The sequence below is a fragment of the Gopherus evgoodei genome, chromosome 3 (assembly GCF_007399415.2).
Source record: "Gopherus evgoodei ecotype Sinaloan lineage chromosome 3, rGopEvg1_v1.p, whole genome shotgun sequence".
Taxonomy (NCBI): Eukaryota; Metazoa; Chordata; order Testudines; family Testudinidae; genus Gopherus; species Gopherus evgoodei.
In genome coordinates, this window is record NC_044324.1 from 72,969,136 (window position 1) to 73,041,224 (window position 72,089).

The window sequence follows — 72,089 nt, forward strand, 5'->3', positions numbered from 1 at the left end:
ATATTTTTTGACATTTGAAAATGTCATTCCCCCCACCTCCCCAAAAAAATGTTGAATTGGGAGGAAGGGAATGGAATTTAAAAAAAAAAAAAACTCCCCTCACCCAAATCCATTTTTCAGTCATATCTAATATGGTATAAACACATGGATACACAAACATACTCTGTACATATTTGAACTTTTCTTATTTGCTGTAATGACTGGGAACCACATTGCACACAATTGATTTTCTTTCAAATTAGTAATTTAATACACAATAAAAAAGGTAAGATACAGGCTATACACCATCATAAAATGTACATTAATCATTTATTTTCAGAATGAGTTTATTTCTGATATGTGCTAGTTACTAGCATAGTTTAAAACAAAATATTATCATAGGAAGAGTAATTGTAGCAGCTTCTAGTAAATCTTTGCAGCAACGTGAGAACTATGAATTGGTTAACACTTGTTTTTTAGTACTGTCTGGTGTACAGAGCCATAGAACTTTTCTATACAGAAAGAGAAGATCTCTGCCCTGAGGATGTTACACATGAGTAAATTTTTATAAGATTGGGGCCCAAGTTTTCAGGATTGAGCCGTTGGTTAATAGGGTGTGAGACAGTGAGGAAGATCTAGGACAAAGTGCTTCATTTTATAAAGGTAAAGTACACATTGTGAGGCTGGCTAGTGGGCTGCTGGCTCAAACCAAGGCAGCAGGCTAATTCACTCATGCTAATAGAAACCAAAGATATGTTAAAGAGAGTGTGTTCAAGCCAATTCATTTGTTAAAACAGAACAAAGGGGGATGTTATCACATTACATTTACATAGCATATTATATTAGCTCTCAGTGCTTGAAGACTAGTGAAATGCTAACAGGTCTCAGAGTAGCAGCCCTGTTAGTCTGTATCCGCAAAAAGAACAGAAATGTTATTGTCTTCACTCATCTAAAACTTGTTGATTTATATTAGCCCTAGATCAAATGGATGCATGAACACTTAGATGTAAGTTCACTCACTTTGTAAAATTTCATGGAAAAACTACTGAAGGATTCTTTTCTGGCTATCACATTGTGTTTACATTATGTTTACCCATTGGCGAGTGTAAATGTAAATTTAAAGGTTGTTAACTTCAAAGCAAGGGCCATTAAGAAACAATGGATTCACAGTCCCAGTATGCATTTCCTAATCTGGATCAAGACACTTGTCAGCATGCAAGTGAGATCTATAAATACTGATTCAAGGGAATGATCCTGTATCTCTGATCTATTTGGATGCTATCAGGGGGTATTCCTCAAAGCCATTTTGGGCTATCCTAAGAGACCTATGGGAAAGTAGCAGATACCACATCACTGGTATACAAACTGACTCACCTGTAATGTAATTTCCCTATTTTAATCTCTCATTAACTCATTTTTCTTAGTTAATAAATCTATAGTTAGTTTACTAAAGAAATTGGCTATAGCATTGTTTTTGGTGAGATCAAGAGTATCCATTGACCTGGGGTAAGTGACTGGCCCTTTGGGGTTTGGAGTAAACTAATGTGTAGTGAATTTTAGTTTTAATAACCTTTTCATCATAAAGTTCAGTTTGTCTGGGTAGCAAAGAGGCACTGGACAGCTGAAGGGGACTGTCCATTACTCCATGCCAAGACTAATATAGTAGTCTAGGAGTGCACATTTGTCATGGCTTGGTGAAATCTAATTATACAGAGCTGGTCAACCTGAGCCCAAGAAGGAGCCAGAATTTACCAATGTACATTGCCAAAGAGCCACAGTAATACTTCAGAAGCCTCCCCCAGCAGCTACCCCTCCCCCGCGGCTCCCAGTGCCTCCCACCCACAGGCAGCTCCACAGATCAGTGCCTTCCCCTCACTCACTCCCCACACCTCCCGATCAGCTGTTTTGTGGCATGCAGGAGGCTCAGAGGGGTGGGGAGGGAGAGGAGCAAGGGCACGGGCACGGCAGGCTCAGGAGAGAGGATGGGAAGGGATGGAGTAAGGGCAGGGCCTGTGGCAGAGCCAGGGATTGAGCAGTGAGCATCCCCTAGCACATTGGAAAGTTGGCACCTGTAGCTCCTGCCCCGGAGTCGGTGCCTATACAAGGAGCCGCATATTAACTTCTAAAGAGCCACACATGCTCCAGAGCCACAGGTTGCCCACCCCGGATAATAAGATATACCATCATTTTGGGGTGTCTGCTCTGTTTTCTGACAGCCTGACCTGAGATTGGTATGGCGTGGAGCTGAGAATGCCAGACACCATGACACACACCATATTTATTCTTCTATTTAGCACAAAGTAGTTAAAGTTAAAAGGTACAGTATAAGTAAAATGACCAACAGAGAGAAGGTATAGGGAAAATGTACTGGAGAAATGGATAGGTAAGGTATTGGAAAAAGAGTAGGGTCCTAGACACAAAAAGAGGCAGAACATTAGAAACAAAGTAAGAAAATAAGATAGAAAGTAACTTAAACCCATGAAGGAGCCAGAAATGCCTACACAGGTAGGAAGAAAAGTGGTTCCCAGGTTAAAGCAAGACCATAACCAGGATTCACACTTGTCAAAGAGATTCCTGTGTGGCGAAAGGAGGATTTTCATCTTCAAGAACTTTGCTGAGGAGGGAAAAAAGGCTATAGAGGTAGAGAATGGTTAAATGACAGGAACAAGGGGGGATTTAATTTATTTCATTTAAGAAGGAGCTAGACATAAGATGTTATAGAGCAGAGGCAGAAGAGCTGAGTGAAGAAAATGGAGCCAAATGATGGAAGAAAGGTATTAAGAGTTGATTCTTAGGCTATATCTGCACTTGTAGCTAGCAGAGATGTTCCCAGCTTGTGCAGATATACTCATGCCAGCTCTCATCAACCTTGTGCATGAAAAATAGTATGTTAGCAGTGGTAGCACAGGCAGTGGTGGCTCAGGCTAGCCACCCTGAGTACACAGGGCAACAAGCCCATGCTACCACTGCTCATTCTACTGTGGCTACACTGCTATTTTTAGTGTGCCAACTTGATGAAAGCTAGTGTAACTCTATACAAGCTGGGAATCCCAGCCCTAGCTCCAAGTGTAGACTTGGTGAAATCTAATTACCAGGGACAGGATGGTATCAGGAAGGTCCAACAGGCACAAGGAGTGGAGGGAAATGAATTGAGATGGATGAGGGGACAAAGAACGCATCAATGAGGAGATGTGTGAGAAAGCTTAGAATGAAAGAGGAAAGTCTAGCCGCAGAGACTTTGAATGGGGTGATAAAGTTTTGGTTGAAAGAATTATTGATGTGGAAATGTAGTGAGAACTACTGGTGCCATAGATTCTGCAGTCCAAAAGGTGCCCCTAGTAAGTAATTAAGATCAGATCATGCAGAACACTGATGTCAGGAATAGAGGACCAACATTTAAATATTCAGTATTCTATTTCTATTATTTTGAATATATTTCTCTCAATTTACTATTTGAGCCACACAAGCAGTATTTAAGCATAACCATTAAGAAAACTTGAGAGTGAGCGAGAACCTGTACAAAAAAAATGCCCAGACTGAAGTGGAAGCATTAAAAAACATTTCCTATCTCAAACAAATTCTTTTGATTTGAAAAGCCAATGTCCTCAAATTGTCTCTTAAATTATTTTCAGTTCTGTTCCTTGGCTCCTTGCCCTTGGAAATCTGCTCAGGAATAATTCCTCTCTGTATTGTTTTCTATTAACATAAAGCACAAACACTTACGTGGTAAATTTCATTGCCATGTACTATACATGGATAAACAACTGGAGGATTAGAAGTCACTATTTCATGTGCAAAATAATGAGTGACTATGATGAGATAAAACAAAGTAGTTATTATATAAATTCATAGTAATCATCATTTCTCCAGGATTATAGTTAATAAATAGCTATGCATAAAGGGGGTTTATTACCATATAATACCTGGCTGTGACCAAAGATAGATCACAGTTATACTAGTTAGAAGGTCTCTACTAAGTCTTCTGCAAAATATTTCCTTCTAACCACCAAACAGCTAAGGAACAAATCCACTTTAATTCTTTCAACCCCCACTTTGTGTCACCACTTTCCTCAAGAAATGTATGAATATAGTAGCTTCTCAAACTCAATTAAAAAATAATTTCACACCTTATCGAGCACAAAGAAGGGGAATACAAAGAGATTGATCTAAGAACTGAGTCATATATTAAGAATATAGATCAACCTTTCTCTTCTAAGGTATGAATTAAGTTATATAACCAGAAGGGATTTCTTTTTCTATGTTGTGCATCTCTATATATTATGACTAAAGGTCATAATATAAAAGGATAAGATACCAAAGTTCCATTTTGAATGGCTATATGCCCTTGACCAGAAGTTCCAATAAGAGAACTAATTAATCCATCAGGAATTGTAACATTCAAAAACTATTGGGAGAACACTTCAACCTCTCTAACCTCTCAGTGACAGACTTGAAGGTGGCAATTTTACAATAAAAAACTTCCAAAACAGTCTCCAAAAAGAGACTGCTGAACTTGAATTAATATGGAAATTAGATACAATTAATTTAGGTTTGAAGAGACACTGGGAATGGTTGGGCCATTACACCAATTTAATCTATTTCCCCATGTTAAGTATCCTCACACCTTCTGTGGGTCATCTCGATTATCACTTCAAACTTTTTTCTCTCCTGCTGATGATAGCTCATCTCAATTGATTTGCCTCTTACAGTTGGTACGGCTATTTCCACCTTTTCATGTTCTCTGTATGTATAAATATCTTCTTGCTGTATGTTCCAGTCTATGCATCCGATGAAGTGGGCTGTAGCCCATGAAAGCTTATGCTCAAATAAATTTTTAAGTCTCTAAGGTACCACAAGTACTCCTGTTCTTTTTATTGGGAATTTAGTTTCTGTTAAGTTCATATATTTGTTCTTTTATTTGTATCCAAATAACTCTAATTTATGGCATTCACAGCTGACATGAAGGAATATATTTCAACTCCCTTCAGCATGTATTGCAATTTAATGCTCCTAAAATTGGTTGGATTGATGATCTGGAATTTCCACTTTCAGGAAAACACTGGCCAGACAATCTGGGCTTTCTCAGCAAAATATACCAATAATTTGTACTATCCATCAGTAATCTGTGAACTCCTATAGCAACCCCAACCCCAGCCCAGAACAGTCTCAGAATACTGCATGTAATTGGTGATCTAGTTCTTATACCTGTCCCTCTGGGTGGAAGGAGGGACTGATAGAAATACAAACACTATCGGGAGATCTTTCTGACAAAAGACATGTGATACTGAAGAATCAGTGGCCAAGACTTTGGAGTGCTGTCCCTCTTCACTAACCGCTACACTATATGTAAGCATGATCTAGAAACACAGTGTTTCTGGGAACTCTTTCCTGTTTAGGAAGGATTGAGTGGGGAAAAGGGAAAGGAGTGTGGCACTCTGTCAAAAATGGCATTACCTATTTCCAAGTAACTGTTTTCTTTCAAGTGATCAATCTTGAATGTTTATGGACCAATATTCTAACACAGTGATTAGAATGCAGTGCCTACGGGCACCATGGTGCCCACTGGGACATTTATGTGCACCCTCCTACTGAAAAGGGAGTGCTTCTGCCGGACAACCTGCTACTGAGGAGTACGTCCGCTGGACAACCAGCTGCTGAAATGCTGCCAAGTGGCAATGCCAAGAAGCGTTGCCACCAAAATGCCATTGCTTATTAGCGGCATTTCAGCAGCAACACTTCTTGATGATGCTCGTTCTCGGTGGCATTTTGGCGGCTGGTCGTCCGGTGCCTGCCACACTCTTCTGGGAACATGAATATGCTATTGCAACAGAAAGGTTGGGGACCACTGTTCTGACAGATCAAACACCAGATGGGTACTATTGGGCATCTCCTACAGACCACCAAATCACACTAGGGAACAGGATGACATCTTCCTGATGCAGCTATCTACAATGTATGTGGAAGAAACTGTGAGATCATGGGGGACTTCAATCTGAGTGACATATGCCGAAGGTCTCATACTGCCAATATTAAAACATCCTTAGATGACAAATTCCTAATGAAAAAATGTGGCAGTCAGCACAGGGGAATTCTTTATTAGACTTTGTCCTGGCATATAAAGATGAACAGATCACAGAACTAAAAATGAATGGTAGCTTAAGTACAAATGATCAGATATTATTACATTTATAATGTGCAAGCAGATTGTCCAGACAAGTGATGTATGTGCTTGGTGCTTTAATAGGACCAATTTCACAAAACTGATAATTATGAGCCAGATCAGCTGGGAGGAAGAATGATAATTGGGAATAATTTAAGTACACCTTACTAGATGCCTGAAAAGCCACGACGATCAGCTGGGAGGAAGAAGGTTATGCTCCCCCCTCCCCAATCTTATTTAGAGAGAAAGTGGAGACAGCTGTAAATAAATATAAAAAATGGAAGAAAAGGGAAGTTAATAGTAATGAATATAAATCAAAATCTAGGAACTGTAGAAAATTGATAAGTAAAGCCAAGAGACACCAGGAGAAATCTATGGCAGCATAATTAAGGACAATAAAAAGTTTTAAAAAATATGTTAGGAACAAAAAAAAATCCCTAACTATGGTATCAGTATCTAGTAACAGAGTAGATGGAACGGGTAGCGTTATCAATAATAATGCAGAAAAAGCAGAAGTGTTCAATAAATATTTATGTTCTATATCTGGGGGGGATGACACATTGTATAGTCTCATCATATGGTGATGACAGCACTTTTTCCATTCCATTAGTATCTCTGGAGGACAGTAAACAGAAGGTACTAAAGTCAGACATTTTAAAATCAGCAGTTCCAGAGAGCTCACTTAAAACTCCTGTATACAAGTTTTCTGAGAGGTTCATTGATGGATCATTAATGTTGATTTTCCACTAAGTCTTGGAGCACTGGGAAAGTTCTAGAAGACTGGAAGAAATCTAATATTGTGCCAATTTTTAAAAGGATAAACTGGATGACCTCCTGATATGGAACTCAATGAATCAACAGCTAATTAACAGATACTGTTTAACTTGATTTGGTAATAGGGTTGATATAATATGCCTAGATTTCTATAAAAGCATTTGACTTGGTAGTGCATGACACATTAAAAAAACTAGAATATAAAATTAACATGGTATACATCATTTAATAGATTAAAAGCCAGCTAATTAATGGGCCTCAAAATGTAATTGTCAATTAAAAATTGTCATCAATAGGTTTATTTCCAGTGGGGTATCACAGGAATCAGTTCTTGGCCCTATGCTATTTAACATAACATTTAACATTATTTAACATTATCGGTGATCTAAAAGATAATATAAAATCATCACTGAAAAAGAGTGCAGATAACACACAAATTGGGGTAGTGGCAAATAATGTAGAGGAGTGGTGGGAGATTGAGAAAGATCTAGATCACTTGGATACTTACAAGATGGGGGACTTCAGTTTGGAAAGCAGTCATGTTGGGTAATCGGCTGAACATGAGTTCCCAGTGAGATGCTGTGGCCAAAAGAGCTAATGAGATCCTGAGATACGTAGCATGGGAATCTCAAGTAGGAGTATAGAAGCTATTTTTCCCTCTGTATTTAGCACTGATGCAACCACTACTGGAATATTGCATCCCGTTCCGGAGTCCACAGTTCATGAATGATGTTAATAAATTGGAGATGGTTCAGAAAATAGCCACAAGAAAGATTAAAGGATTAGAAAACATGCCTTACAGTAACAGACTCAAGAAGCTTACTTTATTATCTTAACAAAGAGAAGGTTAAGGGGTGACTTGATTATAGTTAAGTACCTACATGGAGAATAAATATTTAATAATGAGCTCTTCAATCCAGCAGAGAATGATTCAATGTCTGGAAGTTGAAGCTAGACAAATGCAGACTGGAAAAAAAGCATAACATTTTAATGGCGAGCATCATTAACCATTGGAACATGGCAGAGTCTCCATCACCGACCATTTTTTAAATCCAGATTGGGTTTTTCTTTTCTAAAAGCCCTGCTCTAGGAATTATTTGGGGAAGGTCTATGGCCTGTGTTATACAGGTCAGGCTAGATGATCATGGTCCCTTCTGATCTTAGAATCTATAATATTGCATAGGCACAACCACCACTTTTAGACAGTAGCTGCTGACTTGCCCTCAGTATTGAAAATCAATGGCTCTGGCAAAAATTGTTTAACCTTATCCATTTTCAATGGATACTAAATCTGAAACGCTAGATATTTTATGACATTCTAAATGCTCGCCCTTTGGTATATTAACTGTTTTTTCTAATGGCACAACACTGACATGAATCCGTGTAGGCCTCATGGAAAAAATGAGTTTTCAGAAGGAATGTGCAGACCTGCTTCAGCACCCACTGCTTTGGAACAAGTTCTAAATGAAGATTCTTCCACACTTTGGAAATGGCATGGAAGAAATAATGAAGAAGAGAATGGTAGAAGAAAATGAAATACTATGAACTCCTCCTGGAGTTTCACCTAATTTATCACAGTCAATGATTCATTACAAACAACTAGCTATCTGCCTTTCCACAGCTCTTCTTTTAATTCCATAACTCATCACTCCCAACAGAGTTCACCCATACAGGCCATATGAGGGTATCTAGTGGCAATTGATTATCCAGAACTGGCTTTTTTGTTATCTTCTGGGTTTTTGCATCCCCACTAAGTGACTCAGAAATGTGTGATCAGTGTGTGCATAGGTCTTCATATGTGTGAAACATTAGGAAGGTAAGTTGAAGAGAAGAGACAAAGTACAAAAAGAAATGTGATCTTTTTAAAAAATAATCAAATCACATTGTTTTGAAATAGATAAATGGGAGGGGAAAAACCCCACCAGTTAAACACAAAGCACAGAAAAAAAATTTCATTCAGATTAATACAGAACAGCTGTCCATTCAAAAAATAGCAAAGATGTGAATGGAAACAAAAAAAGAAACCAACATAAAGGATAACAATTAGATACTAATTTACACTGGAGAAAAAAGAAAAAAACCCAGAAAGGAAGCTTTCAATTGCTAAAAGCCATCCTGTGTGTTTTTACCTCAGAGAAGCAAATCCAAAAGAAAAATCTGTATCATTGGTCCTGTGGGAAACCCTGCAAAATCTTGCAATAAGACAGTTCCAGTTTTCAAATGATGTCTTTGGAGCTCTGCACTGTGCAAGTGATTTGGATGTGAGAACACTCATTGGACTCCAATTTATGTCCTCTGGCACAGATAACGCATGCTGCAAAGACAGAGCAGGCCTGCCAACTTGTACTCTATTGGTGTGGGTGGGTTTCATTTTTTTTTTTTAATTTTAAGAAAGACTTGTTGTGTTTATAAGTCCACTAAGGCACTATGAAACAAAAACCAATTGCTTCTTCCACCAGAGCCATGTATTTATGAAAAATCCAGTAGTGAAGCATATTATTGATTTTCAGGAATGATTTTCTTCTTTTCATACATTGAAAGAATAAAATTACAGAGAATATGTGTGCAGTGCAGGAAGTGCCAAGTAGTAACAACAACACAAGTATGTGTTGGGAGGGGTATGTGTGACACAGAGACTGAGAGTGAGACAGACACAGACTGTGGGTGTGACTGTGAGACAACATGAGACAGTGTGTGTATGACAGACTCTATGTGTGACAGACTGTGTGTGTGTGTATATGTGTGAGAGAAACAGACAGACCCAGTGTATGTGCTGGGAAAGCTATGCGCTGTCTGTTTAAGACAGTCACTGACAGCTCTCCTGCTCTACCCTGAGGCCAGTTGTCTCCCCTCCCACACTTTGTGAAGATGGGGTACATGGGCAGGGCTGGGAGATAGAGAGACTGACTGAGCTGGCTGCTGGGGAAATCTCAGAAACAGTGCACTATCTGTTTAAGAAAGACACTCACCATTTAGACCAGGGATCGGCAACCTTTGGCATGTGGCCTGCCACAGTAAGCACCCTCAGCCTGCACTGCTTCCCACAGCCCCCATTGGCCTGGAGTAGCGAACCGTGGCCGGTGGGATCTGGGATTGGCCGAACCTGCAGACGCAGCAGGTAAACAAACCGGCCTGGCCCACCAGGGTGCTTACCCTGGCGGGCCACATGCCAAGGGTTGCCGATCTCTGATTTAGACCTAGACTGCTGCAGATTTGAGTCTTCTTGAGCCAGGCTGTCCTCTCTGCCCTATCGAGGTGGGGTATAGGAATGGGAGGAGGAGGACACCCTGACATAAGCACCCTCCTCCCCACCCCACCCCCACCCCATTTACTCCTCTGCTCTGCACAGCCAGCAGGAAGGTCCCGGGAGCAGCTGCAGGACAGAACAAAGTGGAGGAAAGGGCACCTGAATACATGCTGCTGACTGTGCGCTCTCTGCTATCAGCTGGCCAGCACTTAAATCTCTCCTGCACAGCTGCCCAATCGTGCAGCTTACAGGGAACACAGATCCCTAGTGCTGATGTGATCCTAAGATCACTCCAGTGCCAGGTGGAATGCTGTTGTTGTGATGTACAATAGAACCTCAGAGTTACAAACACCAGAGTTACAAACAGACCAATCAGCCACACCATCACACTTGGAACTGGAGGTAAGCAATCAGGCAGCAGCAGAGACCAAAAAAAAAAAAAAAAAGCAGCAAATGCAATACTACCATGTTAAACAAGCTACTGAAAATAAAGAGAACGTTTTAAAAAAGATTAGATAAGGTAAGGAACCTGTTTCTGTGCTTGTTTCATTTAAATTAAGATGGTTAAAAGTAGCATTTTTCTCCTGCATAGTAAAGTTTTAAAGCTATAGCAGGTGAATGTTCAGTTGTAAATTTTTGAAAGAACATCCATAACGTTTTGTTCAGAGTTATGAACATTTCAGCATTACAAACAACCTCCATTCCCAAGGAGTCCGTAACCTTAAGGTTCTTCTATATACCCAAATGGCGACGTGTAAAATCATTAGAAAACCAATACCTCACTGTTGTTCAATATTCTTGCTTGACTCATGTATGGTAAACCCAGAAAGGACTTGATAGATATGTGCTGCAAATATGTTCTGAAATGTAGCTGGCAGACTGTTCCTAACCACAACAGTTCCAGACAAAGGGATGTGATTCTGCCCTCTTGAATGTCTCCTTGATATAAAGTAAGCAAGATGTGACTAAGGACAAAAGAAAAATCTCACTTATTTGCAAGGTAAACAAAGCCATCAGGACAGCAAGCGAGGAAAGATGACTATTAACAATCTCAGTGAGGGGGAAGGAGATGGAGACTGCACCCCCAGGAAACCTTCCTGTCTCTTGAAGCAAGGCCAATGAACTTTGGGAAGATATGAGAGAGAGAAAAGGCCATTTTGGCATCCACCATTTGACAGACTACCAGGACCAGAGCTCTTGAGATAATAGAATGTTGGATCCTTCAACCAAAGGAGCTGAAGCCTCTGGGAACAGAGTAGAGGCAAGAAACCTGCTTAGCAGGTCCATCTCCAAGCACCCAGCGCAGAAAGCAGGTGCTTGGGGCGGCCAATGGAAAAGGGCGGCATGTCAGGGTCTTCGGCAGCAATTCGGTGGTGGGTCCCTCAGTCCCTCTTGAAGCGAAGGACCTGCCGCCGAATTGCCGCTGAAGAATGAAGCAGCACGGTACAGCTGCTGCTGAAATGCCAATTTCAGCTTTATATTTTTTTCCCCCCGCTTTGCTGCTTGGGGCAGCAAAAAAACCTGGAGCCGGCCCTGCTGCTTAGGCAAAGATTGTAATTTGCTGCAATTAAGTTTTAGTCTTTCAAGTGTATTTTTAATTTTTGTTTGCTTTCAACCCTCTCTTTATACTTATACCTGGTATCACTTAAACCAGGGGTCCCCAACACGGCGCCCATGGGAGCATCTTAATGCACCCAAGTCCTGGCCTCTGGGAGAGCACCTGCCAAAATGCCGCCGAATTTCAGCGGCATTTCAGCAGGGACGCCTCTCGATGCCGCTTACCGTCAACAAGTGATGTCATCGAGAGGCATCGCTGCCAAAATTCGGAAGCGACGCCTCTCGATGACGCTGCTTTCCATCAACGGATGACGTCATCAAGAGGCATCGCTCCTGAATTTCGGCGGCAACGCCTCTCGATGACATCGCTTGCCGTCAACAAGCTGCCGCCGCAGTGGTCCTTCCTCTGGCGCCCGCCAGAGGAAAAGGTTGGGGATCACTGACTTAAACCTATGACCTTTTGTTTAATAAACTTGTTTTACTATTACTACTATTACTATAAGCTACTTCAGTGCTTTGATTAAAACTGAGTTTGCTAAACTCAGTTAAGGTAATAAGCTGGTGGGTACTGTCTCTAAGGAAGCAGCAAACAACTTCTGTAAGTGTTCAGCAAGAAGACTGGACTTTACAGGGCAGACAGTTTTGGGGAAATTTCAGACTGGGGGAGCATGGGAATTATCCTGAAAATGGTAACTGGGAGGTGGAAGCCAGGGTGTGATTTATATACTGGCTATTGGTGTCAGAGCTGTGGCTCACAGCAGCAAAGCTTCCAAGGCACCCAGAGTTAACTTACAGGACAGGCTGTGACACAATCCCTCACTAGCCTGGGTTCACCCCCAAAACGTCACAGCTGCTGAGCCGGGCTGCTCACAATTGAGCCTTTGGTGGCCGATCTACATTTCATTGACTTCTCTTGGAACTCAGCTTGTCTACTGGAGTTTGCTAATAAGTGCTCATTGAGAGGATAGTCACAACTGGATACGTGTCAACTAGGAAGTCAAATGAGACTCCCAGGTCTGGCCACACAGCAACCAGTGACTATCAACCTGGACTAGGTATGGAGATGTGATATAGAAGGGAAAGACTCTGTAGCCCATTACCAATTACCATGTGTTGCTTTAGGGGATACTTTGAGGATACAAGAGCACAAAACAGAGATAAAACTTGCAGTACCTTTTTAGTTTAGCTGTTTCATTAGACCCCACACTATGGCTATTTCCAGTGAAGATGCTTTTATGTAACCCAAAAAAGGATTTAAACTACTTCATTTTTCAAAAAATTTCCCCGCTCCTCCCTTAATCAGAGCTGAGTATTTAAATTTTTAAAAAACTTATCCGAACAGATAAACATCCCCCTTTCGTAAGGACAGGCTTCACCTCAAGCTGCAGGAGCTTTAAATAGTCTGCTGGCAGAGTCAGCATAGGCAGATTGAAGTGAACTGTGTGATAAAAGCTGCCACCAGCTCTGCTGAAGTCTGTGGGTTTTTTTTAAATTCTATTTAAAAGATATTACTTATGTTTGAAAATAAGACACTGGAAAAATGGACATTTGAAGTTTTTTTAAGTCTGAGTACACAAACTTTGCTTAGTATTTATTTTCATCAGTACATTGTGCATATTCACACCTGTTCTATAATTAGACATGAGCCTTGATCTTGCAATTGATTCAGATTCCAAACTTCTGTTGAGTTCATGGTGCTCTGCACCAGGGAATGCTTGCAGGTTTGCTCTTGGATCTTACCTGTAAAATCATAGGGCTAATTTGTGACTAGTTCTGTGGAACTACACAGTTGAGGAGAGAAAGCACAGAGCTTCCCTTCTTCCACAAACTTGCACACCCATGACACAAGTGCAAACAGTGGCATAAGCTTCCTATGGAATACTGCTCTCACCACAGGTTCACCTACTCATTGTTGGGTGTGGCATAGCAGCTCATTTGTCACCCAACATTCTCTGCCTATGTTCATTCTAGTCCCAGGGTGGTCTACCACTTCTTGCAACTTGGCCCTCCAGAAAGGTCACTTTAAAGTTTCTCCCCTTCTGGGATATCAATGTCCCACACAGACAATGCCCACTTGCCACTGCTCATCAATAGGACATCCTCTGTCCCTCAAGGGCTCCTCTTCCAGTCCACTACTCTGTCAGAGCAGTAGTCACAGAGTTTCTCCCAGGAGTCTTTTAACCAAACTCAAAAGCTAAACAAACGTCCAACGCAACTCCTGCCCTTTCCCTCAGCTTCAACTTTAATGTATCTTGAGTCCTCCCCAGCTCTCTGTTCTTCTACAGAGCATTGACTTTCAGGGGTCACCTCCCTGGAGCCTTATCCCTAATTAGGATCTTCAACTGCAGTCTACCTGCCAAGGCCTTCTGCCAGTGGGTTGACTGTCTCTCAGGCCCACTTCCAGAGACTCCTTCATCCCTGCTTCCCTCTCCCATCCAGGCCAGGTGTCACTCCGAATCGCCTGTGCCCTCTACTACCCACAGGGGGCTTACTGAGTTCTTCTCGTCTCTCCCTGCAGCCCTCTTCTGTTCCAGGCTTCCTCCCTTTAACCTTTATAGAAACCATGCAGCTCCTCCCCCAGCAGGGACTCGTCTTTAATTAGGCCTGCCCCATCTTCCAAGTGCAACCACATGCTAATTGGGCTCTCAGGCCCACATTAAGCATTTTACCCCCTGTGTGGGGTGAACACCCCATCACACCTATCCAAAGGCACAGAGGAAGGATAAGGATGGAACTATGATGTCTGGGAATATATCTTTCCAAGAGTGAAATATGGACACTGAGGCCCATGCTTCTCTGCCTGATTATCTTCTCATACCATAAATCATGTAATTCCACTTAGGGTACATCTACACTAGTGACTGTACACACGTCCATAATTCTCCTATTTTCCACACCTAAACTTTAGATGCACATGTCTGAAGGCGAGCAGAGGATGAGTAACCTAGTGGCTGAGGCACTGCCCCACATCTGTGCCAGTTTGCAGCATGGACAGGGGTCAGATGTGTGTACCAGGTCTCAAGTTTCAGTGATCTTTCCACCCCCATTCCCACAATCTATTGAAATCCCTTTTTTTCCTTACCCTTACAATCTATAAAGGTCTCTGTCCTCCTGTTTTCACTGGTAGTAGTGGAGTGTGCTAACCACAACAGAATAGCTTTCTGCTGCACTCTGTAGAGATCAGTATAGATCAACATGGGTCCTGCTCTGAGAGCAGCCACTTGGCCCACTGACCACAGCTGGCTGTAGATCAATGTATCATCTGAGGCTGAGCACACCATCCTTCATGACTTCTGCTGGAGAGGCAGGAACATTCATCTGCACCAGGAAATTTCACAGAGGCTGGAGAAGGTGCATATTCAGTGGGGTCTGGCCTGTGCCAGGAATACATCAAGCACTTGAGGCTCCTGTATAATCACTCAGGGTGGGCTCGTTGTACATGCCCCTATGAGGAACTTAATGGGATGCTGTGGGCTCCCAGTACAAAGCCCTAAGTGGCTCACGATTGTGTGATGAGATGCTGATGAGGGTCAGGGAAAAGAAGCAGCAGAAACCACGGAGGCGGCCCCGGAAGACCTGGAGGATGAGAAGCATGTGATTCTCCACCTCTACCCAGAGAAACTAGTTGAGGAAGTCCCCCCGACAAACACGAGGCAGACCTGAAGGTGGTAAGTTACAATGGCCTCCCAATATGCCCTCATGCTCTGGTTCTAGAGTCCTGATTTTAAGATCCAGGGCATATGAAGTGCTGTGCAGTGACTTTTCCTCCATGGATAATATGCCACACATGGCTATGTCTGAGTTTGAACTGTAGTGCTGAAACCAAGACACCATCAACCTCATTGCCTTCCCAAACTCCTCCAACTTCCCCCACCCTCCATCCAGCCCTCACTCCTCTCCACTTCAAAATGGTCCCCAAGAAGAGATGATTATAAATCAGGGGTCAGCAACCTCTGGCACGCGGCTCGCTACTTTGGCGGGCCAGGCCAGTTTGTTTACCTGCTGTGTCAGTAGGTTCGGCCGATCGTAGCTCCCACTGGCCACGGTTCACTGTCCCAGGCCACTGGGGGAGGCGGGAAGTGGTGTGGGTGAGGAATGTGCTGGCTGCGGCTTCCAGCCATCCCCATTGGCCTGGGACAGCAAACCACAGCCAGTGGGAGCCATAATCAGCCAAACCTGACAACGCGGTAAGTAAACAAACTGGCCTGGCCTGCCAGGGTGCTTACCTTAGCCAGCCGTGTGCCAGAGGTTGCCGAGTCCTGTTATAAATCAATGATTTTATTGATTCTTGATGAACTATTATTATGCATTTGGCTAAAACTACTTCGTAACTAGATTTTTAATTTTAAAAAATCATTATGCCGCAGTGTCTGTGCCTTTATCAGTTAGCAGTCAGGCAGCAATAGTCCCAGGGCCACATATCTTGGGGAAGGGAGGGGGCAGGTTAGAAAGGACACAGTTAGGGTTGGGTGGAGAGTGGGGTTGGTCTGGATAGGGGAAGAGAACAGAATACACTTGTAGAACACTTTGTTTATCTGAAGAAAAGTTAGTCACATCAGTCCTTTCTCCCTTGGAAGATTACAGAATTTTGATTGTCCGGGGTCTCTGACACCTCCCTTTGCACAGAAACTCTGTAGGTTAGCTGAGAATATGGTCAATTTCCAGTTGAACTGCCTCCCAGTCCTATAGGCATATTTAAGCAAATTTATGGCATAGCAAAAACTCCATCTAGTTCTTGAGTTTCAACAGCTGTGCAAATCTGCTTGGTCCAGCTTCATGGCTGACCAAACATCTCCGTTCACCAATATATAGGGGGATGACCATTAGCAGAAACAGCTTTCTGGCATAGATTGCCAGATCTCCTCCACAGAACAGGAAAGCCACCTCTTTTCCCCCCATTATGAAACCTTAAAAACAGCTATGTTGGCCAGCCTTTAAGGAAGAACTTGCCATCTGGTAACATAGCCCCTGGAAGGAACTCTCCCCCACACCTCCCAAGACACTATGGAAACTATAATATTTTAAAACATTTTTCTTACCATTTGTAACCTCTGCTTCTTCCTCCTGGGCTGCCAAAGTTGTCTGAGAGGCAATGCTAGTTTAACAGTCATATTCCTGGAATGCTGAAAAGTGTCAATATTGTGGCCTTCCTTCTGTAGCAGAGTTAAGTTATGTGGGTGGATTTCTTGGCTTCTTCTAAAGGAAAAAAATATGCTACCTTTGCCTTTGAACTGGCAGGACCTTTGATTCCTGAGAGAAAAACCATTCTGCTGGGAGGGCAAGAGCAGAACCTCACAGACAGCAGAGGAAGATGGAGAAGGACCTTGAAAGAGCAGGAGGAACCAGGAGTAGTTCCAGTTCCTCAGGGCCTGAGAGGATCAAGCTGTTCAGCAGGAAGACACACTGATGAAACGTTTCATGGAGCAGGAGGCACGCCATAGGAAACAGCCGTATCCCCTAATGGTGAAAATTATTTAACTGGTGGCCAGAGTTCAGGGTCTGCCTGCTACTGAGGCCACAAAAATCACTCGATCCTCAGCAACCACTGCCACATCTTCCAGCTCCTGGATCCCCCTGAGTAATCTGGAGGAGAACATGGAGCCTGGAGGACTCCTGGGACCTCACTGTTCACTAGCATCTGAAACCCCTTGTAGAGGATGCCTCTGAGGATCTAGGAGGGAAACAATGTGCCTGCAGGAGTCCCACAACTTCATGAAGAGCCTCCACCCACAAACCTCTCATAAGAGATGGCCCTGGTTTTCCTCAAGTGTCATTTTTCCCCCTTGTTCTCTCTCATCAGGAGGATGGCAAAGAGACAGGTTCACACACCATAACATTGCTGGCACTTTTCCTTAATTTTTTAAAGACTTGTGGTTGAACTTTATGAAGTATTTCAGCTACATTCCATTGAATACTTTTAATAAATGTTATATTTTCCTTGACTTTGTGTGGCCCTTCATTCCCAAATATGATTAACTGAACTTTTTTGCAGTTCAGAACTGGGTATCACAATTCATAACACAGGATACTGAATTGCGTAGATGTGAAGTAATGAATTACCCCTGAACTAGAGAACCTGATGACTCATAACTACATGTAACTTTAATTCACAAACCAGAAGCTGATGTGGTGACTCACAGGCCAGGTATAAAAGCCACACAGGAGAAACAGCAGTTCTATCTGCCCAACAGTTCTTTATGGCTTGGAACTCTCCCATGGCCTGATATGGTAACAGACTCCACAGAACTTACCTTTCTTTAGCACTGTCCTTGATCCAGCCTGGCTCCCAGCCCTAGCTCTCTTGCTTTGTTCCAAACCTGCTCTTGACTCCTGACTCTGGCTACAGTCTAGCTTCAGTTCCTGGCCTGGCTGTTACCCCACTGACCACTAGGTCCAACTGCCACTGCTCCAATCTGCTGGCCTGACCTTCCACGTGTCAATTTCTGACAGCATAACTAGAAGTGCAGTTAGTGTTATGTGCTTGCAGAAAGGACTACTAGTTTTCAGTGCAACGGAACTCTAAAACAGGTTCTCAAACTGGAGGGCGCTGCTGATGGTGGTACTGCCTTCAGAGCTGCATGCCCAGACAGCAGCCACTGCTCTCTGGACACCCAGCTCTGAAGGCAGCGCTGCTACCATCAGCAAAAAAGTAAGGGTGGCATGGTATGATATTGCCACCCTTACTTCATTGCTGCTAGCTGTGCTGCTTTGAGTTTGGTGGCTGGCCAGCAGCCTCCACTCTGCCTTTACAGCTGGGCAGCTGGAGAGTGGCAGCTGCTAACCAGGTGCCTGCTGGGGAGAGGGTGATATAAACTACTACAGACACAAAGAGGGGGCACACAGTCAAATACCTTTGAGAACTACTGCTCTACAACATAGAAAATAGTTAGATGAACAGTTTTATGGCTTAGATCACATGCAGAAAACAAACATTTCCAGTAACAAAACAGGCAATGACAGCATTTGCCACTACCCTATGAATCAACAGCCCCTTCTTCTTTCTCAAAACATTAAGCAGTTACAACCATAGTAGATATTAGGGCTCTACAACAGCTGCTAAATGCAGTTAGCACCACTGACACTGAATAGACAAAAAGTGGCTGCATAACCCCTGCCTCCCAAGAAAATGTTCATAAGGTCATTGAGAGATTGAGTGCTCCCGATAACAGAAGTCTATACCCAAGTGTGAATAGTGAAGACAAAAACATTACACAATGACCTCATTACAACTCAGCTGCCACCCTCCACAGATCAAAACCCAACCCTAAGGTGCTAGCTCAATGGAAGTAGCCTGTTATAATTGCCTTTAATGTGTTTGCTATCGCATGAACAAATGGCTAATGACCTTCAGTTACGAGGGAGCAAAACCTTCACAAAACTATTTAGTCCCATAAGTGCGTGAAAATATTCCCTTATGTGCATTTACAGGGTGTGAACAACGCTACTGGACTTTCAGTCTATCAAATGTGCACACCACAACCATTCTGCAGCAACTAAGCTTGTAATTTAATTGCCTTTTTCCAGGATCATTGATGTTGGGGTATGGTTTCATGAACCAAGTTAGAAGCAGGTATGCAGGGTTCCCCAAAATAGTGGTTGCCACAGACACACCATCCTTCTCCCTTCAAGTATAATCCTGATCTTCTCAACACCCTGGCATTATTAATCTTTCCAGTGTTTCCCACATTTATATTCCTGGATCTGTCTTGGAGGTCCACTGAGCTGTGCAGGATGAACTAATAGTAACCTTTTCACTTCATATACTCATTTGCCCCCTGTGATGGGCAAAATATTGAGATATGGGTGCCATTGATGGTCACTGCACAGTTCTGAAAACCCATCCTCTCAAATCCAACTATTATTTCTGGAATGTTTCTTATAACAACTACCGTGGGTGGATCACAGTGTTAATTTCCTCATGAACCTGCACAGTCACTCCAACAGTGGGCTTTGCAACCCCAAAGTCGTTTGCAATGGACCTGTGTCTATCTGATGTTGTCAGCTTCCACAGGGCAATAGCAACTCTCTTCTGAAGTAGTGGGGCTTCCCTGAATTGATTGCTCTGACACTGGAGGTTTGTTTTCTCATTCAGAAGTTCTGAAGCCACTTCTAGTCATCCCAGGTTTCCAGAATTACGTGATCTCACCACACTGTGCCGGTTATCCTGAATCAAAAGGAACAGTTCACTCATGGGCATACTGTGGCAATATTGACATTCACCATACCCCCACCATAAGAGCTGAATGAATTGTCATTGACCTTCATGGTCTTCAGCATGCCAGCAAATTCTGCCCAAATTCTATCCAGCATCTTCTCAACTGCCTACTTCATTACATAACCACTTGTCCCACAATAAAGAGCAGAAGCAGAAACAGATCCTAAAGCAATTGCTCCATATTATCCATCTAGTTAGTTAGAGAATAACAGTGAATTGTGACATGATCAGGAACTGCTATTGGCATGTATGGCGGTAGGAACAGTGCCAACATCACAAAGCAAAGTGGTTTCCAGAGTGTCTCCTTCTGACACACAGAACCCTGGGAATACCACCCCTGAAATGGTAATGCTAATGTTGCATAACCACAGCAGCAGTGTGAATGTGGTTGTGTGTGCTTACGCAGCTTTATACCCATGTCCAGCCCATTATATTGTGAAGAGTGACGACTCCATACAGGTATGGGGAGCATGCCAGTGTGGACATAGTCTAAGTCACCAGTGTGAGATGTGAGAGAAGAATGTTTCCCATTGTCTTACAGCCCTGTAGTAGGGACAAAGAAGCTCAGTCTCACAAGTGAATCAGGAAAAAAACAAGCAAATGATAGCAGTGCAACAGAAACAGCATTGAATCATAGAGACAAGTTTTGTGTACCTACTTACTACGATATAATTGATACACTTGAAGCTCATATGAAGAGGAGAGGTGAAGTGTACAAAGAAGAATCAAGTAGATTTTCTTTTCTAAAAGACATGGACTTATCTGATGAACAATATTCACAAGGTTTATTGAGGTCTTTAAACCACGATTTGAGGATTTCAATAACTCAGAGATAGGTTAGGGGTTTGTTACAGGAGTAGGTGGGTGAGATTCTGTGGCCTGTGTTGTACAGGAGGTCAGACTAGATCAGGGATCAACAACCTTTCAGAAGCAATGTGCCGAGTCTTCATTTATTCACTCTAATTTAAGGTTTTGCGTGCCGGTAATACATTTTAAAGTTTTTTAGAAGGTCTCTCGCTAAAAATCTATATGTTATATAACTAAACTAGTGTTATATTGTAAAATAAACAAGGTTTTCAAAATGTTTAAGAAGCTTCATTTAAAATGAAATTAAAATGTTGATCTTACGCTGCTGGCCTGCTCAGCCTGCTGCTGGTCTGGGGTTCTGTTCACCTAGGATGGCAGCGGGCTGAGCGAGGCCTGCGGCTGGGACCCCGACTGGCAAGGGTCCATCAGCCAGAACCCCAGACCAGCAGTGGGCTGTGTGGGGCCGGCGGCTGGGACCCAGAGGGCTGGGTATGTGGAGGGGTGTAGGCGTCAGGGAAGAGGCAGGGCTGGGTATAGATGGGGGTGCCAGAGTCAGGGCTAGGGTTGTTGGAGGGGAGAAGGAGTCAAGCAGAGGGCTGGGTGTGTACAAGGGAGGTACAGGGCTCAGGGCAGGGGTCTGGGGTGTGTGCAGGGCTCAGGGCAGAGGGCGTGGTGTGTGTGTGTAGGGGATCAGGGCTCAAGGGAGAGGGCTGGATGACTGCTCCCCTAAGAACTCCCAACGCCCCTGCTCCTTGTCCCCTGACTACCCTCTTCTGGGACTCCTGCCCCCAACTGCTCCCCAGGACCCCACCCACTATCTAAGCCTCCCTGTTCCTTGTCCCCGGACTGGACCCTACCCCCTACCTGTCCTGAGTGCCCCGACCCTTATCCACACCCCCGTCCCCAGCCAGACCCCCAAGACTCCCATGCCTATCCAACCACTCCCCATCCCCTGACAGGATCCCCAGAACTCCCGACCCATCCAAAGTCCCCCCCGCTCCTTGCCTGCCCCAACCCCTCTCCACACCCCTGCATCCTGACAGAACCCCCAGAACTCCCAACTCATACAACCCCACCAGCTCCTTGTCCCCTGACCACCCCCTCCAGAGACCCCCCCACCCTAACTGCCCGCCCAGACCCTCCTTGCTCCCATCCCCAGACTGCCCTGACCCCTTTCCACCCCCTGCCCTCTGCCAAACCGCGGGACTCCCATGACCCATCCAGCTCCCCCGCCCTTAACCACCCACCTGGGATCCCACCCCCTCACATCCAACCCACACTGCTCCCTGTCCCCTGACTGCCCCCACCTCTTATCCAGCCTCCCCCCCAGCCCTGGGCCCCTTACCATGAGGCTCCACACAGAACTAGATATGCTGATCCACAGAAGCACACAGCCTCCACCCCTCTGGTTGAGAGGGGAGCGTGTCTGCCTCCCCACAGAGCCAAATGCTGCCCCGTGATAGCGCGCAGCCCCAACTCCCAAAGCGCTGCGTGTGGCGGCAGGGCTCCAGGGGACAAGAGAAGGCGGGGGAGGGGCTAGCAGCTTGCTGCGCTTGGCCCGACGCTTCGGCTCGGGAGCGCGGATCCTGCGGCTTGCCATGCCAGGAGAGTGGGTTCATTTGCCCACCCCGTGCGTACAGCTATGCTTCTGCTTCTTCCCCCGTGGGGGAAGCAGAGGGCAGAGGAGAGAGGGCCAGGCTGGGCAGGATTTTTAATGGCATGCTGGAGTCCCGGCAGGCTCCAGCACGCCATTAAAAATTGGCTCACGTGCCGTCTTTGGCACGCGTGCCATAGGTTGTCGACCCCTGGACTAGATGATCGTAATGGTCCCTTTTGACCTTAAAGTCTATGAGGTTCCCAAAAGCTAGTTGACTCATACCCTGTTGACTTGAACAGGTATCTCTGTGGAGAAGTACAGCAGTTCCACTGTTGTATGTGCGCAAAGTTTAATGAAACAGGAAAAATGAAATTCAGTCACAGTGATTTTCATGATACAATATTGAAAGATGGAATACAATGTGTATTTCCAAATGTAGAGATCACGCTATGTATTTTTTTCACATTCATGATTACTAACTGCTCTGCAGAACACTCTTTTTCTCAGCTGAAAATAATAAAAAACCCTCAGAGAACAACAGTGTGTCAGGACAGACTTTATTCACTTTCCCTACTGTGTATGGAAGTGGACATGCTTCATCGAGTCAGTTTCGATGAACTTACCCAGAATTTTGCAATCAGAAAATCTAGAAAGAAGCTATTCTAATTTCAGCATACATGTAAGTTGCATCATTTCAAAAAACAAAATTTTATTTTACAGTATAGGATTGTTTTTATTTTGAATTAGTATGGGGGGCACCATAATCTTTTCAGTGCTTAAGGCCTCTAAAGGTCTTAATCCAACTCTGGCCAGAGGGCATGGATAACCGCCATTATATCTGTATAGCAGAGGAGCAAAGCTGTAGTTCTTACACTCCCCGGGTTCCATGTGAATATTTTAAATGCAATTCCCCTCCCCCTGAAAAAAAAACCACGACCAACTTCCATTAAGACATTGTTTTTTAAAAACAGAATTACCCTCTGTGATGGGTGGCTTTGCAGCTCCCGACAGGAGGCCCTACAGTCCTATTACACCCCACTTCAGGAAGCAGCAATGTTGGAGGAACAGAGCAATGAAGGTGGATCCTTCAGGACTTCGGAGAGAGGTCTCTCTGGAGCAGCTATCTTGGAAACTACAGAGACCTGGTCCTCCAAGGGCCAGAAAGGCTAGCAACAGTCAGGCTTAGATAAAAGGAGTTGCAGGTCCTAGCGGGCAGTTCCTGGCTGGGGCCAGAGGAGCAGGGAAGCATGTTCCTCTCTGGCCAAAGGAGTCTGAAAACTAACCAGGATTTCTCTCTGGCTGCATTTGCATAGCTAGGTTGCCAGGGAGAGAGGAACATGAGAACCTTGGCTCTGAGCTAAGGGTGAAGATAAACAGGCCAGCTGAGAAGAGGCTCAAGGATGTAGCAGCAATGAATTGAATTGAGCGATAAATGGACACTGTGTATAAGGCACTTGGGTTGGAAACTAGAGTAGTGGGTGGGCCCGGGTCCACCCACCAACCACCAGCAAAATGGAGTGTAACCCTTCTGCCCCTCTGAGTTGGCAGCAACAAGGGCCGGGTTCAGTATCCAGGGATTCTGTTTCAGTAACACAATGCATAACCGGCTCGAGCCCCCACCCAGTGACCTGGGACACTCACATACCACACCCCCCTGGGCGCCTCTAGGAGGCAATACTTCCCCTCTCGCAAGCACGGAGTCTGAGTGTAGCAAAATCTTTTTAATAAAGGAAGGAATCAATGCGGCATCCCATTGGAGAAACACCACAAACAGGGTTATAACACAAACCATAAACAAAAACCCACCTCCAAGTACGTTTGGCACTGTCCTTTTTCCCCTTAGGGTTTTAAGTCCAATCACCCCAAAGTCCAACAACCCAAAAGTCTCTGGTCAATGCCACCCCAGAGTTCGAGAGTTTATCTGTAGAGGTCCCTCCCCCCAGCCTGGGTAGAAAGGGGCACCTTACGTGGTCCGGGGCCAACTGCCCTGCCTCTCCGTGGGTTCTGCTTCCGCCTTTTCCACGAACTGCTCCGCTTTACCAGCCGCTCCACGCTGCTCCTCCAGCCGTCCTCAGAAACTGCTCTGCTCCACCAGCTGCTCTGCTCCATGAGCTGCTCCAGTTCTCTCTGCAAACTGCTCGGCTCCGTTCGCTCTGTGGGCCCTCCACCCGTCCCACAGCTACTCCACTCTGCCAGCTGCTCTGCTGCCACCAGCTGTCCCGTGATCCACTCCAGCTGTCCCCACAACTGCTCCACTCCGCCAGCTGCTCTGTTCCACAGATTAGCTTCAGGCTCCCCCACTAGTTAGCACAGTACTCAGTGCTCTCAGCTCAGTAATTCCAGCTCTTTAATGATTTCAACTCTTAGTGATCTCAGCTCTTAGTGGGGGAGCCCCAGTGCTAGTGCACCATTAGCCCAAAGTGAGTTCATCTCAGTAACCTGTATTTAGATTCTTGAGGGAATAAAAAAAATCAACTCTGACATTCCAGAGTGGAGAGAGTGGAACTGGTGCTTCTGGCTCCACAAGGCAACTACACCACCAGGCACAGATACCTATCCCCAGCCTCTCTCAATTCACTGGGTTTGGAACCCATGTCCCTTGTCTAGCAAGTACCACCCAACTGAGGGTGAGTCATTTGTCACCAAGCAGTCCCACAGCTCGGCAGTCTGGGATAGGTTAGGCGTGCCTATGCAAATACACTCTCTGAAATTCTTTCCACCAGATGTCAGGGTAGAGCTTATCCTGACTCTGCTTACAGGAGTAAACCTTGAGAAGGGGAGACAAGCCTATCCTAAGCCCAATAAGGGGACAGGGATCATTTGGCAGCCCAGCTGAAGGGCTGAATTTAAATGGTTCAGAACCATGGCTGAAGACCCTCATGACAGCAGATAGACTGTTTATTTGCTGGACTCTTTGCTACCCTGGTAGGATTTCATTTTTGACTGTATGACGTGGCTGGAGGACTGAGCCTCAGAAGATTAGCAGAGGCAAACAGATCACGTTCAGGAGCCACCAGGAGCAGGAAAAGGACTGCAATTCCACAACCAGCCACAAGAAGGACATCAAGAGGCAAATGCCCTCTACACCTTCCAATTGTTCTCACTAGACTAAATTTAGGACAGTGGATTTATTAAAGAAAATTTCAATAAAATAAACAATTTAATTACTATTTCTCAGTCCTCCATGATTTTCTTCCTTCTTTTTCCTCAGTTCCATCTCTTCAGCCTTCTTTCCTCCTTGGCAATTCCTTCTTCACATCCCTGCCACAGAAAGGGCTGCAGAGAGCTAAGCCATTTCATCAGGCACATGAGGTGCCATAAAACTGGACATCACAAAATCCATGGTTGGAAACCTTATTGTCCTAGGGACAAATTCTCATTGTCCTAAGGTGATGTTCATACCCATTGACTATAGAGTTGCACAGGTGTGAACCCATGTAGAATTTAGTCCTAAAGAATTTGACCACTTTCTCATACCACAAGGATGAATCTTGTGGATTAAACACTGGACTTTGACTCAGAAGTTCAATTCTCTGTTCTATTACTATTATTATTGTTACAGTAACATATAAAGGCATGTGAGATTGGGGGTTCCTTGTGCTAGGTGCTTTACAAACACACAATGAGACACTGCCTCTGCCCCGATCCCAAACAATCCAAATAGACAAGATAGACAAAGGGTGAGAAGCAGAGGCACATATGGGGAAAAGCATCTTGCCATCAGTGGACATATAGAAACTTACAGACAATGTTGAATTGAAATAATATGTATTTCATATGACTCATGAAAGAGTAGTTTGTTTTTCAAGTACTTGGGAGTCAAAGTGCAACCAACCGTAACTGTTTGTTAGCTAATGGTATGCAACCTAGCTTTGTTTATTAGAATTTACTTTGCTGTAGGAATATTGAAATTCAGATTAAGTAGGAATAGGAAGTTACACAGATCAGTGCAGTAAATTAGGGCCCAATGCTGCAAATACTAACAAAGTGATTTCTTATTATATGAGTGCTAGGAACCAGTATGACTTCTTGCACTGTGCCTGATGTGTTTGTGGGATCAAACCCTTAGTAACTGCTCTCTGGATTGGGCTACACAGCTCTATATTGCAGGTAGGGCATGCTCACTGACGACAATCTGGGAATCAAAGAGGATTCAGATGAACTAATTATTGTAGAACTAAAGTCTTTTACACTGGTAATATGCCACAGAGAAATTTCTTGATGAAATCCTGGCCCTGTTAAAGTCATTGGGAGTTTTCCTGCTGACATCAATAGAAGGAGGATTTCACCCTCGATCCTTAAGTGTCACTGTTATTAGGATGATGTATGGACATTTTTCAGCATTCTTTGCATTAGAAACTATCCAAGTGAAAATATTTTTCATGAATTTGCCTGTTCAGTGAAATTATTTTTACACCAAAAATAACAGAAAACTGCCAACCTGTCTCACCAGCATTCTTATCACAAACACGACCCGAAATGTGGGGAGGAGGAGGACTGTCAAAACCAAGAAGAGTTAAAAGGAGAGCTGGGGGAAGTTGGACGCTCAGCTGAGCTAAATGCTTTCTCCACATAAACTAATCTATACATAGTCCCTTTGAAAATGCCTCAGATGGACTAAGTCAGAACATCAACACACCTGTTTTATTTGATCACATTCCAAAATAGTCATTCCCCAATACACAGTTCTATATTCTTTATCTATATATGATGATTCCAGGATTGTCAGTCTGAAGCCTAGAATGTCATAAGAACATAAGAACAGCCGTACCGGGTCACACCAAAGGTCCATCTAGCCCAGTATCGTGTCTACTAACAGTGGCCAATGCCAGGTGCCCCAGAGGGAGTGAACCTAACAGGCAATGATCAAGTGATCTCTCTCCTGCCATCCATCTCCATCCTCTGACAAACAGAGGCTAGGGACACCATTCCTTACCCATCCTGGCTAATAGCCATTTATGGACTTAATCACCATGAATTTATCTAGTTCCCTTTTAAATGCTGTTATAGTCCTACCCTTCACAACCTCCTCAGGTAAGGAGTTCCACAAGTTGACTGTGCTCTGTGTGATGAAAAACTTCCTTATTTTTGTTTTAAATCTGATGTGTATTAATTTCATTTGGTGACCCCTAGTTCTTGTATTATTGTCTGAGTCAATGTAGCTGGTTCCGTTGCTTCACAAGCATGGTTGAGAGTTCTTTGATTAGAATACCACAAGGATCAATCACCACTGAGATCTGTAAGCTAATAGCATCCATTTTTTAAAGTTCTCAGCTACTTTCATCTTTTTTAAGAACACTTTATAAATTACACCTGTATGACAGAACAGGATTTCACCTACTTTTATTACAAATTAATGATTGACATTTATATAGTCCTTTTCACCCATAGATCTTCAAACTTCACAAACTGATTTATAAATTACTATATATATGGACACATTGTTTCAACATCACTGAAATACAGTAGCCCTTTTAACACTGCACAGCAATGTTACATAGCATCTCAGGGCTGAAAGTGTGCATTTTTTCAATTGTAACTACATGGAGAGTTTTAGGCAGGCAGGATATTCCTGTTTTAGTACTAATAATTGGTATAGAAAAAGGCAGTCTGGCAACTTTAGGGTGGAATTTTCAAAAGCACGTAAGTGACTTGGGTGCACAAGGCCCATTGAAAGTCAAAGGGACTTGTGTTCCGAAAAGGGCTGCCCCCCAAAATAAGAAGTCTATTTCACAAATAATTTTGAGTTTGACATTTTCTATTTTGATGTAGAACAAAAACAGCAACCTTCCAAAGTTTAATGCGAGAAATCAGAGGGTATGAGATTTCCCCAGAATAGAGCATAGCTCAGTGATCAGGACTCTCACTGAGAAGTAAGAGAGATCCAGTGTCAAATCCCTTCTCTGAATCAGGCCAAATCATCAGAGAGTGCCCTCTCCAGTGGGATTTCTCTCTGGCCAGAAGTGCCACCTGAGAAACATTCCCAAAAAATCTAATAGAAACTCATACGTTTCCATTAAAAGTTTTGGTTTCAACAAATTGGAGATAGCCCACTGAAACAGCCCCTCAGCCTGACCCTCTTGAACCTAAGTCAACTGGCACAGGCCAGCCACAGGTTCTTCCTTTGCTGTGCTGTGTTTCAGAAAAATTTCACCCAAAATAAACTGGCTACACAGTTTGAATAGGGGTAGGGCTACAGGGGCTGGCTGGCAGTTGCTTGCTGGATTTCTTGTACTCTTAAACAACTTGCAGGGGCAAATCTGTTCAGGTCCAAGTTTATTTTAATGTGAACATCTTCTTCTTCCACACTGTGGGATTTCTACCTCTTAAGTGTTCTGGGACACCAGAACACAGAAAAGCTCCTAATTGGATCCATGGTCTTGGGAGAACCTTACACCTATTCCCTGGGAGGAAGGAATAGAGATTCTACTCCTTATCTTTGTGCAATTACAAGTTTAATTCTTTAATTACTTCAATGGTCCATGGATATACAAGGTGTGGGGCATCTGTGAGGGGAATAAAATTTATCTGAGAGAAACAGTGAGTGAAAAAATTTAAAGAAAAATCTTTCATTTGGATGTGGGAGCACTTATAACTGCCAAATTTCTACAAAAGCAACATACCATAGCAAGAACAAAGACGCTGCCTTTAGTTCCATCTCATGTAAATTGCCTGCCTTTAGTTCTCAAGAACTATTTTGTTTCTATCATTTTAATCTGTTCAATTAAGGTGGCTCTCTCAATGGTTATAGTATGCAGGTATGTATCATTGCAAGGATGTTCTAAAATGGAATGGGAATACACATTAATATGTATATTAGAGCTGGTTGGAAATACTTTGATAGACCCACATTCCTCTGAAATGGAAATGCTTTGCATGTTGATTATCACAGAAATTTTGTTTTGGAAAGATGTTACCATTATGTTAAAATGGGATGATGTTCTGATTTTTTGTTTTGAAATGACTTTTCATTTTGAAAATATAAAATAAAGTTGAAATTCATCCAAATTGATTTTTTTCCTGAATTTTATTTTGCAGAGAACTCAGAAAAGTTTGTGTTTGTTCTGATTCTAATGTGATAAATTGCTTCTTCTCTTCCCAGAGATAGAGATTATAAAATACTGGCTTGGATTACTGTTACACTTGTTTCTTCCTACTATGTCCCTGGACTGTATTACTGTTCTTTGAAATTTAATTGCATGTCCGATAGGTCTTCCAAACCAAGGGAATAAATCCTCCAGAACTGTCTCAAATTGTCTAATGTTTTAAAGTGCTAAAATATTTGAAATAGTTTTCTATATCCTGTGCCCCACCATTTTTATTTTATATCTGTGTCTGGTGCTAATTCTGACCTTACCCCCCCTTTCTTCACATTTGTAGATTTCACATTTAAAGTCTCCCTCTCTCTCCAATTGTTCCATAATTATTGGTTTTAATGTTATTCAGATTAATATGACTACATACCTTTTTCCCCTTCTAGCAGAGGCCTGCATTTTTTCTTAGCAAGACTATGAACGGATATTAGTTTAAATTTAGACAGACATTTGCTTTATTTGCTTGATCCATAAATGTTTTAAGATGTATTTCAATTATAGCTTCCTTTTTGGAGTACCTTTTTCTTCAAATATTATGAACATAACTTCATTCTGAGGAACAAAATGTGCTCAAGAAACCTGGTCATGACTGGCTTCTTTTAAATAAAATCCTTTAAGTTGTCCGTATTTTTCTAATATAACATTTCAATGAAAGTGCAGTTAGGAACGTATTTTAGTTATTATATATGAGAGAAATTAAAAGTAAACAGCATGAAAAGTTAACAAAACATCCCCTGACAATGCATTTCTTTGAAGGAATTCAGGACACTAACAATTTTGCTTCACCTAATTAACATTCCAGAGAATGCCCTTATACGTGACAGACGTATAAGGAAGCAATGTCCATTGAACAATCCTTCTCTACTGTTATGGTGACTTAATGTACTACATCCACTATATCATTGCTTTTTTTTTCACGATGCAGGATCCACAAAGGGCTACTGTCCACAGAAGCCCTGCTCCTTTGGCAAAAGCTACACAAACATGAAAATATACAGTGGCATGCAGCTGACAGCACACATTGGATGTGTACTCAAAATGTACCACAAACGAGTCAATTCACTGAATGAACAAATGTCAATGTGTTAGAAACTAAGAAAAAACCCTCATCATTCCCAATGAGGATTTTTTTTTAAACTCCATGTCTTGTAAATAAATGATACTTCAATACATGATCACTGCTTGAGCACTTTGACTTTGCATTGTTTTCGACACCCAAACTAAAATAGTGGGATCTTCCAGCTCCCCTACCATCTCCCTGCCCCATAGCAGGCATTCTGATGGTTGGGGGAACAAAGATTCATATGATTAAAACAAACTCTTAGAAATAAAAAGAAGGATTAAATTGTAACAAAAAACCAAACAGCATATTTAATTTATTTTAGAGTGTTCTTCATTCTTGTGCTTGAAAACCTGTCTGGATATTTATCTTGGTTCAAATTCTTCTTTACACTGTCTAGTATAGGTTGGCTGACTAACAGTTTGTAGCTCTGCCTTTTACAAGAGCTATACTCTAACTGGGGCAGTGGAAAGATGCTTAAGAATATTTTGTATTAAAAAGCTTCATTCAGTCCTTCATTCAATTTGCTTATGTTACTTAAATAGTTTTAGGGCCCAGGAGATCAAAGCTGCTAATGTGTTGTGTTTCTGAGTGACAAATAGAACACACCAAAAACAGCATTACGCTGTTTTTCTAAGAAAGTTTCAGGGAAATTCATGCCGCTCTAAGTGAAACTCTACCCTGCCTTCTAGCCATTCAAGTATTTCCCTCCTTGTACTGAGAGCTGAATGATTCATTGTACCTGAGATTTCTGTTGACTAGTAGGTATGAAGTTGACTGTGACTACAGAAAGCAGAGCCAGCAAACAGGAGCACTTCTTAGACTCTGAGAATCTGAGACACCCAGCACTGAGTCATGGAAAGGAAACATTCCTTCTGGTAATTTATCAGTAATATGAGGGCTCACGTGCTGCCAGAAGTCATACCCATTTCTCTCAGCAAGGTGTCCTACCAGTGTTGTTCTAGTCTGAGAGTATAGCCAAGGAATTTCTACCAGGAGCTACACAATGAAAATTGCATGAAGGCTAGGTCAGAGAAATGATTGTTTTTTAAAGTGCTAATTCAGTTGAAAATTAGGATACTGAACAGAAAAGCTTGTTTCTTCCACCTGACGGCTATGTGCAAAGCTGACTGAAAGTACATTCTGGATCTGTTCCTCAGCTGGCATAAATCAGAGCAACTCCATTGAAGTCCGTGATTTACACCTGTTGAGGACTTGTCCCATTGTCTCCATCTCTTCAATATGTTTTCTCTTTTATCCACTCTAGCTGCAGTTCATTCTATAGCTTCTTTTTTTATAAATAGAAAAGAATTCATAACACTTTCTCCAGCTATTCCAACACACAGAGCATGCCAAGTGCCACAAAGAACGACCACAAAAATAAGTGTAAGGATAAGCTTATTTCTTTGCTGGTCACTGTATCATAAAGTTTGACTAATTAAAGAAAATTTTAAAAAGCTTTAATTTTTTTTTAATTTTTAATTTTTTAAACTTTAAGCTCAGTACAATAAAAGCAAAAATCTACATCAAAGAAGACATTAGCATGGTATTATTAGAAAATAAAAATATCAAATACAAAAACAGTAAAAACAAACTAGCTGGATTACTAAGTGTTCACTTGACCTTCATGCAGTACTTATATATCAATATACAGATGGTCCTCTGAGTCAGAGCATCAGTTTACAAAACAAAAAATAAGGCCATTTGGTGATCAGACACTTTCACTATAAAAGCAGCAAAGAGTCCTGTGGCACCTTATAGACTAACAGACGTATTGGAGCATGAGCTTTCGTGGGTGAATACCCACTTCGTCAGATGCATGTAGTGGAAATTTCCAGGGGCAGATATATATGTGCAAGCAAGAAGCAGGCTAGAGATAATGAGGTTAGTTCAGTCAGAGAGGATGAGGCCTTCTTTGACACCATCAGCTCAGGATTAAACAAAGACTGTGAATGGCTAGCCAACTACAAAAGCTGTTTCTCCTCCTTTGGTTTTCACATCTCAACTGCTAGAAGAGGGCCTTATCCTCCCTGACTGAACTAACCTCATTATCTCTAGCCTGCTTCTTGCTTGCATATACTTGCCCCTGGAAATTTCCACTACATGCATCTGATGAAGTGGGTATTCACCCACGAAAGCTCATGCTCCAATATGTCTGTTAGTCTATAAGGTGCCACAGGACTCTTTGCTGCTTTTACAGATCCAGATTAACACAGCTACCCCTCTGATACTTTCACTATAAAATTAATTTCCCCAGAGGAATTTCTGCTACATGTCAGGCTCAAATGTATTAGTGTTGAAATAGTTCACCATTGCAGGTGAGGTTTAGCTTTCAAAGATGTAATGAAATAATGATTCCATAATATTCTGGATACAGGAGGTCCAGGATGATAACCAAGCTCCATGGAAGTCCATGGGATCAGGATTTCACTCCATGTATTAATATAGTATTAGTTTTCAACAAGTGTCCCTGAATTTAAATAGTCATTTTTGGAAACTTCACTATCTAGGTTCTTGTCTTTTCTGAAGTGATTGTTCAGCATTGAGGGTGGCTAGGTGATTTTAAGAAAACATAATAATGGGCCTGATTCTCCTAATTTACACCGGTTTTACTCCAGGGAAACTATAATGATTTTAATAGCTTTACCCCAATTAACAGCAGTGTTAAGTAACAATAGAATCAGGTTCAGCTCTATTTATAAAGCATCCTTCCATCAAGGTGCAGTATAGAATAAATAAGAACAAAAGAAATATTAACATAAGTAGTAAAGTAAACCTGCTAAATCATAGAAAGTCATAATTAGGACTTACCATCTTAACATTCAAATGGATAAAAGCAAAAAGGCCATCTAACACTGTCATGGGTTGCTCTACTCACCACTGGTGGTGCCTCCTTCTGGAGAACCTGGAGATTAGCTCCACCCAGTACAGCACCCTCTTTCTTCTCTTGCACTATAGCAGCTCTCCTCCACTCACAGAGTCACGGTATGGCTGCTTCGTGACTCGGTCCTCTAGGCAGGTCACACTGCAGTTCCCCTTCTTGGGGAGTCTTTCAAAGTTTGTCTGCACAAGCAGCAATGGGCAGTCCTCACACCCACTGCCCTATGTCACTCCCACAGTGACTCAGACAGTCTTCACATTCATTGCTACAAGCAATATCACTCTACAATGGATGGTGGGGAACTCAGGCCTGCCCTCAACTCTGGGTTCCAGTGTAAGGCTCTAAAGAGAGCAGTTAAGTCTGGGTCTTTGCCAGTCTTACTGCTCTCTTTCCTGGACTACGTCCTATGGTGCCATCCTGCAGCAAAAAAACTTCAGAACCAGACTTCAAAGAGAAATTGCTGAGCTTCAGTTCATCTGCAAATTTGATACCATCAGCTCAGGATTAAACAAAGACTGTGAATGGCTTGTCAATTACAGAATCAGTTTCTCCTCCCTTGGTTTTCACACTTCAACTGCTAGAACAAGGCCTCGTCTTCCCTGATTGAACTATCTCATTATCTCTAGCTTGCCTGCATATATATACCTGCCCCTGGAAATTTCCACTACATGCGTCTGACGAAGTGGGTATTCACCCATGAAAGCTCATGCTCCAAAACGTCTGTTAGTCTATAAGGTGCCACAGGACTCTTTGATAATTTTTACAAGTAACTTTGCACAAGAACATTCAAATGCACATTTCAGCTCATTACTAAATTCCCATAAGTTGATTTTTGCCTCATAAATTAACTGGACATTTTCATAGAAATGGTCTAAAAGGGCTTAAAATGGAAGAACTGTGAAGGCGGCACTCCTAAGTGAGGGATAGAGCTCTGGTACCATTCCCTGCTCCTGATGCACCTTTTTCTCTCTTCTCATCACCTTCTGCTGGATTTTCTGGTACCCTGATCAATCAGCATCAAAAGAAAGGGCAATATTTAGTCCTGATATTTACCCCTCTTTCCCAGCAGCAATGTCAACTCCTGCAAGAACCCCAGGAATCAGATTCTCTTGCCCCCCTGCCTCCCCAAACACTGCATGACTGGAGATTCAGTATGTTCTAAATATTTGTAACATACTCATCACAGCATTAATTAATCACCTAATAAAATCAAACTTACATTAAATGAGGTCTCTATCTCTGTCCCTATTGATAGCTGTAGGACCGTCTCATTTAAGCAGTGGCTGCCCCTGAAATGGAGGCTAACACTCCAGGAAATAGCACAAGTTGCTGTGGTGGAGAAAGAGAGAGTCCGCTGAGGAGAAATTGCTTCCTGATTGAAAAACACGTGAATCAGCATTGAAATATGTGCTGCAAAGGCACAGCCACTAAAATTTCAATATATGAGGTACCATTTGGGTTAGTTTGGGGGTTTGTGTAAAGAATCTATTATTTAAGCTAGAGGTCTATGAATATCCTCAGGGGAAAGAGACTTTCCTTTAACCATATCACAGACCAACAGAGAATATATTGATTTCAAATCAGAAGTTCAACAAATTATTACAAAGATTAGCAGTATCAGCTGAGGGAAAAGCTGTGTCTAGTTTCTCTAACATGAGACATGGCTCTGACCCTTTCCTGAAGTTGAATGTTAGCATTGTAGGATATGAGAAATTATTTCAAACCATTCAGCTTTGGCTTTTCTCAGTAAGCCACTGGCATATTCCTCTGAGGCAATCTAAGCAACGTATAAAAGCCACCTTTTTTTAAGCATGTCTAAATAATCTCTTTTTTACTATAATCCTTTTAACAAGATCAGTTGACAACCACGTCATTATTATAATGTAGCTATTTGGCCAGAATGCAAAATTTCATAATCCTTAAAAAAGAAAAAGCTAAATTTAGCTCACTATTAGTGAAGGCCCAATTTAGGAAAGGTTAATAACTAAGTGTCTAGTTGGCAAGTCCTCAAACAGACAATTTGTAGACCTTGATAGAAGGTTTAAATTTACATGTCAAGTGTATAAGAAATATAATACTTTATATTGTTAACTTTAATGTTAATAATTGCTTAGAAGGGCATAACTATTTGGGATGACAACATTCAGGTTAGTTGAAAAACAGTTGGGTTTGATTCACCACTGTGTTACTCCACTTTTGTGTTATTGTAAATAAGATAAAGTACTGACTAAAAATATTAAGAATAAGGAACATAACTAAAATAATAAAAGTCATAATATTTAGCACTAATATCTTATGTTTACATAAAGCCAAATCCTGCATTAATAGGACTTTTGCCTAAGTAAGGTAATAAATATTTGAGGCCCTGTTTCAGGAAAGCACTTGAGCACATGCTTAATTTTAGGTATTTGAAATGATTGTGATCAGTATGATAAGCAATGGTCATAGCACACCTGCTGCCTAGACAATTATAGCCAGGCTTTCAACATTAAAACAAATGGCAAGTTTTATGTTCAACAAACCATGCTGATGCATTTTATTTTCTGTGATATTGCAGACTGGATGCCTGGATAAGCAGATTTGGGTTTAGTGAGTTATTCCCATCTTTGATATAAATTAAGGTGCAGTTAACTTTAGAAAGAATGGTTAGATATCCACACATTTTATTTCTCAAAGTAATCTGGATGGCAAAGTATTTTTTCTTATATTTGGTAATAGGTGTTGTTACATATTTGTATGCTCTGCTCCCTTAGTATTGGTTTAAAGGGTTCCTTGTTAAATGCCATTTTCAAATAAATTAATCAGTTCAAACACTATTAAAGATTGTCCAGTTTTCTTGGTGAAAAATGCTACATCTATTTCATAAAAGACAGAGATAGAAAAAAGAAAGAAGTCAAATATTACCAACAATAAAGTTTACAATGAGAGCCTGCAACCCCTCAATACTTCCAACCATTTTAGAATGGATCCAGACACAAACAAATACATATTTTTTTTTAAAATTGCAGCCTGAAAAAGAAATGAAGCAAGGAGGAGGAATAGATATTCTATATATGGAACACTATTTGCTCAAGGAACGTTTTAGAACAATACCAGTAAATTGGCTATATTATTAGTATTAGAATGCACAATATGCAAGAAAAATCAATATAATATTTTCCCCCTTTTGTTGGAGCAATAAAATACTATTATAAAGCAGGATTAAAACTTTTGGCTACTTCAGTTACTACATACCATACAAACTGCCTAATTCTTATCACTTACATCAAAAGACAGATGTAGACCCTTTTGTTGAATGTACAGCATTACTGGTTTGGCTCTGTATGCTTTGTCATGCTCTACCTTGTAAATTTTATCTTGAAGTATGAAAGTGGCAAGAAGCTTAATTAACAAAAATAAAATAAAAAATATGCACAGATTTATTATAATCCTCAAGAAATCACCACTCTAGTGACGTTAACCAAACAATTGCCTATCCACTAGAAGCATGCAGCCTTCAAAGCAGTATCTGTATTGCATTTCTGACCTCTGCTGTAAGGAATATTCTGATTACCCCTGGAAATTATGGGTGGCTTGTCTAAAATATGTGTCACCAGCTCTATCACGTGACACATAAGGGATTAAGTTGTAATAATATAGTCTGACACTTCCCTCCCCAAAGGAATAACCCAAGTAGACTGTGTGCAGTGGTGTGAGTTTACACCCATGGAATGTTCTCCTGATACTTTTGTCTAGGAGGGAGGTCCATTTCACACATCTGCAGCCTCTCTGAATCTACTAGGCACAAAGAGTTTCTGTACAGGCACCGACTGCCTCTGCACTGCCACCTGTGTCTTACTCCCTGCCACCTATGGAGGGAATGGTTCCTGCAACAATTAAAGTTGCCAGTAGCAATCCCAACCTGTGGTTTCTCCCACAAGCCCCCTTTCAGCAATAACTTATGCTGGTTTCCCTCTGGGTTTGGGATGGGAAGACTCTGGTACAGACAAGCCAGATTACCAGCTCCCCCTCATTTCCCAAACATGCATATCTGGAACCCTGATGAGCTGCCCCAGATATTTAATTTTATTCATTATTCAGATTAGTAATTCTCTCAACAATCTATGGGACAGATAATGCCGCTGATTATTAAGGACTTTCACATGCTTCTTGAGGAGCAAATAATTAGCACTTTCCATTGAAATTTTCTTCTGCAGGTAAATATTAGTCTCCTAACTTTACATATAGTTATACTGAGATATAAAGAGGGAAAGCTCCAAAGACCTCAAAGAATCTGCTCATTTTGGGTACCTCAATTTTTGGTTGCCCAATCTGAGGCTACTTGGGCTTGATTTTCAGAAGTCCTGAGCACTCACAATTCTAATCCAAGTCAGTCGAAGTTGCAGATGCTCTGCACCTCTGGAAACGAGGCCTTGGTTGTATTATATTGGGCACCCAAAAAGTTAGGCATCCCAACTACTGGACATTTATGAAAATTTAACTTAAGCAAGTTGCTTAAGTGACACAATAAATCCACAAAAAGTCATAGCCAAGATATGAACCCAAAGGATTTAGTTCCTTCCAGTTACATCACCTAGGGGTGGGGGAAAAAAACATTGACAGATTAGCTCTGTAGTAATTTTGCTATCACCTGCAGGACAGATGCACAAGAAATGAAAATGCAGCAAATATCTACAAAGAGCAAACAGTTTATTAACACAGGGTTGAATCAGACTAGATAGTACAAACATACACACTTATTTTACAACACTGATGCTCTCCCTTCCATTTTCATAAGCAGGATCCTTATCTTAAAACCTCATTTTGGAATCATTTAAGAGACTAATAACTTGTTTTGTCAGGTCTATAATTATTTCCAGAATTGACATAAGCCTCAATTTTGACAAGTAATAACAAGGTACACCCTTATATGCTCTGAACAATAGGTATCGTCTCTGAATCTTAAAACTCACCTGAGGTTCTGCTTAAACTGATACATATCATTTTTCAACATATTAAACTTAAAGTCACCTTATAAATAGAACCTCATTTTGGAAAGAAATAGCTAGGAACTTATGCATTAATATGTAGAGACTTGTTCTAAAGAACAAAGAAAAAAGAGGGTTGATTCAATATTAATAATAATCATCAAACTTTCCCTTAATTTTTTCTACAGAATTCATGCTTTTCTGTATTTCTATGTTTTGCAGGTTTTCACTTGCATTTGCTAGCTAGCTAAGAATTATTTTACAATTGTTCCCAAGGGTTAAAGCACCAAAACAAATATTATGGATGCTATGGGCCTTCTTCTCCTCTCACTTTAACTGGTGAAAATCTAAAGGAAGTCCACTATGTTAATGAAATTACACCAGTGTAAAATATGTGTAAGTGAGAGAAGAATCAGGTCTCTCCTTCAGAGCTTTTTTTTTTTACTTCAAAGGATTAAATAGTGTACTGCATCTGGAATAGCTGGAGGTCTAATGGCATGAATGTGTATAAATTAAATACTAGTATGGATGACTGCCAGCATTGCTACTACTTTGTAGTTTCTAGTACTGTACATAGGTTTAATTTTATTTATTGTTCAGATGAGTAATTCTCTCATCAATCTAGGGGACAGATAATGCTACTGATATCAAGCAGAATTTCTTCATGTTTTCTGTGAGGAGTCTTTGGTATTATTAGTACTTAAGAAAAGTAAACTTTAGTCCAAACATTAGCTTCCTACAATGGATAAAAAAACCTCAAACCACACAATATGGAAAACACATTGGGACAGATTTTCAAATGATTTAGGTACCTAAAGATGCACCTAGGTACCCAGTAGGATTTTCAAGATCACCTCAGTAGGTCAGGCACCTAACTCCTATTAATGGTGATTCACAACCACCATCCAACCAAGGAGTACTGGATGGAACTCTCTTTGAAACTGATCAGCAAAAGTCTTTAACCACTGTTGAAACATTTCATACCTCTGTCAGTCTGGGCAACATGAGACCTTGACCATGAATGGAACTCATGCCTACCTTATAGTTATAAGGTATACTATAAGGTATACTATAAGCCAAACTATAACAGGAAGCAATCAAAGCCAGATAAAACATCTGCCTTGACTTCTTGATATTTTTGTAATAAACTGAAAATTAAATCATAGAATTCAACAACCTTTAAGACTTTTTTAGCAGTGCAAGCTTTCCTCTTGTTTTAATCAAACCCGATCCACCAGAATTTTATACTTGTTTTTTGTTAACTTTTCCATTTTCAAAGTGAAAATGCTTATCCTTCCTTTCAAAGAGAGCAGAAAACTTTGACGCTGCATCAGCAAAGATTATTTTGGTCCATCATTGCATAAAACCAGTAGGAAAACATCAAAGTCTGTTTACACTAGTACTGCAAAGCATGTCCTATATTTATTTTCTTAAATGTCTTTGTTCAATATTTTTCTCTATAACTTTCACATAGGTATGGCTTAATATTTTTAATGCTCTTTGTTCCTTAGCATATCTGCATAATTCCTGGCTTTCCTCTAGATGACTACAAATTAAACTATATTAGTGTGAGCTGTCTCTTTCAAGCCGTATTGCTTTACTTGTAGGGGAGTGAAATTGTGCTTCCTTTTTTTTTTAAAGAAAACCGCAGAAATAAAATGGGAGCTCTGGCATTTATGATACCTGCCTCACCTGACACGATTTTACAGATTACAATGGAAACAGTGCAGAGATCATAAAATTGTAGTTGAGGTAAAATAGATTGGAAAGGCAGGAGAGATTGTAGATCTCGTGTTCAGCTGCCAAATATCTTCATTAAAATAATTTATTATCCACCATTCTTATTATGACGACTTTCCATGGGGATTTTCAGCAGAGTATATCCTACTTCCTGGTGTCATTGCTCTCTCCACATGGAATTAATAATACAGAGATCAGCAGAACTAAAACCAACATTGAATTCAAAAGGCTGGGCTTGTCTACACAGTGCATTAGTCTGCACCAGAAGGGTGTACATTTAGCATGCACCAGTGAGTCATGCACTAACTGGTCCACGTGAACCCTGCTGATGTGGATTAAAGATTCTAGTCTGCATCAATGTAGTCTGGTCTCAACACGTACTAAGGAACTTTCATGTGCTCCAGCAGGATCCCACATGAGCCAGTTAGTGTGTGATGCACTAGTGATCACCAGAATGTATACCCCTCTGGTACAGACAAGTTCTATGGTGGGTATTACAGGAGTGCTCTAAATCTATATATATATTTAAACAGCTAAATAACAGAAAATGTGCCAGCTGATAGAACTCAAGAATAAGCAGCATTGTTTATTTGAGTTGTGCAGGAAGCAGAATTTCTGTTCCACAGAAAATTTCACATTTTCTGAACTGGAACAAAAAGTCAGGAATGCTAAATTTTCCATGGAACAGAAATTTATGAAAATTTCAATTTTGGAGGAATGGAATTTTTCAAAAATTCTGGGCAAGGAGCCACCATCCAGCGTGGGAAGTCTGTCTGCCAAACCAAGCAGTAAGTCACCTGTCTCCCTGGGAAGCTGTACAACTCAGTTAGCTGAGGACCAAGGCAGCCCATGAGCCTGGGAGCTAACAAAACTGACCAGCCCATCAGGCTGGCTGCCAGATCTCCATCAAAAGTTTTGGGACTCGACATTCCTGTGGAACATTTTCATTCCATCGACTGTTCCCGTGAAAATTTTCAACCAATTCTATTGTTTATGCTTTTTGTAGGACCAATGAAGCTTGTGGGTTTCAGGAATCAGGACCTGCAACAAAGTCAGTATCCAGGCAACCAGGCAAAACCAGAAAAACACATAAATTTCTGTGTCAGTAAATAATTAAAAAAAAAACAGCATTAGTCTGCTCCAGTCTAAACACTATTTAAATTCTTAAACTCAGCCTTAATTATGGACTCTGAACCATTGCCTTCATAATATAGAGAATCTGACATTTTTATAGCAGGAGTTCTCAACCTTTTTCTTCCTGAGGCACATCCTAATATGCTAGGAAAACTCCATGGACAACCTGTGCCACAACAACTGGTTTTCTGCATATAAAAGCCAGGGCTGGCATTAAGGGGTATCAAGCAGGGCAATTGCCTGAGGCCCCATGCCACAGAGGCCTCCATGAAGCTATGTTACTCAGACTTCAGCTTCAGCCTTGTGTGGTGGGGCTTTGGCTTTCTGCCCTGGGCCCCAGTGAGTCTAATGCTGGCTCTGCTTGGCAAACCCCATGAAACTAGATTGTGGCCCCCAGGGGGCCACGGATCCTGGCTGAGAACCTCTCTGCTTTATAGTATTGAACACAATTGATAGGCATTATAGCGATCATTTACCTATCTGTAGTTAAAAGCAGTGGCTGTGAATGCTCCTTTAACTGTGTTAGGAATAGGCTGAAAAGGGAAAAAGAATTTTGTCCTGTGAAAAGCAGTATGTGATCATGTAATTAAAGACTGCTTCATAAGGCATACACACAATGGGGACTAAATTCAGGTTGTACAGGCAGCTTTATTGCTGGCGTAGCCTAACTTTCAAGTGCTTAGCTTTGCAGCCTTAATGTTTTTTTTAATGTAGTCTAGAGCTAATGCATTGTGGAGGGCAAGACTAACAGTATTTGATGTGGAGACTGCAGCAAAATGAGGACAGGCACATGAATGGAATTAAGCAGCAGGCCACCACTTTTATTAAACTTTTAACACAAGGAAGAGGTACTACCTGCCCATCACCCACACTCTGCTATACCAGGCATTTAATTGGTTCCAATGAGGGGTTACAGAGCTCCTTACCATATAACCTGTAACTGGAACCAGGGTTGCAGGATTCCTCACTATATAACCCACAGCATGCGATAGGTTCTCCTCAGCCTCTCCTCCTCCTAGGACTCAGCTTTCTCTGAGTCTTAGAACCCTCCAGCCTCATGAGAGAAACAGAGGGTGCAGCAGGGTGGGGATCTCGACCTGCAAAAGCCACAGGGTCTTACCCTATCCCATGAGCCCATGGCCCACCACCTAAATCCCAGGTCTCTTACCTCTGGGAACCATTATTTTATTCTCTTAACGGCGCTGTAAGTCAGCTGCAAGTTGCGCTGAATAAGCAGCATCACCCCATCACCTCAGTTAGGTACCATGTACATTCCTAATTAAGCCACTGTGGAATTCAGGTACAGCAAGGAAGGAAAAAACTCCCTGGTCCTCTGTCAATGTGGCCCAAGGGAGGAAAAAAAATTCTTTCCTGAATCCCAAAATCGGAGGTCAGCTATACCCTCAGCATCTGTTAGGCCAGGTTCCCATTTCTAGTTTGGGTGGATAAGGTGGGGTGGCTGGAACAGAGCCAAAATCTGTCCCCTGAGCTGGGCTAAATCCTGGGAGCCAGAAAATGCTGGCCAAAAAGCACCCCTGTCCCCTAGCTAGCCAATGGGTGCCAGAGACTCCCATGGGAAGAACTTTATCCCTTGTCACATGCCTCGCTCCCTCATTACTGGGATTGTCATCCTTTCACTGTTGGCCCCATCAATTTCCCTCACCCATTAAGGCGGGTGGGTGTCACTTCTATTACTTTATTAAGCATAGCACTAGGCTACAGGGACTCTGCCCTCAGTATATTAAAAATCCACATTGTTCTTTACTGCACCATTTTTTTTCGATTCCCAGGCGCAAAGCTTAACTACTGGTGCAGCTACACTTTTCCAGGGCAGAGCACACTCTCCTAGCTGACTGACTGACCACATGTCAGAATGACAGGGGAGATTGTGTCACAGAACTCACATCTTGCTAGGCTGCAGAACCATTTCAGTGCACCGTGCCTCTGTGTTCACGTAGATGTTAAGCACAATTCTATTTTTTGATACAATGGGGCTTCGTGCAGTAGCAATTAATATTACACTTCTGATCTGTGAGACCTGGTATGCACGTTACACAGAACTTTTGCTTAACGCAGGGAGCAGCAGCTAACAGATGTATTAAATATCCATGATGTTGCCAGGCATTCTCACATTATTTTGAGAGGCTCAGGCCATTAACATGTGTCACTCCCATGTCAATTAATCTTTTGCAAAAATGTATTTTGTCTGCATTTTCAATTTGTCCTCAGCTAAGCCAATAGGAGGTTTTTGACTGAGTTTTTCAAGTCTTGTTGAGATTGAGAGCTTATTTTTTATCATGATTTTATCCATTTCATCATTTAAAAATCTTTAATTGCATTATGTACTACAAGCTCATAGCAAATACAGAGGCAAATATTTTCCATTGTTAGAAAGAAATAAACAAGGAGTCTGGTAGGGAAATAATCTCAGACTTCAGGGCATAACCCAACCTTTACATATTGGGGGTTGAGAGGAAGCTTCTCGGGGATCCAGTTATACCATAACTGCCTCCAGCAGGGTTTCTTGCTCCTTTCTTTGAAGTCTTTGGTCCTGGCCATGGTTGTATACTAGACTATCTGGACCTTATCAGCTGGACTGATCCAGCATGTCAATCCTTGTGATTACTTTTTTTTCCTCTTTGTTGGTTAAAGTTTGTCTGCATGGGCTAGGAAGGGGAGTCATCTTCAAATCTCTAGACTATGAGAGAGAAGGAAATACGGTGGATAACTGCTCTAGTTGAGCTACATTTATTGTGTTGATCTTATATTTTTATGTAATGATGATTTTATTGATTTTTTTTCAAGCCTGCACCATTTTGCAGTTTTCTATATTTGTATCCTTTCATCTGAGTAAGTTTTGTAACGGTATGTAGGTATTGCCGTGCTCAGCATTGCAACACCTATCTGATTTAGCAGGCCAAATCTCATTTTCAAAAGGGATTTAGGCACTTAAGAGCATTTTCAAAATGACACTTAGGCCAGCTCTACACTACAGACCTATATCAGTATAACTCCAGCACTCAGAGGTGTGAAAAATCCACACCTGGGAGCGACGTAGTTATACCAACCTTAGTCCTCATGTAGACAGTGCTCTGACAATAGGGGAGCTTCTCCTGCCAATACAGCTACCACCTCTTGGGGAGGTAAATTAACTATGCTGAGGGGAGAAACTGGCCCATTGGTGCAGTTGTGTCTTCACGAAAGCACTACAGTAGCACAGCTACACCACTCCGCTGTAGCACGGTACATGAAGAGAAGTCCTTAGGCTCCTAAATCAGTTAGGCAGCTCAATGCTGAGTTCAGTAATGCCTAGATTGCCCTTTGTATTTCCTTACCCTTACCTTGTGCTTTATATTAAATGGCTAGAGTAATTCAGAGAGACACAGATTTTAAGGTCAGCAGGGACCATTAAGGACATCTAGTCTGAACTCCATAACACAATTTGGTGGCACTACATATTGAAGTTACTTTTGAACATTGTATCCTTTGTGTCTTAAATTAGAACATAAGTTCTTCAAGGCAGGGTCTATGGCTTCCTCTATATTTGTATACCGCTTAGCACAATGGGACCCAGTTCTGATTGTAGCTTTAGGCCATTAGTACAGTACAAATAATACAAATACTGACTTGTCATAATGCAGTAACAAATTTGAGAAGCATTTTTCCAAACAATTTCTTTTTACCATAAGAGGTGTGTGTGTGTATGTTTACTAACCAATTTGAGCTGTGAAATAGGATTCTCATTGCAATCATGAAAATTTGCTATGAGCAGACATTTAGCAACAAAGATCTAAACCAAGATGCACATTATTAAAAAGTAAAACAGAAGTCAATGGAAGTCAAGTGAGTGCATTCAACTCCAATGGCTTTGACTACCTGTGTACCAGTGCACAGAGGTCAGGTGGGGACAAGACAAGAGAATTTGCTGTTATGAGGATTCCACTCTTCCCAGTAGAGGGGACATATAAGAATTATGGAGCTATTGGAAACTTGACTGCATCAGAAACCACAGAGCACCCCTGCAGTTGTTCAGTGGCCTAGGAGAAGAGGAAAAGATTATTTCCCTTCTCTCCCAGATCTTCTCCTTAGCAGCCTGGTTATTTGGTTTGAGCTCTTTGGGCTGGATTTGGGCCTAATTGCCAAACATGAGCTACTACTTACAGTTCCTAAACTTTAGAGAGATTAGTCACTCAAGCAACATTTTACTTGTCTTTACGTTCAGCTTGACTCAACTAAAGTAAATCTGTAATGGCTAGTAGGCCAAGCAGTAGAATTTGTGTTGCTGCTGGAACACAGGAACCACAGAAAATCAGGATAGTTCTGAGAATATCAGAACAGGGAGTAAATAATGGTGAACCTAGAGTCAGACTTGCCACTCACAACAGAGGAAAAGATATTGCCTGATTGCAGGACAGTTTCCATCTCAAGGTGAAAAGCTAGTTCAATTACAGCTCTGCATTGTACTTAACAAGGCTGATCTCCAGTCTGTGAAAATAATTGCTTTGATCATGTATATTTTTCCAAGCAGTTTTTTTTCTTGCATAAAATGCAGAAAACCTGAACAATAAGTTCAATAGCTTCCTTTTCATTAAAGCCTTTATACCTTGTGCACAATTTGTTAATTAACCATTGTTCTCCTAAGGGGAATGTATGTTAAAATAAAAGCAGAGGCAGCTGACAGATGTGTGCCCTACTTAAGAGCAAACCATAGCTGGGAGAGTAAAGTATCTCAATAATATTCAACAATGTCGCTGCATAACTTTATGCAGTTCTTACTTGCAAGCTGCCAATTTAAATATGATTTGAAATTAACCATACTGTAGAATTGAAAAGTGCATTTGCTTTTCCTCATTGTAATATACATATTTTGTCTTAGAAATTAGAAAGTCTATTTAAATACTCTGCAGGTTTTAATTATGCACATTTTCAATGCCACAAAGCCTGCTATTTGAAACCTCACAGAAAATCTGTGGTCTCACAGACTTTAAGGCCAGAAGGGACCATTATAATCATCTAAGGGACCATCATGATTGTCTAAACTTATGACTTATGTAAATACAGCCAACCACATCATGGATTGGGTTTGGACATGAGAAACAAAAGAATTACTCCTTGTTTTGATAAAACCAATCCCTACTTCGGACAGAAGTTAGAAAACGCCCTGCAAGAACAAGCTGGTCACCCTGGTCAATTGCTCCAAATTATTCACTCTACCAAAACTTACAGCATTGTCCTCCCAACTAAGAGGGAGGCATGTGGAAGAAGCAGCATCACTTCTGGAGCTGGGCAAAGCTGTTCATCAAAAGTTTGTTTTTTTCCAGTGAAAATTAGCTTTTTTGATCCAAGTGAACTTCCAGTTTCTTGAGAAATAACAGAAACAAAAAGGAACAAAAAAGTTGGTAAAAATGTTTGGATTTTGATAATGTTCATTTTTTGAAACAGAAATTTTTTTCTGGATGCTGAAAATGTCTACCAAAAATAGGTTTAAAAATTGAAAGGTTTCAAATTTGTTTTCTGTTTCTCACTGTAAAACCTGAAAAGTTTTCTGTAACTAAAAATAATGTTTAGGGAGGAAACTGCCATTTTTTTGACCAACTCTAATTACACTAGCTCTTCAGTAACTGTGGGCATGGGTACACGGCCCTGCAGTTCAGACTAAGGCTGTGAAGAGTAGTGTGCACCAAAGTGCTGCATGGTAACTTCCCCCTCGGTGGACACAGCGCAGCCATGAATTTAAAGGCCCCAAGTTTGCACTAATGGAATCCTCTCCAGAGACTCCTCTGGAGTAAACTCAGGACCTTTTAGTTCTTGCCCATAGTATCTACACTAGGGAGTTACAGTGCAGCACTTTGCAGCACACTCCTAGTCACAACTCTTTAGTCTAACCTCGGGGGTAGGGCAGACTGGGAGGTAGGTATGATGTTTAACAGAATGGCACCAGGGCACACTCTCCTACCCTAAGGCCCACATAAATCTATCTATTTAGGTATTTACATGGCTCCCATCCTGTAATATCTGGAGCTCTCACAGACATTGATTAATTTCTCTTCAACATCTCTGTGAGATAGGGGAGTATTTCATTATTATTATCTTGCTTTCACAGATAGAGAACTGAGGCTCAGGGAGATAAAAGAAGTCTGGTAGATTTGAATACTGAACTCAGTTCCCCTGAGTCCTGCTGACAGGTCTTTACCACAGGACCAATAGCTGTGTAATAGACAAAAGAAAGGGAATGACAAAATGTGGGCTGATGCTGATGGAAAACAAAGTTTGGTACAGACAGACTCCACCATGAGACATTTTTAAAAACCTTTGCCACTGCCATGAAGGAAGCAAAGAGAGCTCATGTCTCTCCTGCATAGGGGTAACCAAGTTATGTCCCATTGAACTCTTCCAAACTGTATATTGTTTCATAAGCCAGAAATGCCTCCAAGCTACCTGGTGTTTCCCACTGCGGGGAATTATCTTGTTACTTTACAGAAAAAGTCTCTCACATCTGGTGGTAGGCCCATGATACCAAGAACAAGAAGTTGAGAGCAAGATAAAAAAATATTATGCCCTCTTCCCAAGAATTTGAACAAGAAGCTAAGAACCCTGAAAGCAATAACAGTGGTCTCAAGGCCACAACCTGTGTCTCTGACCATGGCGTTTCCTGGTTGGTAAAAGTAGAGAACATCCACATCCCTACAAACACGGACTGTCAACGCTCCTTTGAAAGGCAATTCTATTTCTCACTCTGAAGCACACACGGTCTGGCCAATGCTAAAGTAGCCTCCTTCAGAGCTAGTGACCTCACCAGTTACCATTTCAGGCCACATCTTCCTTTTGTAAGTTAGATAATTGAAACGCTAGGGAAAAATTGTAAAATGTAGTAAGCCTTTCCATCAACCTGGTCTAAATTCTGAGTTTGTAATGGAGTTGAATACTGATATTGGGGTTAATATATAGAATAGATCACAAAGACTGCAAAGAAAGTGGCCTTGTGCTACCAGCCATGTATGTGAAGATAAAAAATATTAAGATAGAAAACTGAAAATAAAAAAATGTTGATTCCCCTCATTGTACAAACTTTTGAATCTTACTTCATTTTCAAAGGGGTTAGGTAAGATCAGGGATTGTGTACACCAATCAGGGTTTGTTCCTTGTAAGAAATGTAAGCGCAAGTGTGAGGCGGTGGTAGTGATGTTGTTTTAAGCACATCCTGCTCTCCCAGTCTTTGTACATTCGTGCTGAAGTTGGCCAGCATGTGGACTATAATAAAAAATATTCCAGGCGCATCCAAGAAACATAATCCTCCTAAATAACTCGACAAATAAGGTTTAAATTAATTAACCAGATACTGGGCAATTTTTTTCCTCATATTTACATCATAGCATTCAGCTTCCCCTCCAGACTGATAGCACTGATAACAAGAGTGTTCTCATGTGGATCTTAGAAGGCAAATATGTCCATTTGCAAAAAAACTGTTGTCATGGTAGATGATCATAAATTCACTCATTTATTGTTCCCCTCCTCCCTTCTAAGCCGTAAATTGTCTACATACACAGTCCTCTGAAAGTACAAACTACCTTCCACTCTATCAAACCAGTGCGCATTGTTGCTAAGAGCCAGGTATGCAGTGCCGAATGAAAATGTCTCATTTAATGGGCTTGGACTTCAGACTGTAAAATTTATTCTAATGTACTTTATAATCCCAAACCAGCATTGCTATTTATAAACAAAGGACCAATTGCATCCCTTCATGGTCTGCAGTGGGTTTGCTTCAGGGATTAATTTGACCCAGGTTTCTTAAACACTTTATAGAAGGCTGATGGACTAGATCAGAGCAGAAAAATAAGTATTTGTTTTCTCGTATTTTATTTAACATTACAGCTACAAGTATTTTTCAATCTTTAGCACACTATGTATCTGAAAAAAGATAATCCAGTTTTTTAATAACAATAGCCTACATTTACATACTTGAATGCACTTGGTAAATGCACAGTACCTCTGTAACTACATAGAACAGGGGTCGGCAACCTTTCAGAAGTGGTGTGCTGAGTCTTCATTTATTCACTCTGATTTAAGGTTTCGTGTGCCAGTAATATATTTTAACATTTTCAGAAGGTCTCTTTCTATAAATCTATAATATAGAACTAAACTATGGTTGTACAGTAAAGTATATAAAGTAAAAATAAGGTTTTAAAAATGTTTAAGAAGCTTCGTTTAAAATTAAATTAAAATACAGAGTCCCCTGGACCAGTGGCCAGGACACGGGCAGTGTGAGTGCCACTGAAAATCACCTCAAGTGCTGCCTTTGGCACGTGTGCCATAGGTTGCCTACCCCTGACATAGAATGTGCTGAGACTTTTTTTTTTTTTTTAAATACTAAATGTCACCTTTTTAAAGTGCTCTTGGGAAAGAAGACAAAGGATGCCAAATGACAAATGCTAAGTGCTCACAGCTTAGCAAACATCCTGAGCAAATGTCACAAACCTGAAAAGCCATTAGGTGCAAGAACTCCACCCCCAGAAATCTGGAGGAAGAAGACAAATATAAAAGCTGGCATTACAATAATGTTAATAGAGTTTAATGCAACCAAACTTATGCCACTATTGAATGAGAGAGGAGTTTTTTGTAGACACCACATTACATTAGTATTTAACTATTGTGTTTCAAGTTTAATATGTCTCAAAGAGACTGAATGGAGATGATGCAGAATTTGAACAAGAATATATTTCCTAGAAATGCACTGTTGATCTACTGGGAAAACTAACACTTTCTCATAAAAAACTCTCCTCTTATTTCTTCACTTTGCTCTTTACAACTAAAGTATTAGCAGTACATTCAAATAAGTGAATTAATTATCCTGTATTTTACTCAACCACTTTACAATGCTACAGGACAAGGTCAGTTAACATTGACAGCATTGTCTCCCCACACCTCTTATTAGTTCAGCAGCCTTTTCAAGATGTAAACAGCATGCAAGGCCACAAAGGTATGTGGAGGTTAAGAGGTAAAGACAGGATGTGCATGTTTGGCCTTCTGCCAAAACAGACAAAGCAGACAAATCTGCTGAAGCTGAAGTATCTGATGTAATGAAGAATCAGGATGTATGCCAAGGAGTCTTGTCTTGAAGGTAAAAACTAGAAAGTAACTTTTCCCAGTAGCTCAATAATTTAAAATGATCTCAGGGACACCATGGGTATGTTTTATTTCAACATAAAACAAGCTAAACCTTGTAGCAAATTTACTAGTCTTTACAAAGTGACAGGGTTTATTGACTTGATCAATAAATAGTAAATAATGCCACAGGGAATCTATTGTGGAGGGTGCAATCTCATCAAGTTTGGTTTGTAAGGATATCACATTATCCAGCAAGGGGACAGTTCCTGGCCAGTCTTGAAGCACCTAATTTGAAACCAGTTGTAGCACCTTTTAGAGACAAAACAAAAATACTTTTTGTATTTCTTCAGGAAAACTTGCTCTGATATTCCAAGAGTTTGATAAAAATAATATTCTGGCCTCCAGTTCCTTTGGGCATGGTTCATAGTGAATGAGAAATCCTGGATCTTCTGACTCAGAGAAAAGTCTGATAACATGCCAACTATCTAATGAAGTGCACCAATAAAGCCATAAAACTACTCTGGAATAGGGAAGCAGTGTACATGGGCCTTTTAGATTGGAGGTTATAACAGCCAAAAGCAACCTCAATAGAGAACATAATCCCCACATCTTCTTAGGATATGTCCCAGTTGTACAAAAAAGTCACTGGAGAAGAGATTGTGATGGTGTGGCAGGCAGCATAAATTTACCATTAAATTTTAAAGGACAAAGAACAAAATGTTCTTGTGGTTCTGGAACTTTATGTAAATCAGGAATGGGGAAAAGAACAAAATGCAGGAGAGGAGTGGTGGATTGGTCTCCACATGCTTCTCTCTCCAGTCACCATAATGTAGATGTGGTTTGAACCTACACCAAAAAAGAGCAAAGTTCCATCCATATCCAGTGAGGAGGGGGGAGATAGTGTTGAGGTGGTGTTTTGAGGGGTGACAGAAGGATGAATCTAACTGGGATCAGGAAAATATGAAAATCTGATCTGGTAGGGAGGTATCAGGGAGCTGAATGGGGAGGCTGCAGTAAGCGAGCATGGAATTCTAAGGCTGGGGCAGAGGCAAGAGCTGGTTCTGTCTCTCTTAAGTGGCCATGATCTGCAGATAGAAGGGTATGGTGATCTGCTGTTACTCTGCTAGCACCTGATGCTGATAGATTTAAACTGGGACAGGGACAGAGGAGACTCTAAGGTGATGGGGTTTTGCTGCAACTGGGCCTATGAGGAGAAGTGGAATTTTGAGGAGGGCAGCCAGCAAAAGAGTAACATGCTCCGAATTATAGCAAAAGCATGTTACCCCAGGCCGGTCCCCATCACTACAATACAGCAGCCCCTTCTTTGGAGACATATTTGGCCAGATTTTCAAAGATGACTGGCCTCCCCAACAACGATGTTGGAGGCTGAGTCTTTTGAAAAATCTAGGCAACAGGTTACTACAATACAAGCCACTTCTTCCTACACCCTCAGAAAGGAAAGGAACTGAAGAATCTTTTGTCACTCTTTAGTGGTTACAAAACATTGCTTCCATTTGGGAAAATAGTTTCCAGAGACTGAGTGTACACTTTAGCATCTCTCCCCTCCTCCTCATCCCAAAACATCACAGGGAAACCCACTTAAACTAAAAGGAGCAACATTTACATCTAAAGGCATCAAACACGCAAAGTGGACAATAAAATCACAGAAAATGATCATTTAACCCTGAGTGGCTCCAGTTCAGAGCACCTATCTGTCTGTGAGCTAGATTCTGTCCTGAGGTTACTGTTACAAGTGGCATTGTATTTAACAGACTCCTCTCCAGCTCAGGAGGGAAAAACTGGGTACACAAACAAGCGCTCAGGGATTACACTTGCATATTCTTTGCTAATGTTTCATTCACAGTATGCACATAGTTCCTGTTCTGTCAAACAAAGCACAACTTTGGGTAAATCTGACATAACCCCCCCCCCACCCCCCAAGCAAAAACAAACAAGCAAACAAACAAAAAGCCTCAGGGAAGTGTTCTAAGGTTTTGCTAATTCTGGATCTGAAATTTGAGACTAAAATGATTATGCAGAGCCTAATTTTCAGATATTTGCTCCTCAATAGGGCAACCCAAGTTTTGGATGCAGCTCAGCAGATTAGTGTATAAAATGAACAAGTTGCATACTCAGATTTATATTTGAATATGTCCTGTTAATGAGCCCACATTCAAACATAGTGGTTTCAAAAGCTTGGCCTTCCATGTTCAAAGAAATAGGAGATCACAGCGTCCTGGCTAAATTCCACCTCAAGTAGCTACATATCCACCTATCTAAATTTGTCACTCTAATGGTAGGCAGAAGTTATTCTTCACTGCAGCATTTGTTAAATATTAGAATTTGAAAGAGATCTTGAATTTTTAGACACAAAATCGCTACTGAGAAAAAGTCTGGTGAATTTTGCATGCATGGCTGCCATGAACTGCCTGAAAAGTGTCTCTTATTTGTAATGGACAAGCTTGCAAAAGAATATTAAGAATTTTCATATTATTATAATATACTAGAACAGCCATTTTGTTTAGTAGCAAATATTTCATCTAGCTTTTTTTAGCTCTCATTCCTCCTAATGGGAATAAGTGGTAGAGGCTGTGTCTCAAATGCTCTGCTTGCTTATTTGAGCGTGGACTGAGCAAAGAGAAAGAATAAACTTGGGTTAATTTTCAATGCTAAAAAATAATAGTAAAAGTTTATATTTTTAATTTGATCCAAACACTTGTAAATGAAATAAGAGGGAAAGGGGGAGACTTTTCTCGGTGTAGCAGATATATTTGAAACAGATTTTTGAGGTAAAAATATGTTTAAGAATGTGGGAGATTTGAGGACACTAGATTAGGGACTAGGGAAACTAAATCTATGTTCTGAAGTATTTTAACACTGATGTCTTTGTATGCAAAGCACTTTCCTTAGTGTTTTGTTTTTCCCTAACTCATTAACCTGGCTTTGCTTCATGTACTCTTTGGATCTGAATTCTCTCTTTTTTCCTAGTTATACGAGGCAGACGTTTTCCATGACAAGGGTTAGATTACTCAGTTAACAATGCCATTCAGTATTCTCCAGGAGCAAGAGGCATTTATCCGTGAGTAACACCTTAGTGTTATGCTAAAAATAAAATGTCAGGGGGGAAAAATAGTCAACCATATGTTAGTTTACATCAGAATCCCTGTAGGAATGTAAGGCACATTAACATTTACAGCAATCCACTGTATTACTATGGAAAGATTTGAATATAGAAAGAATTAAGAAGTTAATAGGCATGTTCTATGCGGGAAAAATTCACATATGTCTATGGCAACCAGCAAGTAAATCTATTCTTTTTGTCATTGTTTTTGTAGTTTGTTGTTTCTTTGTAGCAGATCTAGATCAGAACTTTTCAGACTGAGTCCATTTCTGCTCTCTCTCTCTCTTTGTATATTTAAATCATGTCAAGTTAATGTCAATGCAGTGTTAAGATTGAAAAATCAAGCACAAAGAGACCAAGAAATTACAAAGGTTAAAGTTTATACTGCAATACTAATCTCCCTTATAGCACATCCTGTATATTTTTAAACTTTTAGGCCACTGTTTTCAATTACGAATGCCTACATACAAGAGGTCTGATTTTCAACCTGTATATGCATTTTCAGAGATGGCCAAAGATTGCTATGTTCAGATCTGGATTCAAATGCTACCAGTTTGAATTCAGTTTGGATTTTATCCAAACTTGGATTTGAATTCATATCAGATGGCAAAATCAAAATATCAGAAATCTCAAACCAGAACATAGCTGCTATGATACACCTTGGATGTTACTTTTATCAGCTTTCTTTTTGTGTCCCTGGCCACACAGGCCCTGCTTTCTTATCACATTCATTAAAAATCTTCCATGGTGGTAGGACCCTGCCTGCTGTTCCTGAGATCTTAAGGGGACATTGCCTGGCTACTTCTGCCACACACTGGCTTCAGGAGGGAGCCAGATCAGGCTACATCATCTATTGGATCTTCTAGGAGTTGTTAACAAGTCCATACTTCTCGCTCATATGGCAGAAGGGAACACTAGTGTCCATTCCCCACTACATGCACTACTGCCACCAGTTGCACTGCAAATCCTAATCTTTGGAATGATTCTGTCGCTATCCAATAAAACTTGGGGAAAGGAACCTGACCTGGCAGATCGTCTGGAAGGTACAGGGGCATAGGTTTGCCAGGCGTTTTTGACTGGGACACCTGGTCAAAAAGGAATCCTGGCAGCTCTGGTCAGCACTGCTGACCGGGCCATTAAAAGTCCAGTTGGCATCATGGCTCCCTTCCTGCTCTGGCTCTGCGCAGCTCCCAGAAGCGTCTGGCATGTCCATGTGGCCTCTAGGAGCAGGGATGGCCAGGGAGTCCCCAAGCGCCGGCTCTTCAGCTCAAATTGGCTGGGAACCGCAGCCAATGGGAACTGCGGGGCTGGCAGCTGTGGAAAAAGGCACATGCAGCACCTCCCTGGCTGACCTTGTGCATAGGGACTACATAGACATGCCAGATGCTTCTGGGAGCCGCCTGAGGTAAGCGCTGTCCAGATCCCGCATCCCTCACCTCATCTTGCACCCCAACCCCTACCCCATCCCTGAGCCCCTCTCGCACCCAAACTCCCTCCCAAGCCAGCACCCTGCACGCCGAATCCCTTGACCTCAGCCTGGAGTTACTGCCCTGCACCCCAATCCCCCACCTCAGCCCTGAGACCCCTCCTACATCCCAAAACCCTCATCCCTGCCCCCATCTCAGAGCCTGCATCCCCAGCAGGAGCCCTCTCCCCCCACATATCACAATCCCCTGCCCCAGCCTAGAGCCCCCTCCTACACACTGAACCTCTCATTTCTGGCTCCACTCTGGAGCCTGCACCTCCTGCCGGAGTCCTCCCACACCCCAACACCCTGCCTGGCCCTGTGAAAATGAGCAAGAGAGCAAGGGTGAGGGAGAGCAAGCGATGGAGGGAGGAGGGATGGAGTGAGTGGGGACGGGGTGGGGCAAGGGTGTTCAGTTTTCTGCAGTCAGAAAGTTGGCAACCCTACGATGGGAATTAAGTGGTCAGACACCATCCCAAACACAGAAAAGAAAAAAACTTCCATTTCGGTGAGCAAGTAGAATGATTAAAGGGAGAATAACAGAATGACAGGCTGTCATAAACAGATAGCTAAGGGTTAACGTCTCTTTCACCTGGAAAGAAGTAACTTGAAGCACCTGACCAGAGGACCAATCAGGAAACCAGACTTTTTCAAATCTGGGTGGATGGTTTTTGTGTGTGAGTCCTTTGTTCTTGGGTTTTCTGCCTATACTCTCTCGGCTATGAGAAGTGATTTTTTCTGTTTCCTGCTTTCTAATCTTCTGTTTCCCAGTTGTAAGTACAAAAGATCAGATAGTGATTTATAGGTTTTTTTGTATTTATATGTCTATAGTTGCTGGAGTGCTTTGAATTGTATTCTTTCTGAATAAGGCTGTTTATTCATATTTCTTTTAAGCAATTGACCCTGTATTTGTCACCTTGATACAGAGACCATTTTTATGTATTTTTCTTTCTTTTTACATAAAGCTTTCTTTTGAAGACCTGTTGGAGTTTTTCTTTAGTGGGGAACTCCAGGGAATTGAGTCTGTGCTCACCAGGGAATTGGTGGGAGGAAGAATTCAGGGGGAAATCTGTGTGTGTTAGATTTACTAGCCTGACTTTGCGTTCCCTCTGGGTGAGGGGGGAAGAGAGATTAGCGCTCGGTACTTCTGTTTTCCAAGGCTGGGAACAGGGAGGGTGGACTCTCTCTGTTTAGATTCATGGAGCTTGCTTCTGTGTGTCTCTCCAGGAAACCTGGAGGGGGGAAGGGAAAAGGTTTATTTCCCTTTGTGGTGAGACTCAAGGGATTTGGGTCTTGGGGTCCCCAGGGAAGGTTTTTGGGGGGGACCAGAGTGCCCCAAAACACTAATTTTTTGGGTGGTGGCAGCTTTAGCAGGTCCAAGCTGGTAACTAAGCTTGGAGGTTTTCATGCTAACCCCCATATTTTGGACGCTAAGGTCCAAATCTGGGACTAGGTTATGATATGGTGTGCAGCTTTGTGGGAAAGATAGAATCCAGAAGCCAGTAGGAATATTATATTTTTCTTTTCTCTGTTAGGGGCTTTTAAGCAGAGAGGAACGGTTTGGTTTTAAAAGGAACCAGAGAGAATTTTTTTTCTGCTCTCTCTGGCAGTTTTTAGCTTGCATATTAAGCAAGGAACCATTAAGAGACTATTACGGGTCTTTTGTCACACAATAGCACTCCCATTAGGAGTCAAATACCAGCACTATACTCATGCAAATAAAGTGGTTTTTCTGGTTTACTTTACATTGAAAAGATTAGCTAGAGAAAGAAAGGGAAAAAGGCACTGTTGCTAGGCAGACCCCAGGATGCAACAGAGAACCTGCAGTTCTGAAGATAAACACCGGAGGGCACCCCAACACAAGAAAACAGGAGCCATGCCTAACAAGACAAAAATGGAGGCCGAAAAACAAATCAAAGACGCCGACCACAGGCGAGATATGGAAAAAAAAATACAGGAACTAGAAATAAAACAAAAAGAGATGGAGCTAAGAGAAAGAGAAAGAGAGGCAGCCTACAAAAGAGAGCAAGCAGCCAAAGATGCAGACCACCAAAAACAGCTAGAACTCCAGAGGGAAGCCCACTGACAGGCCATGGAATTAGAAAAGGCTAAGCAAAACACAGCCAACCCTAACAACCCTGCGCCAATTATAGTTCCACATCACAGAAAATTTCCCACCTACAAGGCAGGTGATGACACCGAGGCCTTCTTGGAAAATTTTGAAAGAGCCTGTCTTGGGTACAGCATCTCTGAAGACCAGTACATGGTAGAATTGAGGCCACAGCTCAGTGAACCTTTAGCAGAGGTGGCAGCTGAAATACTTAAGGAGAACATGAATGACTATAAACTTTTTCAAACCAAGGCCAGATACAGAATGGGGATAACCCCGGATCATGCTCGTCTGCGTTTCAGAACCCAAAAGTGGAAACCAGATGTGTCATTTCCCAAACACGCCTACTACGTTGGGAAAAATTATGAGGCCTGGATATCAGGACACAATATTAAATCCTTGGAAGAACTGCACCTCCTCATACAAATGGAGCAGTTCTTGGATGGTGTTCCTGAGGACATAACACGGTACATACAAGATGGAAAACCCAAAAATCTCGCTGAGCCGGGGGAGATTGGAGCCAGATGGATGGAAGTGGCAGAAAGCAAGAAAGCTACTGTCAAGGGGAACGAATACCCCAGGGGGCACACCGACCATAAACCCTACAACCGAGGGCAGCCAAAAACCCCACCTACAACCCAAGTAAAGCCACAGACACACTATTCTTCCACCTCACCAGTCTCCAGTAACTCACCTCGACCCCGTGACCCATCAGATGGAAGATGCTTTAAGTGTAATGAACTGGGACATTGAACACCACCAACTGTCCAAAGAACACCATCCGAGTGCAATTCATTACACCACCATCACCCAAAAGATCCCCAGACCCAGATGCCTCTCAAATACCCTTGGAGCGAAGGGAAAATTTGAGAGTGGGCGGAAAGAAGGTTACTGCATGGAAAGACATGGGGGCACAAGTGTCAGCTATCCACCAATCCTTCGTAGACCCCAAATTCATCAACCCAAAGGCCCAAGTGACAATTTACCCCTTCATGTCACAAGCTGTGGACTTGCCTACAGCTGAACTGCCTGTCCAGTACAAAGGCTGGTCAGGAATGTGGACTTTTGCAGTTTATGACAACTATCCCATCCCCATGCTACTGGGGGAAGACTTGGCCAACCAGGTGAAGCGGCCAAGAGAGTGGGAATGGTTACACGTAGCCAAACCAGGCAAGCTTCCAGACCCATTCCTGTTCCTGAGCCATCCACAGACGCCCCGTCTGTGTTACCAGAGACCCAGACAGAGGTAGTGGACCCGGATTCCATGCCAACCACTGAAACAGCCACAGCGCCTCCAGTCCCAGGCCCGGAACTGGAACAGCAACCAGCACCAGCAATTGCAACCACATCTTCAAACTCAAAGCCAGAGGGCGCCAGCGAGCCAAAACTGGCAGAAGCAACAGACAGCCATACCCAAAAGGCTCAGCCAGAGCCTGAAATACCCTCAGGTGCACCAGTGGAAAGCGGTTCACCAGCAACGGAAACAACCCCATCACCTACATCGCTTCCAGAGGGACCAAGCCCAAGTCCACAGTCTGAGGAAGAACTGGTGACCCCAGCCTCAAGGGAACAGTTCCAGACTGAGCAGGAAGCAGATGACAGACTTCAGAAAGCTTGGGCGGCGGCACGGAGCACCTCACCGCCTCTCAGCTCTTCTAATCAATCCCGGTTTGTTATAGACCAAGGACTTTTATACAAGGAGATTCTTTCTGGTGGACACCGGGAAGAATGGCAGCCGCAAAAACAGTTGGTGGTACTAACTAAGTACTGAGGGAAGCTCTTAAGCTTAGCCCATGATCATCCCAGTGGCCATGCTGGGGTGAACAGAACCTAGGACCGGTTGGGGAAGTCCTTCCACTGGGAGGGGATGGGCAAGGACGTTGCCAAGTATGTCCGGTCTTGTGAGGTATGCCAAAGAGTGGGAAAGCCTCAAGACCAGGTCAAGGCCCCTCTCCAGCCACTCCCCATAATTGAGGTCCCATTTCAGCGAGTAGCTGTGGATATTCTGGGTCCTTTCCCAAAAAAGACACCCAGAGGAAAGCAGTATGTACTGACTTTCGTGGACTTTGCTACCCGATGGCCGGAAGCAGTAGCTCTAGGCAACACCAGGGCTAACACTGTGTGCCTGGCCCTAACAGACATTTTTGCCAGGGTAGGTTGGCCCTCCGACATCCTTACTGATTCAGGATCTAATTTCCTGGCAGGGACCATGCAAAAACTGTGGGAAATTCATGGGGTGAACCACTTGGTTGCCACCCCGTACCACCATCAAACCAATGGCCTGGTGGAAAGGTTTAATGGAACTTTGGGGGCCATGATACGTAAATTCATCAACGAATACTCCAATAATTGGGACCTAGTGTTGCAGCAGTTGCTGTTTGCCTACAGGGCTGTACCACATCACAGTTTAGGGTTTTCACCGTTTGAACTTGTGTATGGTCACGAGGTTAAGGGGCCATTACAGTTGGTGAAGCAGCAATGGGAGGGGTTTACGACTTCTCCAGGAACTAACATTCTGGACTTTGTAAGCAACCTACAAAACACCCTTCTTCTTTAGCCCTTGCTAAAGAAAACCTCAAGGATGCTCAGGAAGAGCAAAAGGCCTGGTATGACAAACATGCCAAAGAACGTTCCTTCAAGGTAGGAGACCAGGTTATGGTCTTGAAGGCGCAACAGGCCCATAAGATGGAAGCATCATGGGAAAGGCCATTCACGGTCCAAGAGCGCCTGGGAACTGTGAACTACCTCATAGCATTTCCCAATTCCTCACTAAAGCCCAGAGTGTACCATGTTAATTCTCTCAAGCCTTTCTATTCCAGAGACTTACAGGTTTGTCAGTTTACAGTCCAGGGAGATGATGTTGAGTGGCCTGACGGTGTCTACTACGACGGGAAAAAAGACGGTGGCGTGGAAGAGGTGAACCTCTCAACCAACCTGGAACGTCTGCAGCAGCGACAAATCAAGGAGCTGTGCACTAGCTTTGCCCCATTGTTCTCAGCCACCCCAGGACGGACTGAACGGGCATACCACTCCATTGACACAGGTAAAGCTCACCCAATCAGAACCCCACCCTACCAGGTGTCTCCTCATGCCCAAGCTGCTATAGAACAGGAGATCCAGAACATGCTACAGATGGGTATAATCTGCTCATCTACCAGTGCATGGGCATCTCCAGTGGTTCTGGTACCCAAACCAGATGGGGAAATACACTTTTGTGTGGACTACCATAAGCTAAATGCGGTAACTCGTCCAGACAACTATCCAATGCCATGCACCGATGAGCTATTGGAGAAGTTGGGACGTGCCCAGTTCATCTCTACAATAGACTTAATCAAGGGGTACTGGCAAGTACCGCTAGATGAACCTGCCAAGAAAAGGTCAGCATTCGTCACCCATGCGGGGGTGTATGAATTCAATGTCCTTCCTTTCGGCCTTCGAAATGCACCCGCCACCTTCCAGAGGCTGGTAGATGGACTACTAGCAGGACTGGGAGAATTTGCAGTTGCCTACCTCGATGATGTTGCCATTTTTTCAGACTCCTGGCCCGAACACCTACTACACCTGGAAAAGGTCTTTGAGCGCATCAGGCAGGCTGGACTAACTGTTAAGGCCAAAAAGTGTCAAATAGGCCAAAACAGAGTGACTTACCTGGGGCACCAGGTGGGTCGAGGAACCATAAACCCCCTACAGGCCAAGGTGGATGCTATCCAAAAGTGGCCTGTCCCAAGGTCAAAGAAACAGGTACAATCCTTCTTAGGCTTGGCCTGGTACTACAGGCGATTTGTACCATACTACAGCCAAATCGCTGCCCCACTGACCGACCTGACCAAAAAGACCCAGCCAAATGCAGTTAAGTGGACTGATGAGTGTCAAAAGGCCTTTACCTAACTTAAGGCAATGCTCATGTCTGACCCTGTGCTCAGGGCCCCGGATTTTGACAAGCCATTCCTAGTAACCACGGATGCATCTGAGCGTGGTATAGGAGCAGTTCTCATGCAGGAAGCAACAGATCACAACTTCCATCCTGTCGTGTTTCTCAGCAAGAAACTGTCTGAGAGGGAAAGTCACTGGTCAGTTAGTAAAAAGGAATGCTATGCCATTGTGTACGCCCTGGAAAAGCTACGCCCATATGTTTGGGGACGGCGGTTCCAGCTACAAACTGACCATGCTGCACTAAAGTGGCTTCATACTGCCAAAGGGAACAACAAGAAACTTCTTCGTTGGAGTTTAGCTCTCCAAGATTTTGAAATTCAGCACATCTCAAGAGCTTCTAACAAAGTAGCGGATGCACTCTCCCGTGAGAGTTTCCCAAAATCCAGTAGTTAAAAAGTGTTCTTAAAATGTAAAAGTCTGTTAGTTATATACTTAGTGGTATATGTAAAGGTGCATGTGTTGTATTAATCTGTTTATTTTAAAGTTCTAGGAGGAAATTGCCGCCAGTGAGCTTCCCCACTGTCTGCAATTTGGGGGGCGTGTCATAAACAGATAGCTAAGGGTTAACGTCTCTTTCACCTGGAAAGAAGTAACCTGAAGCACCTGACCAGAGGACCAATCAGGAAACCAGACTTTTTCAAATCTGAGTGGAGGGTTTTTTGTGTGTGAGTCCTTTGTTCTTGGGTTTTCTGCCTGTACTCTCTCGGCTATGAGAAGTGATTTTTTCTGTTTCCTGCTTTCTAATCTTCTGTTTCCCAGTTGTAAGTACAAAAGATCAGATAGTGATTTATATGTTTTTTTGTATTTACATGTCTATAGTTGCTGGAGTGCTTTGAATTGTATTCTTTCTGAATAAGGCTGTTTATTCATATTTCTTTTAAGCAATTGACCCTGTATTTGTCACCTTGATACAGAGACCATTTTTATGTATTTTTCCTTTCTTTTTACATAAAGCTTTCTTTTAAAGACCTTTGGAGTTTTTCTTTAGTGGGGAACTCCAGGGAATTGAGTCTGTACTCACCAGGGAATTGGTGGGAGGAAGAAGTCAGGGAGAAGAAATCTGTGTGTGTTAGATTTACTAGCCTGACTTTGCATTCCCTCTGGGTGAGGGGGAAAGAGAGATTAGCTCTCGGTACTTCTGTTTTCCAAGGCTGGGAATGGGGAGGGTGGAATCTCTTTGTTTAGATTCACGGAGCTTGCTTCTGTGTGTCTCTCCAAGAACACCTGGAGGGGGGAAGGGAAAAGGTTTATTTCCCTTTGTGGTGAGACTCAAGGGATTTGGGTCTTGGGCTCCCCAGGGAAGGTTTTTGGGGGGACCAGAGTGCCCCAAAACACTCCAATTTTTTGGATGGTGGCAGCTTTACCAGGTCCAAGCTGGTAACTAAGCTTGGAAGTTTTCATGCTAACCCCCATATTTTGGACGCTAAGGTCCAAATCTGGGACTAGGTTATGATACAGGCCAAGCAAAGTGCTAACAGAGATAAATAATTTTATTTGAAGAGACTACATTTCCTCACCTAAATGTTGGTATGTCCCAGATCCTGCAATGGGTTTGTCTCTTTAAACATCCTAGGTGTCTCGTTGTCCTGCCAGGAAGCCATCTGCTTGAGTTTCTAATAAACTAAAATTGATATCAGTGTTACCTGCAACCTCAAACATTTAACTTTAACATATGTGCATTAAGAAAGGTTGTAAGGACTTAAGGCAACTTCAGACTAACTTCATCTCAGGCAGAACACTGCCTGGAAAGATGCCACATGACATCTCACTAGCTCAGGAAGAAGTCAGGGCCCTATCAAATTTACAAGTTATGGTAAAATTGATGGTGAAGAACATATTTTCAAGGTATTCAGGATTCAAAGCACTACTCCATAGGACTGATTTTCCACTGTCTTGAACCTTGTGTAGTTCATAAACCTGTGCAATGTGAGTATTATGTATTCCAGGGTGAAATTCAGGCCAGAAAGGGTCTGCCTCACCCCTGCCATGCAAACTTGGTGCCTCACAATGCTTTGCTGCTGCAGCTCCCACCTAGGCTGCTCAAAAACAGCCTCCCAGCATGCACGTTACACCATGAATGTCTCTGTATAGCTGCAGCCTGCCAGCTACATATCAGTGATGCCACTTGCAGGGTGACCCCATCACACTGCTAGTCCTAGATTTTCTCCAAAAAGCATGTGTTCTGCACTATCCAGCCCTCTCCTGGACAATCCAAATTATTAGGTCTGTTGCCCCTCCAAGGGATCAATATACAACAATTTGCTACTGTAAATAGAGTTACCCACATTGTTCACAACACTGTTAGTTTTGATTAAAGAATAAAATAAGTTTATCTAACTATAAGGAGATTGTAAGGAGGTTTTAAATGAGTATGAGTATAAGGCATTAAAATTAAAAATGGTTACAAGAGAAATAAAAATAGAACTCTTTCTAGTGCTAAAATAACAAATTAGACTTGATTCAAAATAAGGTTCTTACCACATGCTCCCAGCAACAGGGCTCACCAAGTTTCAGGTCCAAATCTGCTCCCAAAGTCCAACAGCTATTTCTTTTGTCTTCTTAGGTGAAAATGAGAGAGATGGATAGGGAGATATAATTTGGAGTGGTTTTGCCGCTCACTTTAATAGTTCACTCATCCTTTAAAATGCATTTTCAGAGGTTTACCTCTAGATAAAGTTCATTATCACTGTGAGGTTGGAGTCATGGAGTCTTGTGGTATAAAAGGTTCCATGCTGTTGTTTGCTAAGACGCAGATCTGTTTGTTCCTGCTCCTTTCCTTGCCAAATAATGGCCACTTGGATAGGTGTTTGGCCATCAACTGTGAGGACACCTGACTAGAGGCATCACCTTGTCCTTTGTCTTTGAAAAACTGATTTACCCAGCCTTCTCTGGCAAACACATTTCAGACCTAATTTCAGCTTATGTTCATAATTTTACATATGTACATATGTAAAATTACATTTCAGACGTTTACATACATTTCATTTACATTTACATATGTTTACGTACATTTCACCATGATTTTATTGACCAGTGAGTTATTAGTTTTTAAATGATACCTCACAAGGTATAGTTTGTACAACGATTATTACAGTAGTGTGTGGGATGTGAGTACAGAGTGCACCCCATTTCTCCATGTGTAAATGACTACACAATGTGCAGGTCAATGGAGAATTAAGCCCACTGTAATGCTGATGACATAATTTTAGATTTCAAGCTCTTTGGAGCAGGGACTATTAGTACCATGGCAAACATACCATTAAACCTAATTTTAACTTTTTTTATTCCAGATAAAGAAAAGAAGGAATAACAGTTCAAGTATTTGAAATGCAAATTATTAAGATAGGCTTTCTTTTTAACAACTGCATATTCCTTTTCCTTTTATCTTGAGAGAGGTTTTAGAAGGAATATCCCTTTATTTGACAGTCTCTTAGATTATATAAAAATGGTAATAATTGTCCTTTTTGAGGAAAAGAGAAGAAGTTAGTTGAGATGGGCTGGAGCTCATGTAGTTGCTGTTGCTGCTAAAGTGTGATCCTGTTTCATCCAAGGTGGTGTTTGGGATTCAGCTGGAGTAAGCAGGGGTGGCCATGTCAGCTGGATACGTCTCTCTTTGGCCCAGTCTGGTCAGGACATCTTTTAGGATTAGAAGTAGAAGAAGGTCCAAGGACCCAGGAGAGGGTGAGCGTGGCAGCCGTGATGATGAAGCTTGCTCCAATAGCCAATTTTTCTCACCAGAGTCTCTCTTTAAGGACCCACAACGGGAATGGTGGGTGGAATAGTTCACCCTGTCTATATTTTGTCCACCAATTAAGTCTAGTTTCTGACACACCAATTTTGGATCCCTGATTTCTAGTTCTACGCTTTTCTTGTTTACCAAGCATGATCTAAACACAGTCCTTGAGTTATAGCAGTAAACATTTGGGTTTGGATGAATTCCCTTTTGGACCTTTTCCCAACAATGTTTGTTATTAAAGGTTATTGTGATATCTTATGAATTTACACTCACTTCTTACAGATGAGCTCACATTTAGGTTAAATGTGTAGTCCTGATTACACTGCTCTACAGCCAAAATGCTTCTGAAATAAATGTAGTCCAACTTTACTAATTCTGGGTCACTGAGAACGAAAATGATGCTTAAAATTGTTGATTGGCTCTAGTTTTCAAGATATGCTATTGGGTCAGTATATACGACCCTTGACTTGGGAATGGCGGAGGATAAGTGAGTTATAAAGGGAAGGGATCTCAATTTAAACCAGAAATGACTAAAATACATCTTTGACTGGATCTATGAATAAATCTATGACTGGGTTTGGACAGTACTTGCTTTTGAGGCAAAACAATGAATGATGGTATTGCATCATACATGATATGAATTGCATCATGTTATTCCTAGAAGTCATGGATGATGCAATCATAACAAAGCTTACATCACTGTGCTGAACAAATTGCCCTATATCATCTCTAGAAATCATACAGTGTTGTGCTCTCTTATTTGTCAGTGTTTGATTTTGCAAAGGAACACATTTCTGTTTAGCCTAAGTGAGCAGAGATGTCTCGTACTTGTGTGAACAGTGCAGATAACTTCTGCTATGTTTGTGGTGAAGTGACTTTTGCATCACAAAAGTGCAGTATAACCACTATGGTTAAGAAAGCCTATCACCTTTATTTTGTCTGCAAAATTGGAGATCAGGACAAGAGGTGGGCCCCACACATATGCTGCAACACTTGTGCAACAAATCTTGGCCAGTGGTTGAACAGGAAAAGGAAATCTATGCCATTTGTAGTGCCAATGATTTGGAGACAGCCAACAGATCATACCAGCAATCGTTACTTCTGCATGGTGCCTCCAGTTGGGAAAGGTGTGTCAAAGAAGAAAAAGTGGACTGTGCATTATCCAAACATTCCATCAGCTATATGCCCAGTACCCCACGGAGAAAGACTGCCGGTTCCTGATGCACCAGAATCATTCTCACTTGAGTCAGACGAGGAAGAGGAAGAGGATGAAACTTCTGGTCCTGAACCATCAGTGTCACAGGACCCACATTTTCTCCCATCCTCCTCCTCTGAACCACACCTCACAACACAAGGTGAACTGAATGACCTTGTCAGGGATTTGAAACTACCCAAGAATAAGGCAGAGCTGTTGGGCTCCAAACTACAGCAGTGGAATCTCCTGGCAGGCTATCGGGGCAAATGGAGCCCATCAATGCTTGCAGACTATTGCTGGACAGTGACAAGAGATGCACCATTTAATGAATACAAGAGACAAGCCAAGAAGCGCCGAGTAGACACTGAATAGGACTAAACTATGTACAGAATAGTTTTTTGCCTTTTGTTTCATAATAAATTTTATTTCTATAACCCTTTTGCTGATTTTTAAAGTGTTACATAAACAGGACAGGTGAAATATTATCATGTAAAGCAATCATAAACACATGAAAAGACCTAGGTTTACAATTTATGATTAAAACTCTGCTATCTACACAATATACATAGACATAAAATGTAAAATCTTAAATATCTTAGAAACAGTAGCCAATCAGTTGTTTTATTGTCATATTTGAATTCAGCACATCAAAATACATAATAAATATCACATTTTATCTCTGAAGCAGATGACTTCTCAAAAATTGTAGACCAGTGTTATCACACCAATACACAGTGTGATTTTAAGACACCAATTCATATTCAACAAAACAACAGGTTCAAACAGCTTGTACCAAAAATTCCTAGCAGCATTAAGAATCAACTCACTTATTAAGAAGACTTTGTATGTTAATTCTGTTTCCAATGCTTATGAGTCAACCTAAAATCCCTGATTTATTAAATGAATTGTATAATTCATGGTATAGTTTCTGTCCTATGAAAATAAAACTTTAGTGTTGCACACAGTATGGGATGACTCATTCAGTTTATCAGGATGTAAATCAAAGGGACAATACAAAATTGTCTCAGGTTCAGGTTTCTTACTGAACAGATCATCTTTACTTGACCAATGTGTATGATATTTTATTTCCAACCTGCATTTCTTCTAATGCAGACAACTTTCAAAGTAGAAAGCATTTTTTTAAAATTGAAAAATGGCAGCAGATTAACCTCTTCATCCTTGTGTACTTTAGTTCCAGGAAAAGTGCGAGAAACCTGTGTTGTTTAAACAGGAGAATCTTCCTCTTCAGTGATATATTTCCTATTAATATTGCCCTAAAACGCATTTCTGTAGGTGCAGTTTGCAAGAAAAGAGGGAACACTTACGAATAAAATCAGGAATCTTTCTGGCCAACAGGCCATTTTGCTACATTAGCAATGCCATAAATGTGGTTATGTAAAACAAACAAACAAAAAAAACCTTAAAAACTCCATTATCTTCTTACAATTGCAGGCCTACTGTTGTTTTAGTAATGGAAATAGCAGTGCTTTTTGACCACAGTATTGCAATCACATACCACGTAAATAACTTTACTCACATGAACAACCTCATTGACATGACTACTATTTAAATCTCAACATAAAAGTATTTTGAGCAAAATCCGGTCAGCTAAATTTCATTTATGGCTGAGTGAAAGAAAAACACATTTATCTAAGATTAAGGATGAAATTCTATGTTTGCATAACTCAAAAATGACCAAGCTAAATATTTCAAACTGGGCTTGTTTCACACTTTTAACAGACACATGTTCAATTAGGTCCATCAATGACCGTTAGCCAAGATGGGCAGGGACAGTATCCCTAGCCTTTGTTTGCCAGAAGCTGGGAACGGGTGACAGGGAATGGATCACTTGATGATTACCTATCCCATTCATTCTCCCTGGGCACCTGGCATTGGCTACTGCCAGAAGACAAGATACTGGGCTAGATGGACCTTTGGTCTTACCCAGCAGGGCAGGCTTTAACAAGGGCTGGGCCTGATTTGTGGAACTTGTACTCACCGGGTGGCACTCTGAGTCTTTGGCGGCAGTTCGGATTGCCGCGCTCCGGCCGGTGAAGCGGGGCTTGCCACGCTCTGTCCGGGAGAACAGGGCCGCAGGGATTGCCGCACTTGGGCTGAGGCTCAAGTTGCAGGCTTGCTGCGCTCTGGCTGGGTGTGGGGCCCTCTTAAGACAGGGCCTGATTTGAGGGAATCGGGGGAAATTGGCCTAAAGCTGGCCCTGTGACCCAGTATGGCCATTTTAATGTTCTTATTAAAGCTGGCTTAAGGAAAACCATTGAAGTATTTAAGTTTGAAGAAAATTATCATCCTTTTTGAAGTGACTGCTACACTCATGAGTAAAATGCCATTGTTATAGAATGTAATGATGTACCACACAGCTACTGCACGTTCACAGCCAACAGGCTAGTTCCCCATGACTTAGGGCTTGTCTACACTGGCGCTTTACAGCACTGCAACTTTCTTGCTCAGGTGTGAAAAAACACCCCCCTGAGTGATGCAAATTTCAGTGCTGTAAAGAGCCAGTGTAAACAGTTCACCAGCGCTGGTAGCTTTTCTCCTCATGGAGGTGGGTTTTTTTTACAGTGCTGGGAGAGCTCTGTCCCAGTGCTGGTGCCATGATTACACAGCATGTTAAACTGTGCCGGCGGCAGCGCTTTAACATTGCTAGTGAAGACATGCCCTTAAATTTCTCCCCATCTAACAAGTTATAAACACATTTGCTGTCAAATGATCAAACCTTACAGAGCTCATTTGTACTGTATTTTGAAACCTTGTATTAAAAACAATCTAATGATTGTCTTCATTCAAGCACTGGTAGAGCTGAGGTGGTGACAGTAACATTTTATTATTATGCCACTAATCATCTTCACAAGCTCCAGTGCCCTTACTTTTGTTAAACTTTGATTACAGCAAAAGCACAGATTTACATAATCATCAGAATTTCATATGAAGAAGTGAATTTTGTTTGGTGCTGCACATTCTGGAAAAAAAAATTATCTTATCCTGGGGCAGATCAAGCAAATCTTTTACTTGACCACCAGAGCAATAGGTGAATGACATCATTTCAAAACACTTTTGCTTCTCATTGTGCTCTCTTGCTGAAGGATTTTCCTCCCACAGCAAAGACAACCCTTAGGGAAATAGCAGGCTGTCAAGCTACTTTCTAACCATACTAATCACCTCTGATTTAGATCAGATGAAAACAGGAAAAGCACTGCACAGATGCAGTCTGGCAATTTAACTGATAGCTAGATGTATTGATATTCATGTTCTTTATCAAGTACACAGATTAAGGAGGACTTCTTCTGGGAGTACATTCGAGACAAAGAGCAGATCAGCACAAATTAATAAACAAACTAAATTATCACCAAAAGCTGACAATGTTAGTATTCTTGCACTTTACTGAAGGCTTGGATCAGACCCACAGTCAATATGGATTGGTTATTTGGCTTGTCAGTAGTGATTTCCCCTTGTGTTCGTCTGTTTTTGTAGCGCCACCAAGAGATATACTCAGGCCTGGGTGTTCTGATTACTCTGAAGAGCACTGTCAGTCTGGGTAACAATAAGAGCTTGTACTTAATGTTTATTCATAAGAAGCAGACTTTTCCACAGTGGTATTTAAGTGAAGCATCTTTTATGGCATAACAGGGAAGCTGACAGAGTGAGGAAGTATCAAACAGAAATTGTGATTATTTATTAATAATGCCATCATGCTGCTCCATGGATCTATTTTCAGACCATAGTTTTGAGCTTCTAGAGTAGGATGAGATGGATCTCCTCAGAGGGTATGTCTACATCTACAATTTTGCAGCGCTGGTTGTTACAGCTGTATTAGTACAGCTGTATAGGGCCAGCGCTGCAGAGTGGCCACACTTACAGCAACCAGCGCTGCAAGTGGTGTTAGATGTGGCCACACTGCAGCGCTGTTGGGCGGCTTCAAGGGGGGTTCGGGGAATGTGAGAGCAAACCGGGGAAGGAGACCAGCTTCGCCGCGGTTTGCTCTCGCGTTCCCCGAACCCCCCTGCAAACCGCAGGGAAGGAGACCTGCTTGCACGGAGGTTCGGGGAACGCGAGAGCAAACCGGGGAAGGAGACCAGCTTCGCCGCGGTTTGCTCTCGCGTTCCCCGAACCCCCCTGCAAACCGCAGAGAAGGAGACCTGCTTGCTCGGGGGTTCGGGGAACGCGAGAGGAAACCGCAGGGAAGGAGACCAGCTTCGCCGCGGTTTGCTCTTGCGTTCCCCGAACCCCCCTGCAAACCGCAGGGAAGGAGACCTGCTTGCTCGGGGGTTCGGGGAACGCGAGAGGAAACCGCAGGGAAGGAGACCAGCTTCGCCGCGGTTTGCTCTCGCGTTCCCCGAACCCCCCTGCAAACCGCAGGGAAGGAGACCTGCTTGCTCGGGGGTTCGGGGAATGCGAGAGGAAACCGCAGGGAAGGAGACCAGCTTCGCCGCGGTTTGCTCTTGCGTTCCCCGAACCCCCCTGCAAACCGCAGGGAAGGAGACCTGCTTGCTCGGGGGTTCGGGGAACGCGAGAGGAAACCGCAGGGAAGGAGACCAGCTTCGCCGCGGTTTGCTCTCGCGTTCCCCGAACCCCCCTGCAAACCGCAGGGAAGGAGACCTGCTTGCACGGGGGTTCGGGGAACGCGAGAGCAAACCGGGGAAGGAGACCAGCTTCGCCGCGGTTTGCTCTCGCATTCCCTGAACCCCCCTGCAAACCGCAGGGAAGGAGACCTGCTTGCTCGGGGGTTCAGGGAACGCGAGAGGAAACCGCAGGGAAGGAGACCAGCTTCGCCGCGGTTTGCTCTCGCGTTCCCCGAACCCCCCTGCAAACCGCAGGGAAGGAGACCTGCTTGCACGGGGGTTCGGGGAACGCGAGAGCAAACCTGGAAAGGAGACCAGCTTCGCCGCGGTTTGCTCTCGCGTTCCCCGAACCCCCCTGCGAACCGGGGAAGGAGACCTGCTTGATTACCAGAGGCTTCCTCAGGTATGCTGGGATACCTGCTTATTCCACGGTGGTCAAGAAAAGCGCTGGTAAGTGTCTACACTTGATTACCAGCGCTGGATCACCAGCGCTGGATCCTCTACACCCGAGACAAAACGGGAGTACGGCCAGCACTACAAACAGGGAGTTGCAGGGCTGGTGATGCCCTGCAGATGTGTACACCTTCTAAGTTGCAGCGCTGTAACCCCCTCACCAGCGCTGCAACTTTGTGATGTAGACAAGCCCTTAGTGTCTTAGAATATTTGCTCTTCATTATGGTCTAATGTTTGCCTGACTACAGTTAAGTACAGAGACTCCTTCCTCACCCAGTTTTAGGGAAAATATGTAAAAGCTGTACAGATTATATCTTTAAACCTACTACATAAAACTTTGTCTAGTACTGTGTGCATAAAAAATAACTTTGACTAGCATAGATTAGTGTTTAAAATGTACACTTTTTTAATACCTTTCAAGGGTGTTTTTAAATACAGAGCTGTATTTTGCACTTTATAATAATTGTGCCTCTCTTTTTGTATCTATTTGGGGTATATAGCCATGGGAAAAGGTCACTTGTGCACAAGTTTTGTATGGAAGGAATAATAAAAGCTTACACTATACTGCTAATGGCTGCTGTAAAAGCCTTCTGTTGGCCAACACTTGGGGTAAAAGCTTAGAAATCTACTTTCACAGTTAGCTTTATTTATGTTTTTTTCATTGTTAACACTAGGAATAATCTCATGCCTGATAAATGAGGGTGATCTGGACTAATGGTTCTGAGGCATTAAAACTACAAAGACAGGAGGAATAGATAGCTGATCTCTGGCATATGCAAGGATTTGGAACCGTGCCAATGATGTTCTCAATGCAAGTCAGTTTGGGTTTAAAATTTAGGACCCATTTTCAGCAAGTCCTTTTGTCAATCTTATCTGCATTTGCAGGGCAAGCCTTTTTCCCCCCCGGAACTCACTTACATCATTATTTGGGGCCCTCCCGTTCAGAATCCAGACACACCATGGGAAAGACAGGAGGTTAATATTAACTTAATTCGCTAAGCTTAATATTGCTTAACAAAACATTAGGCTCCCTGATGGTTTTACAGCACTGGATTTTGATATTGTACATACACTATCCAATTTTTTTTTTTTTTTTTTTTTTAACAACTGGATGTTCTGGAACCAGTTGATAGAGAACCACGTTTTGCAAGGCCTAGTGCACAAAAAAGCTTATTTAAG